General features: G+C 47.7%; 4 protein-coding genes across 9 annotated transcripts in view; 3 read left to right on the forward strand and 1 right to left on the reverse strand.

Annotated features, from left to right (window-relative positions):
• Window positions 1–9,965, forward strand: part of PGD (phosphogluconate dehydrogenase) — a 21,495-nt gene extending 11,530 nt beyond the window's left edge. Inside the window, exons 7-13 of the mRNA XM_032758882.2 lie at window positions 942–1,076; window positions 2,577–2,766; window positions 6,820–6,950; window positions 7,209–7,342; window positions 8,658–8,757; window positions 9,234–9,356; window positions 9,447–9,965. Of these exons, the coding sequence (XP_032614773.1) occupies window positions 942–1,076; window positions 2,577–2,766; window positions 6,820–6,950; window positions 7,209–7,342; window positions 8,658–8,757; window positions 9,234–9,356; window positions 9,447–9,566 (933 nt within the window). The 3' untranslated portion in view covers window positions 9,567–9,965. The remainder of the gene's footprint in view (window positions 1–941; window positions 1,077–2,576; window positions 2,767–6,819; window positions 6,951–7,208; window positions 7,343–8,657; window positions 8,758–9,233; window positions 9,357–9,446) is intronic.
• Window positions 9,966–18,785: 8,820 nt separating this feature from the next.
• CENPS (centromere protein S) lies at window positions 18,786–31,209 on the forward strand. Of its 5 annotated transcripts, none has more exons than XM_032758884.2 (5): window positions 18,786–18,998; window positions 22,288–22,411; window positions 23,101–23,134; window positions 29,091–29,157; window positions 30,671–31,209. In XM_032758884.2, the coding sequence occupies exons 1-5, from the start codon at window positions 18,948–18,950 to the stop codon at window positions 30,809–30,811; spliced, it is 417 nt and encodes a 138-aa protein (XP_032614775.1). In that variant the 5' UTR covers window positions 18,786–18,947; the 3' UTR covers window positions 30,812–31,209. The 5 variants fall into 5 exon arrangements, with proteins under 5 accessions (XP_032614775.1, XP_058299742.1, XP_058299741.1 ...); XM_058443759.1 differs by lacking the exon at window positions 18,786–18,998 and adding an exon at window positions 19,182–19,835; XM_058443758.1 differs by lacking the exon at window positions 18,786–18,998 and adding an exon at window positions 19,187–19,865.
• Window position 31,210: 1 nt separating this feature from the next.
• DFFA (DNA fragmentation factor subunit alpha) lies at window positions 31,211–59,446 on the reverse strand. 2 transcript variants are annotated; one of them, XM_058443750.1, is made up of 6 exons: window positions 59,213–59,446; window positions 55,761–55,922; window positions 53,776–53,918; window positions 50,029–50,218; window positions 49,665–49,807; window positions 31,211–32,035 (listed from the first exon to the last, which is right to left on the reverse strand). In XM_058443750.1, the coding sequence occupies exons 1-6, from the start codon at window positions 59,346–59,348 to the stop codon at window positions 32,015–32,017; spliced, it is 795 nt and encodes a 264-aa protein (XP_058299733.1). In that variant the 5' UTR covers window positions 59,349–59,446; the 3' UTR covers window positions 31,211–32,014. The 2 variants fall into 2 exon arrangements, with proteins under 2 accessions (XP_058299733.1, XP_032614780.1); XM_032758889.2 differs by lacking the exon at window positions 31,211–32,035 and adding an exon at window positions 46,011–48,315 and having other exon boundaries at window positions 59,213–59,443.
• CORT (cortistatin) lies at window positions 37,073–39,304 on the forward strand. The gene is given in 3 exon segments (XM_032758886.2): window positions 37,073–37,084; window positions 37,086–37,322; window positions 38,396–39,304. Coding segments are annotated over 3 exon segments (468 nt in total). The 3' UTR covers window positions 38,615–39,304.
• Window positions 59,447–69,536: the final 10,090 nt, after the last annotated feature.

Genomic DNA, 69,536 nt, shown 5'->3' on the forward strand with positions numbered 1-69,536 from the left:
ACGGACAATGGAGTCCTGATGTAAGCGTCAGTCATATCGGTCCAGGTGGTGACAGCCAGGAGAGAGACTGCCCAGGTCATCCAAACACCTGGCCTCCTGGGCAGGTGCGTCCCTGTCATGGAGCTGGGTGTAGATGACTGAGAGCCTGATGCCATGAACTGTTTGGCTCTCGTCACTTCCTTTGTTCCAGTTCTTGACAACTAAATAATTTTCGGATAATCTGGCTTCCCAGTTGCTTGTCTATAGGGCCAGAATGTGTTGACCAGACTAACATTTGTAACCACGAAGATCCACAGTTAAGGTTTTCATCCTGCATTCATAAACTGGTATTCTGATTTTGTACATCTTGCCAGAGTATAAATAAAGATCTGGTCTTTATTTATAAATATAAATGTAATGATGGGGCCTTGGAGGGACTCCTTTCTGGGCTTACAAGCTTGAGGCCTTGGATCTAGGGTCATTTTACTTTTCAGTAGCCATTAGGAACAACTACAATACATTTATATTTTGAAAAAAAAACAAGTGATTTAATTAGCCAATATATTTTAACCTCTAGTTGCTAGAAAAGTGGTAACTTTGGGAAAAAGAGGACTTTTTTTCTTGTGGTGGGGGCTGGGGAGGCGGGGAGTTGCTTTGAATGATGAGAAAGAGTAGAAAATACAGGCTAGAGAGCCATAGGTATTGAAAGTGAATTCAGAGACTTTGAGAAACCTTGAGAAGAATGAGTCTAGAATTAGTGTTAAATAATGTTGTACTGGACTGAAGCTTGCTTTGAATTGCTATAAGTTTCTTGTATCAAAAATGCTATATTCATTTTATACTTGTTATTTTTTGTGTGGAGAGGTAGCCTGTCCAGGGACATTGGCATCAAAGCTGATGTGGACTTCTCTGGTGTGTCGCCTGTCTCTCTGAAGGCCTCTTGGTGCTTGTTGTCCTGACAGGTGGGAGATGAGGGAGCAGGCCACTTCGTGAAGATGGTACACAACGGGATAGAGTATGGGGACATGCAGCTGATCTGTGAGGCATACCACCTGATGAAAGACGTGCTGGGCATGGCACAGGACGAGATGGCCCAGGTGAGGCCCCGGCACTGCCTCTGTGCGCATTCTGCAGGGAGTGCGCACTTTGCCACGGACACCGAATCTTTTCTTCATTCCTATTCCCTTGGCCATTCGGGTGGCCTGCATGGACTCAGCCTAATTTAAGAGAAACTGTTAGTAATCAGGCTATACACTATGCTAGTTAGTCACTAAGCAGAAAGTCCCCACAGAGCCTGGGTGGTTATCATCGCCACCATTTAGCGTAGCTTACCTGGCGTCAGGCACTGTGTCACTCCACACACTTGTCTCATTTACTCCCACAGTTGTCCCACATGGCAGACGCAGCAGAAGCTTTCTTTCCTGATTAAGTTGGAATTGGCTTTTTGATAGTTAATCCAAAAAGTCAGTCCAAGTAGGGAAGCTGAAGCATTTCCCCCAACATTTTATTATGAAAATATTCAAACATGCAGCACAGAAGTTGAGAGTTTTACAGTGAACACCTGGATACACACCGCCTCCTTTCTCCCGTCCACAAGTTCCTGTACTTGCTTTATCAATATCTGTCCATCCCCCACCAATTTCATCTTATTTTTTGGATACATTCAAAGTAAACTGCAGGTATCCATACTTTTGTTTTCCCTAAATACTTTAGATGAATGTATCTTTATCATGAGGTAAACATAGATTTTAACTGAAAACATAGGAAAGGACCTTCATTCACCTGCCATTTTTTGGAGGGCCAAGGCCTCTCGTTAAGTATGGTTTGCTGATGCGCTTTCTAGTCATATCTTACCATCTAAAATTTCTAGTTTCAGTTATTTCCAATGGGATGTGATTTACAGACACTAGCAAGGCATACAGTATAGAAGCTTTCTAGATTTTTCGTTTTCCTCCTAGTTTTTTATTCCTGTCATCCTCACTATTTTGACTATTGTTTGTTTCACTGGCTTGCTGTTAATTGTTCTTTCTAAAACATTATCTTAGTTTTCTTTCACAGAAACAGTGCTTTTCTTTTTGTGTTCATTTTTAATTGGTATATATAATATTTAATGTGTTCACTCAGCAAACACATGAGTGCTTTACTATATGCCAAGCATGATTCTAAATGCTGGGGATATACTAGTGAAGAAAGCAAAGTGCCTGCCCTCCCGGAGCTGGGAAGACAGACAGAAATAAACAATATCAAACTGGTTAGCGATGACTGTGAGAACGAAGAGTAAACTGGGACAAGATCTGGTGATTGCAGAAGGCTTCTGAGGAGGCGACAGTGCACAGAGACCTAAGTGAAGTGAGGAGCCCTTGGCTCTGAGGAGACAACACTTCTGGTGGCCAGAAATTCAGCATAACCAGGTTCAGAACAAACACAACTGACTGGGTTAGCATAAAACTCAACCAGCAGGAGCAGAAGTCCCCAGGCAGACGCGAGCAGAGCCTGCTGGCAGCCGTGGGCATTGGTCAGCATGGACATTGGACAAGGGGCTGCCGTGCTCAGCCCTCGTTCCTCTAACATGGTTCTCTCCTGTGTTCTGCACGTAGGCCTTTGAGGATTGGAATAAGACAGAGCTAGACTCATTCCTGATTGAAATCACAGCCAATATTCTCAAGTTCCAAGATACTGATGGCAAACACCTGCTGCCAAAGATCAGGGACAGCGCGGGGCAGAAGGGCACAGGGAAGTGGACCGCCATCTCCGCCCTGGAGTACGGCGTACCCGTGACCCTCATTGGTAATGTTATGCTTTTCACTTGGGCCCTTTCGTCCACTATTCTGATCTTGATGTCTGGAGGACTGACACAGACTGGTCTTTAGAGAATCTCTTCAGCCCTCTTCAGCTTTCAGAGGGCCTTTTGCTCTTTCTTGCGCTGAAGAAATTGACAGTGTGAGAGAGGCTGACACTGCTTTTGATTCTCTTCTTTGTAGTTTGTATCTCATTCATACAAACTGTGAGGTAAATTTAGAAGTGACTGTCCTTCCTATCCAGTTTTATCTTTGGAATATTTTAGCATTGGTGATGTAATTGTAGTCAGTGATCTAAGATCTTATTTATGAGGCAGGTAACTTGAGTGAAATTTTTCATAGAAAAGTTCATGAATAACAGGGCCAGGCACAGTGGTTCACGCCTGTAATCCCAGCACTTTGGGAGGCCGAGGCGGGTGGATCACGAGGTCAGGAGATCGAGACCATCCTGGCTAACATGATGAAACCCCGTCTCTACTAAAAATACAAAAAATTAGCCAGGTGTGGTGGCACGCGCCTGTAGTCCCAGCCACTCGGGAGGCTGAGGCAGGAGAATTGCTTGAACCCGGGAGGCAGAGTTTGCAGTGAGCTGAGATGGCGTAACTGCACTCCAGCCTGGGCAACAGAGCGAGACTTCGTCTCAAAAAAAGAAAAATTAGCTGGGCGTGGCGGCTCACCCATGTAATCCCATCACTTTGGGAGGCCGAGGCAGGTGGATCACAAGGTCAGGAGATCGAGACCATCCTGGCTAACATGGTGAAACCCCGTCTCTACTAAAAATTCAAAAAAATTAGCTGGGTGTGGTAGCGGGCGTCTGTAGTCCCAGCTACTCAGGAGGGTGAGGCAGGAGAATGGTGTGAACCCAGGAGGCGGAGCTTGCAGTGACCCGAGATGGCGCAACTGCACTCCAGCCTGGGCGACAAAGCGAGACGAGACTCTGTCTCAAAAAAAAAAAAAAAAAAAGAAAAAAATTAGCTGGGCGTGGTGGCAGGTGCCTATAATCCCAGCTACTCAGGAGGTTGAGCCATGAGAATTGCTTGAACCCGGGAGGCAGAGGTTGCAGTGAGCCGAGATCATGCCAGTGCATTCCAGCCTGGGCAACAGAATGAGACTCCATCCCCTCCAAAAAAAGTTCACGAATAACATATGCTTGCATACTCATAAATTATTAAAAATTTCCTTTTTCCCCCCAGATATTAAAAAAATAAAAATTACCTATCCGTTTGAGTCCTTGTTGTTTTGCTAAGTTCCTTCTCCTTCCTCATTTAGAAGAAAGCCACTATCCTGAAGTTGGTGTGTATCCTGCCCACTTGTTTTTTATCTTACATTAGTGAGCTAAGCATCAAACTCAGAAAGAAAAGGAAATAAGTAAAATGAGAGGGGATTAACAATATCAAAATCTTGACCAGCGGGGGTGGGGGGGTTTGGTTTTTTTGTGTGTGTGTGTTTGTTTTTTTGAGACGGAGTCTTGCTCTGTCGCCAAGGCTGGAGTTCAGCGGCATGATCTCGGCTCACTGCAACCTCCACCTCCCGGGTTTGAGTGATTCTCCTGCCTCAGCCTCCCAAGGAGCTGGAATTACAGGCATGCGCTACCATGCCTGGCTAATTTTTGCGTGTTATTAGTGGAGACGGGGTTTCACCTTATTGGTCAGTTTGGTCTCGAACTCCTAACCTCAGGGGATCCACCCGCCTCAGCTTCCCAAAGTGCTGGGATGGCAGGTGTGAGCCACCGTGCCCAGCAAAGGTGGCTCTAAGAGTAAAATACACAGACTTCTGGCAGGAATGAAAAAGAACGAAAGATGCCTCTCGTGGTTAATGAAAGGCTGATCTTTGCTTCTGGCAGAATGTTCTCACTATATTAAAACAGAATTGGGCCAGGCGTGGTGGCTCACGCCTGTCATCCCAGCACTTTGGGAGGCTGAGGTGGGTGGATCACGAGGTCAGGAGTTTGAGACCAACCTGACCAACATGGTGAAACCCCATCTCTACTAAAAATATGAAAGTTAGCCGGGCATGGAGGCGTGCGCCTGTAATCCCAGCTACTCAGGAGGCTGAGGCAGGAGAATCACTTGAACACGGGAGGCGGAATTTGCAGTGAGCCGAGATCGCACCACTGCACTCCAGCCTGGGTGACAGAGCAAGACTGCCAAAAAAAAAAAAGCATCTCAAAATAATAAAACAGAATTTTTCCTGTTTGCTCCTCTGGATACAGGTTGCCTTTCTCTCCCTTGACTGTTCTCACCTTTTGACCTCCCTGTTTATTGTGCCTCGCCCTGTTGATGAACTGTGGTGTAAGGCAGAGTAAGGAGGGAAGTTGGTGGTTTCTACAGTTCCGTACCGTATAGAAGGAAGTTGGCTGCTTTTAGCAGATCTGAGCCATAACATAGGTGAGGAGGGAGGGGCCAACAGCTAGGAGCAGTTTATTCATCACGAACTCAAGTATATGTGTAAGTATTATGATCTCACAATCCTACTCTCCTCCTGTGGATCCATATACCTCTCCCCCAGGGTGGCTGGGCCTACCCCCTGGCTGGGAGCCATCATTATTTGTGAACTAACAGGGAAGTCTTCCAGCTGCCCTCTCCCCCTCTAACAGGAAGGGTTTGCCTCATAGCCTGTTGCACCAGTCATCTTACAAAGCTTCCTTCTAGAAATGCTAAGTCATCCTGTGTGTGCATTTGGGCCAGGAGAGAGGTAGCTGCTTTCGTGTGTTTTGAGTAGTGTTAGCAATCTCAAGCCATAGCTGCTCCTCTTTCCTCAGAAATAAAGTCCTCTGTTAGTTCCCCGAGATTTAACTTCATTTTGTCTGTGGGGAAAAAAAGTGGTTAAAGAGTCATTTATTCTAACTATAAATTGTCAGTTGAGCAAGTAGTCTTTTATAGGGGATACTTTCTGAAAATACTAAATGTCTTAATATTAAAATACTACATTTACTTTTTAATTCAAATGAAGTAAAGTGGTTAAACTTTAATGATTACGGCTATACTGAAAACTGTAAAACATAAAAACCTAACATTTTTTTGAGAGGTGAATCCATAAATGTGACTTATCAATGTAAAATCTTCAAAAAAAAAATTTAAAGTCCTCTAAATTGAATTTGAAATTTTACTCATGGACCAACACTGAGTATTCTACATAACAGTGGTTTTTATTTTATTTTACTGGTTTTAGAGACAGGGTCTCACTGTGTTGCCCAGGCTGGAGAGCAGTGGTGTGATCATGGCTCACTGTAACCTTGAACTCCTGGGCTCAAGTTTCCTCCTACCTCAGCCTCCCAAAATGCTGGGATTACAGGTGTTAGCCACCTTGCCCAGCCATAACAGTGGTTTTTATCCTTCATTTTCCCTCAAAACTCCGTTTTGAATTTCATGTTAATCTTTGTGATTGAATACTCATATTTATATTGGAAGATTGTCTTAGAGTTTTAGTTATCAAATTAACTGTTTAGAGCTTCTTATAAAAGTTCCTTCTGAGCCATGTCAACTTTTGTGGGCTAAGGTTGAAACTTTCAGCTCTTTGTATAAACAGACTTTCCTGCTCCATCTTTCTTCTGGTTGCTGGGTGAACTTTGGTAATTTTCACGCGCATCCGTATGAAAAGACCACCAAGCAGGCTTTGTGTGAGCAAGAAAGCTTTTTAATCACCTGGGTGCAGGCAGGCTGAGTCCGAAAAAAGAATCATCAAAGGGAGATAGGGGTGGGGCCGTTTTATAGGATTTGGGTAGGTAGTGGAAAATTAGTCAAAAGGGGTTTTTCTCTTAGGGGCAGGGCCGAGGGGTCACAAGGTGCTCAGTGGGGGAGCTTCTGAGCCAGGAGAAGGAATGTCACAAGGTTAATCGCTCAGTTAAGGTGGGGCAGGAACAAATCAATGGTGGAACGTCATCAGTTAAGGCAGGAACCGGCCATTTTCACTTCTTTTGTGATTCTTCACTTGCTTCAAGCCATCTGGATGTATACATGCAGGTCACAGGGGATATGATAGTTTAGCTTGGGCTCAGAGGCCTGACAGTAATCTGTTTCCTCTTCCCGATCCCCCCATGTAGGAGAAGCTGTCTTTGCTCGGTGCTTATCATCTCTGAAGGATGAGAGAATTCAAGCTAGCAAAAAGCTGAAGGGTCCCCAAAAGTTCCAGTTTGATGGTGATAAGAAATCATTCCTGGAGGACATTCGGAAGGTGGGACACAGTCCCTGGCAGTGGTCTTTGTTGTTCCTGTGGAAGGCAGTGGGGGTGGGGGTTGTTGTGGGAGAACACTCGAGGCCACGGGATGGAAGGTGGAATGAAGTTCAACCTTCACTTGGATCTTGACTTACAGCGTTTTCCTAGAATCTTGGCCCTTCTGGGATCTCCACTGCTGATGAGAATAAGACTGGTAGACCTAAGGCGGTCAGTCTCCTAATAGCAATCCTAGTAGGTCTCTGTGTCACTCTTTAGGCACTCTACGCTTCCAAGATCATCTCTTATGCTCAAGGCTTTATGCTGCTAAGGCAGGCAGCCACCGAGTTTGGCTGGACCCTCAATTATGGTGGCATCGCCCTGATGTGGAGAGGGGGCTGCATCATCAGAAGGTAAGTGAGAGGCAGCCCAGGGTCCGATGGGAAGGACTCACACGGCTGTGCAGAAGTGCGATCTTAGGACACTTAGCTTGAGCAGTTTCAGGGATGGGCACTTAGCCCCATCACTGGACACTGGCAGCAAGATAGGCTTAGATTATCTGGCACCCTTCTTCACTATACCTCAGTTGCTGTAACTAGATTGTCCGCAGTACACCTTTTTTTTTTCCTTTGGAGACTGAGTTTTGCTCTTATTGCCCAAGCTAGAGTGCCATGGCGCGATCTCGACTCACTGCAACCTCCGCTTCCCGGGTTCAAGTGATTCTCCTGCCTCAGCCTCCTAAGTAACTGGGATTACAAGGGCACACCACCACGCCCAGCTAATTTTTTTGTATTTGTAGTAGAAACGAGGTTTCACCATGTTAGCCAGGCTGGTCTCGAACTCCTTGCCTCGGGTGATCCGCCCGCCTCGGCCTCCCAAAGTGCTGAGATTACAGGCATGAGCCACTGCGCCCGGCTGTGCACTACACCTACTACACCTTTTAAAGTAGTTCTGTGAACTATCGTGCCCTCTGGCCTTGCTTCTTGGGACTTTTGCTCTGTATTTTCATTGAAAATGTCAAATCATAGAAAACGTAGCGTTCCTACACATGATGTTACATCGTTCTCATGTTGGCTGAAGATTCATTTGATGAATCTGATTTTTCTGAAGTAGATGATTCTGGTGATTCAGATGATTCTAGTATTAGTTCTCTTTAGACATAACTCCAAAAATAGTTTTTATATTTTATTTTCACATTGAAAATCAGTCAGATTTGCTTCAGCCTCAAAAAGCATGCTTATGTAAAATTAAATGAGCGCTGGCAGCGAGCTGCACTTTTTTTCTAAACAGGAAAAGGGTTAACAGCCTGAAGAGATGAGAAATGTAACTTTGTACTTCACTAGGGTATACATCGGCTTCCAACTTACTTCCCTGTTAGAGTTAAGATTCATTGCATTTGGCCGGGCGCGCAGGCTCACGCCTGTAATCCCAACATTTTGGGAGGCCGAGGCAGGCGGATCACGAGGTCAGGAGATCCAGACCATCGTGGCTAACATGGTGAAACCCCGGCTCTACTAAAAATACAAAAATTAGCCAGTTGTAGTGGTGCGTGCCTGTAATCCTAGCTACTCGCGAGGCTGAGGCAGGAGAATCGCTTGAACCTGGGAGGTGGAGGTTGCTGTGAGCTGAGATCATGCCACTGCACTGCAGCCTGGTGACAGAGTGGGACTCCGTCTCAAAAAAAAAAAAAAAGATTCATTGCTTTTTTCCCCCCCTCGATTATTTCAGTGTATTCCTAGGAAAGATAAAGGATGCATTTGATCGAAACCCGGCACTTCAGAACCTCCTACTGGACGACTTCTTTAAGTCAGCTGTTGAAAACTGTCAGGTACGTAGCCTAGGGCTGCCGCCATGGTTACTCTACCTCCCTGGGGCCATCAGTTGTGATTTTTGTTTTGTTTTGTTTTGTTTTTTTCAGATGGAGTCTCGCTCTGTCGCCCAGGCTGGAGTGCAGTGGCATGATCTCGGCTCACTGCAACCTCCGCCTCCTGGGTTCAAGCGATTCTCCTGCCCCAGCCTCCTAAGTAGCTGAGACTACAGGTGTGCCAACATACCCGGCTAATTTTTTGTGTGTGTGTGTGTTTTCAGTAGAGATGGGGTTTCACCATGTTGGCTAGACTGGTCTTGAACTCCTGACCTCGTGATCCGCCCACCTCGGCCTCCCAAAGTGCTGGGATGACAGGTGTGAGCCACCGCGCCTGGCCTAACCATCAGTTTTTCATTTATCCACATTGATATGAATGAAAATCTATCAGCGTCGCCAGGGGCAGATCACTAATCTCTGGCCGTGCGTTTTGTGCTCAGGACTCCTGGCGGCGGGCAGTCAGCACTGGGGTCCAGGCTGGCATTCCCATGCCCTGTTTTACCACTGCCCTCTCCTTCTATGACGGGTACAGACACGAGATGCTTCCAGCCAACCTCATCCAGGTAAGCCTGTGGAGCAGGGGTTAACCTGACTGGCCCCTGGGGGGCGTGGGCCACGGACTGTCTTGACCAACCTACTCTCTCGTTTCCTAGGCTCAGCGGGATTACTTCGGGGCTCACACCTATGAACTCTTGGCCAAACCAGGGCAGTTTATCCACACCAACTGGACAGGCCATGGTGGCGCTGTGTCATCCACGTCATACAATGCCTGATCATGCTGCTCCTGTCACCCTCCATGATTCCACAGACCAGGACATTCCATGTGCCTCATGGCACTGTCACCTGGCCCTTTGCCCTATTTTCTGTTCAGATCTTTTTTAAAAGTGTTGTAAGAGACTCCTGAGGAAGACACACAGTTTATTTGTAAAGTAGCTCTGTGAGAGCCACCGTGCCCTCTGCCCTTGCCTCTTGGGACTGACCAGGAGCTGCTCATGTGCGTTGAGAGTGGGAACCATCTCCTTGCAGCAGTGGCTTCTGCGTTCCCCGTGTGCTGGCGCAGTTCCCATCACGCAGACGGGAAGGGTGTTTGTGCACTCTGATAAACTGGAACCTCTGTATCATGCGGCTGAATTCCCTTTTTCCTTTACTCAATAAAAGCTACATCAGACTGATGCTCTTTCTCCAGATTCTTAGTCTCACCTCGGCCACATGGAGCCATTATCCCCATTGGCAGAAAGATTTTTCTTTAAAAAAAGACTAGAATAACACAAGAAACACCACATTTAGGATCATGCTTCACTCAGAGGAGGCAGGCAGGGAGGGCGCACCAGGGGCTTTAATACACTGGGCATGTTTTCTTTCTCCAGTTGGGCAATGGGTACGTGGACGTTCACTATAACGTGCTTTTTCTTTCGTCCTTTTTTTTTGCTCCTGGCAAGCTGTGCGTGACATTCTTTATGGCTTTTTGTATGTCAGATACTTCATAATAAACTTTCTAGAGAATTACACTTTAATGATGGTCAGCTTGGTCTGATTTATTTCCTTTCCCACACCTGTCTCTACTTGCTCTAAGCCAGGCCCAGGGATTCAATGTGGGATTTTGAACAAGCTAAGCCCGCTCCTTAAACTAGGCTTTTCTCTTTATTTTATTTACTCAGAGAAAATAAAACCTGCCAGCATACTGATATGGTTGTGTGGCCTGGGGCCAATGTAACTGTTTCCCTGCAATGGTTTGACTTCATGATGATTTCCCTGGAGTGTTAAGAAAGTCCTAAGAGTTGCCCAAGAGGAGCGAACAGCACCTGTGCCTCGACAGCTGGTGTCTACAGTGTGACCTCTGAGGGCTTATGTGAAGGAGACAATTTTCATTAAATCACCAACTTTTTATTTTAAATTTTTTTTTCTTTTTTTTTTTGAGACGGGAGTCTCGCTCTGTCCCCCAGGCTGTAGTGCAGTGGCACTATCTCGGCTCACTGCAAGCTCCACCTCCTGGGTTCACGCCATTCTCCCGCCTCAGCCTCCTGAGTAGCTAGGACTACAGGCACCTGCCACCACGCCTGGCTAATTTTTTTGTATTTTTAGTAAAGACGGGGTTTCACCATGTTAGCCAGGATGGTCTCGATCTCCTGACCTTGTGATCCGCCCACCTCAGCCTCCTGAAGTGCTGGGATTACAGGCGTGAGCCACTGTATTTTAAAATTTTGTTTAGAGATGTGGTCTCACTACGATGCCCAGGCTGATGTCAGACACCTGGGCTCAAGCAATCCTCCTGCCTCGGCCTCCCAAGGTGCTGGGATTATAGGCAGGAGCCACCGTGCCCTGCTACCAACATTTTAAACTCAGCCTAGATGTACGTACTTCGCTAGATCAGCCCCCACGCACTCCCCCTGCCCTCCCTGTACATTTAAGAGAAGCCCGAGTAGCTGCATGTGACAGGATTTTTCTTTAAGGCTTGTGAAAGGCACTGCTCAAGGGGGATCTTTTCACCTGGCTCTGAGGCTGAGGGATGGACACTGCTGGAATAAAGAGAGAACAGCAAGAGGTCAGACGCCAAGTGTCAAAGGGCCTACGATGTTTCAAACAGTAATGATCAGAAGGGAATCCACTGAGCCCCTTTCTGCTTACCTTCCAAAAAGCTGTGAGTGGTGGAGTTTGGTTTCAAATCCAGCCCTCTTTGCTTACTAGCTATTAGACTTTGGGGAAATTATTTACTGTGTTCTCAGTTTTCTCATTTGTAAAATGGGAAATAATAGCACCTGTGTCCTTGAGGCTATTTTGGGGATTCAGCAAGGGAAGACAGAACAGTGCCTGGCACATAGTAAATACCTACACAAGTGGCAGCAAGGCTGGGTGCAGTGGCTCACACCTGTAAGCCCAGCACTTTGGAAGGCCGAGGTGGGAGGACTGCTCAAGCCCAGGAGTTTGAGACCAACCTGGGCAACATAGTGAGACCCCCATCTCTACAAAAAATAAAAATTAGCTGGGCGCAGTGGTGCACACTATGATCCCAGCTAGGTGGCAGGCTGAGGTGGGAGGATCGCTTAAGCCCAGGAGATGGAGGTTGCAGTGACCCATGATCACACCACTGTACTCCAGCCTAGGTGATAAAGCAAAACCCTGTCTCAAAAAAAAAAAAAAAAAAATAGTGGCAACAATTACTACCATTGAGTGTGCCAGACCCCTGGACCCCTGGACGCCTGGAGCAGTGGTGTTTTTTGTTTTTTTTTTAGACTGGGTCTTGCTTTTGCCCAGGCTGGAGTGCAGTGATTCAATCACTGCTCACTGCAACTTTGAACTCCCCGAATTCAGGTGGTCCTCCTGTCTCAGCCTCCCGAGTAGCTGGGTCTACAGGCATGTGCCACCACGCCCCACTAATTTTTTGTATTTTTTGTAGAGACAAGGTCTTGCCATGTTGTCTAGGCTGGCCTCAAACTCCTGGGCTCAAGTGATGCTGCTCCCACCTCAGCTTCCCAAAGTGCTGGGATTACAGGCAGGAGCCACTGCACCCGGCCAGCAGTGCTGTTTCTACTGAGAGAAACCAGATGTTACCTCTCAGCACCAGTGGTGAATTTGCTTTGCACCCCAGTCTTCAAAAGGTTTCTGGTGGGGGTGCCTCTGTGTGCTGCGCAGCAGCTGTAGAGGTTAAGAAAGGTCAGAGCTTTTCAAACTAACCTGTTAACAACTCCCCCACTCCCACCACCACCCCCCTGAGATTTTGAAAAAATGTAGATTCTGATTCGGTAGAATCCTGAAAATGGCTCTTCGTGGGGTGGAGCCCCATGTTCTGCATTTCTATCTTTTTTTTGAGACAAGGTCTCATTCTGTGGCCCAGGCTGGAGTGCAGTGTGGCACTATCATGGCTCACCACAGCCTCAACCTCCTGGGCTCAGGTGATCCTCCCAACTCAGCCTCCTGGCTAGCTGGGACTCCAGGTGCACACCGCCATGCCTGGCTAATTTCTAAACTTTGTAGAGATGGGCTCTCCCTATGTTGCCCAGGCTGATCAACTCCTGGGCTCAAGCGATCCTCCGGCCTCAGCCGCCCAAGTGCTGAGACCACAGGGATGAGCCATCACGCCTGGCCCTGGGCTCCAATCTTGGCTCCGCCACAAATTCAGCCTTACTTCAGAAGTTAGTTAACCTCTATATGTGTATTTTCTCATCTACATAAAAGGGATGATAATAACACCTACCTCACAGAGCCGTCTTCCCGATTAAACACAAGGCACTTGCACCAGAGCTGGCCACACAGTGAGCACTATGTAAGGTTTACTGTTTATTACCTGCCTCCTAAAGAGAGGTTGCCAAACAATTCCGAGTGTGGAAGGAGGTGGAAAGAAGGGTTTTGCCCTTAGCCAAGTCAGTCCTGTTCAGTCTAACCACTGAAGGGACAGATCTGGTGGCTTCTTTGAGGTAGAAATTATAGGCCCCTAATGACGTCAGCCACAACTCTGCTTTACTGGGGACACAAAGGGGTGTTATACAGACAAGGGTCAGACAAGGAAACAGGAGTTTGGTTTTCGTTTTTGAGACAGTCTCACTCTGTTTCCCAGCTGGAGTGCAGCGGCACGATCTTGGCTCACTGCGACCTCCACCTCCCCGGTTCATGCGATTCTCCTGCCTCAGCCTCCTGAATAGCTGGGATTACAGATGTCCACCACTACACCCGGCTAATTTTTGTATTTTAGTAGAGACAGGGTTTCCCCATGTTGGCCAGGCTGGTCTTGAACTGCTGACCTCAAATGATCCACCCACCTCAGCCTCTCAAAGTGCTGGGATTACAGGCATGAGCCACCATGCCGGGCCAAGCAGAAGGATTGCTAAGCAAAGAGACTTTAGGGAAGGATTTGCAGGGGTTACACGTTCTTTGAGGCAGATGTGGAGCCCATCATTCTGGAAGGGGTGGGAGCCTTCAGCACTCTGTTCAGCATGCAGGTGAATGCATCTGTTCACTCTGTTCATCTTGTATGCTGTCACAGTTGCTACGGACTGGTGTGTAACAAACCACCCCAAAGTCAGTGGTGTAAAATAACCACCATTTAAATTTTCTCCTAATTCTGTGGGTCAGGAATCTGGAAAGAGCACAGTGGGGGGATGGGGGAGGCAGAGGCAGCTTGTCTGCTCCACACATCTAGGGCCTCAGCTAGGAGGACTTGAGAGCAGGCATGGCACCATGGCTCAGGGGTGTGGAGGGTCCTCTCTCATTCATCTTGCGGTGGATGCTGGCTGTTGGCTGGGACCTCAGCTAGGGCTACGAGCTGGAAAAAGTTCATGTGGCCTCATCACATGGCCTCAGGCCAGGGAAACAGCTTGTTTGTTGGCCCAGGGCTCCAAAGGTAAGTCTTCCCACTAAGGAGGCAGAAGCACACACGTGGCTTTTAAAAACCCAGCTGTGAATATTACATGGCAGGATTATAGCCATCCAAAATCGGTTCCAAGCAAGTCACAAGCTCCCCAGACTCAAGGGGCGGAGGATTAGACTCTACCTCTTGATGGGGGAGTACGAGGTTCTAGAAAAGCACATGGATCAGGAGACATTGTTCTTGCCATCTTCGTAAATTACAGTCTGCCACATATGCTGCCCCTGAAAAGGAACATCTGTTACGTAGCAGAGTTGGGAACCAGCACTATTTGGGGCTTTTCCTGAGGGTCTCATATAGTATGTATACTACTAGCTAACATTGAGAGTGTGTGCCGGGCTCTGTAACTCACTGAATGCTCGCAGCACCCTCTGAAGTAAGCACTATTACTATCCCTAATTTAGAGATGAAGCACACTGATACTACGTAATTCGTCCAAGGTCAGAGCTACTGAAGAACTGGAATTGAATCCCACAGATCTGGTGCCAGAGTCCATGCACTTAATCATGAGACTGTCTGACCTGTCGGCGTGCACAGTTCATCGCCTCATTCAGTCATTTGGCATGTTTATGATACACCTACCATGTGCCAAGCATTGTGCTAGGTACCCTATGTCAGGGGTGAGAGAAGTCCAAAGTCCTGACCTCATGTGCTTACAGAATATGTATAATATTTACCAGAAAATTATTATTATTATTATTATTATTTTCCATTCCACAATCACATCCTTTATTTCTATTCTTATTTTCAAGGTAGTATTAAGTGTCCATATTTCTCAAGCCACATTCAAGGAAATCATGTCTTAACTATTTTGGATGTTGCCTCTCCTTCATCTTGTACATGAAACTCCAGCAGATTTAATATTGGCATCCATCATCTAGTCAAACCTCTCACATGTTCTTCAAATCAAATTTGGGATTCTCAACATTTTCTGTGTCAATAAAAGGTGTGGAATTAGTAGATTCGATGAAGACCTGTTTTTCCTTGCCACGTTGGACTTCCAGACGCCATTTGGATTGGGTTTAGAAGATGGGGAAGTTTAGAAGATGTTTCTTGGCCTGAGTCTCTTAACAGTAGAGATGTAGAAGAGAGAGTGAGACCACGAAGAGACTAGCTGTTGACTGCAGGGCACCACCAGCCGCCTTGGTGGTGGCATTAGTTGGATTTGGGGCAATCCCAAAGTTGGAAGTATTCTGGGAGGGGTTACTTGAAGTTGTTCCAGTAGTTGTTTCATTGGAATAAATCTACGTGGGTAGGAGCAGTACCAGCAGCAGCAGCCCCAGCCCGAGCCTAGCCACCATTGCTCTACCCACATCCCCTCCGTCGGTGCGCGGCGCGTCTCGCAGGATGCTGGGTGCTTGGAGAACCGCTGGCTCTAGGCGGGCGCAGGCAAGGTCAGAAAATTATTTTTTAATTTTTACCTTCTCTTGAATAAACCTATGAAATGGAGATTGATTTTTTTTTTTGTTTTGAGACATAGTCTCACTGTTACCCAGGCTGGAGTGCAATGGCGCGATCTTGGCTCACTACAACCTCTGCCTCCCGGGCAAGCGATTCTCCTGCCTCAGCCTCCTGAGTAGCTGAGATTACAGGTGCGCGCCACCATGCCTGGCTAATTTTTGTATTTTTAGTAGAGATGGGGTTTCACCATGTTGGCCAGGCTGGTCTCGAACTCCTGATCTCAGGTGATCCACCTGCCTCGGCCTCCCAAAGTGCTGGGATTACAGGTGTGAGCCACCACGCCCGGCCAAGATTGATTTTTGTATTGACATTTTACAGTGCAGTTTTTTTTGTTTTTTTTTTTTTTTGAGACGGAGTTTCACTCTTGTTGCCCAGGCTGGAGTACAATGCACGATCTCAGCTCACCGCAAAACCTCCGCCTCCCAGGTTCAAGCAATTCTTATGCCTCAGCTCCCCCAGTAGCTGGGACTACAGACATGCGCCACCACGCCTGGCTAATTGTTTTTTTTTGCATTTTTAGTAGAGACGGGGTTTCTCCATTTTAGTCAGGCTGGTCTCGAACTCCTGGCTTCAGGTGATCTGCCCACCTCGGCCTCCCAAAGTGCTGGGATTAACAGGCTTGAGTGAGCCACCACGCCCGGCCAATTACAGTGCAGTTTTTACGAAAAATAAGTATTGCTATTGAACTAAATATTATGGAACCCTCCTTAATGCAGATGAAAAGGATTAAAGAAACCCACAAAGGTCTTTGTCTTATTTATGGTGAGGGCAGTGGATAAACCGGAAACTCAGAAACCAGCCTGCTCATAATCAAATCTGGGCTCTACCACTTCCCAGTAGTTTAGCCTCGGGCAGAGTTCTTTCACCTGTTTCCTCATGTAAAATGGGGCTAACAGCACCTTCTTTTGAGGGCAGATGAGATATTAATGAGATATTAAATGAGCGCCTAGAGTGAGGACAGGTGCAAAGTGCTCGGTGTCACGGCAACATTGCCAGCGGGCCTCCCTGGCCTTGCTTCATGCTGTAGTGCAACACTGACATCTAGTGGCCAGATTATAGGGCTACTTCTTCATCAAGTAAGTTTCAACCAAATATTAATATATCCTTTCTTCATTCTTTATTTTTTTTAGAGACAGTGTCTCCGTCTGTCACCCTGGCTGGACAGCAGTGGTGCAATCATGGATCACTGTATAGCCTTGAACTGGACTCAAGTGATCCTCTTGCCTTGGTCTCCCTACGTGTTGGGATTACAGGCTTGAACCATCACACCCAGCTCCACTTTCTGTAACGAATACCTCAGCCCTCGACCTATTTCTCAGACCTTTTTTTTTGAGACAGAGTCTCGCTCTGTCGCCCAGGCTGGAGTGCAATGGTGCGATCTCAGCTCACTGCAACCTTTACCTCCCGGGTTCAAGCAATCCTCCTGCCTCAGCCTCCCAAGTGCTGGGATTACAAGCATGTGCCACCATGCCTGGCTAATTTTTGTATTTTTTGGTAGAGACGGGGTTTCATCATGTTGGTCAGGTTGGTCTCAAACTCCTCACCTCAAGTGATTTACCCACCTCGGCCTCCCAAAGTGCAGGAATTACAGGTATGAGCCACCGCTCCTGGCCTCTGAGACTCTTAAGTGCCTCTGTATTGCACACATGTCACTGGAATAATGTTCTTTAATCCTGGGAAGCAATTGCTTTAAAATGAGGGAACACACAGGTACAAAGCACAGGAAATTCCTGGGACGAATTGTTACTATTTCTTTAGCTCTTATGTGAGGCAATTGTTTAAAACCTCACACCTGCCCTGTGAAGTTGGAACTACTGTCCCCAATTGATAAATGAAGGACATGAAGCTTGGCCAGGTCCTGTGACTTGCTTGGGGTTATCAGGCTGGAGGGAGGGAGCTGGGCTCTGCAGCCACGGTGTGCCCTAGAGTGGGGCTGCTCACCAACCAGCGCCCAGCCTTCTCTCCTGCTGCAGGCTTGGGCTCACCCTGGATGGCCTGCCCTGCCCAGCCCCATGCTGCCCATTAGGGGAATCCGTCAGAGGCCTGCCCTGCTTGGGCTGGAGGACTGTCCAGGTTGACTGGGATGCCCACAGGGAGCAGTGGACAGAGGCAAGAAGTGCCTGTCATTTCCAGATGCCACCCACCGAGCAGATGCAGAGGAAAGTCCTCAGAAGGCTGATTCCTCCAAAAAGCTTTGATCTGGGTTTTGGCCCTTGGCAAGCTTAGGGAACTTGAGGGACGTCCCTGGGAAGGGAAGAGAAGGAGTGGTTTTATGTGCTTTCCTTCCGTTCTGAAAGTAGCACCTGCTTGTGACAAATGCAGAATACAGAAATATAGGCAATAAAAAATAATGAAACAAAACAAAAACCTAGAAATACAGGCAGGGCATGGTGGCTCACACCTGTAATTTCAGCACTTTGAGAGGCTGAGGTGGGATGATTGTTTGAAGCCAGGAGTTTGATACCAGCCTGGGCAACATAGTGAGACCTGGTCTCTACAAAAAATAAAAATTAGCCAGGTGCGCTGATGCAGGCTTGTGGTCCCAGCTACTTGGGAGGCTGAAGTGGGAGGATCACCTGAGCCCAGGAGGTGGAGGTTACAGTGAGCCTTGGTCGTGCCACTGCACTCCAGCCTGGGTGGCAGAGCGAGACCCTGCCTCTCAAAAAACTACAATAAAAACAAACAAACCAAAATTGGGTTTGATGGTTTCACTTCATTGTTAACACAAAGGAAAAACAGTAACACTTGTGTCAGAACTATGCTCCCGTCAATGGCAACAAGGCAGTTCCTGTTCCACTCGCTGAATGAGGTCACGGGGCATTCACTCACTGTAGTCTGACTTTGTGACGCTATTGTTGGTGATAGAATGATAAAGTCGATGGTGGATTTTGCAAGATACTCCTGAGGTACAGGTGCATGGAGCTCCTGATAATGTGTACTGCCTTACATGATCTGTAAATCGTGGGCTATGCATCCTCTACACCCGACTGGAACACGCTTTGCACCTATGCGCACATGTGTTTCGCGGAGAGTGGTGCTCAGCGCTGTGCCAGGCGCTGAATCAAGCTCTGGGGTGCAGCAGTGACCTCGGTGGTCATGCCCCCGCCTCGCCCGGCCACCTCCGCAGGGCAAGCTGAGCAGGGGGCTGGCTGGAGGCCGACGGCGGAGGCCCCTCAACGGAGCGCCACCAGGGGGCGCGCGAGGCAGGGCGGAGCTGTGTACTTTGTCCGCCCGCGCGGCCCGTCGCCCGCGCCGCGGCGGGAAAATCCGACCTGGCCGCGCACCACCGCCCTTTCTCGGCCCTCCTGCGTTTGCCCAGGGTTTGCCCGCAGTGATGGAGGAGGAGGCGGAGACCGAGGAGCAGCAGCGATTCTCTTACCAACAGGTACAGGAAAACGGGGGTCGGGCTCGGCTGGGGCAGGACGGCGTCGAGTTTCCGGACAGAAAAGTATCCCAAAGCCCCCGGCGGCTTCTCATGGGCGCCCCCCGCCCCCGGGCGCCCCCCGCAGCTGCGCACGCGTTGGCTCAACTGCCGCGGGTGGTGCTGGGAGGCGGTTTCCGCGGCAAAGCGGCTGGACCCTGGCCTACGCCGGCTGGGGAGGAAGCGGTTCCAGGGGAGCTGGCGGGCGCCGGGGTCCGTCGGCGAGAGGCCACCTTCTGGCTTTGCGATGAATCCTCGGTTTCCCCTTCTCAGATGGGGTTTTCTTGAGGGTAGAACGTCGGCATTAGAGACACTCCAGGTGACACCCGTAGCGCGGTGGGCGGTTCGGGCCGGAGCTCTGGAACGCTGGCCCTGGAGGCGTCGACCCCTCGTTACTGATGCAGGGACGCGGTGCGGACCAGTCAGGCCCAGAGCTCGTCCTTAGATGTGGGTTCGAATCTCCGCCCCGCCAACTCGTGATCGTACCGACTCGGCCCAAACGCAATTTTCTTCTCTGCAAAATCGTCATAAGAATAACCACCTGTCAGGGTAGCTGCGGGCATCCCATTCGTTCCTTTCATCAGCGCCGGGCATATGGGGCGGCAGAGGCTGAGAACGTTTCCGTAAAGAGGCGAAAAGCAAGACCCGGAGTGGCGACCTTAAAGAGGACGGACTGAAGAAACGCAGGAATGAGCTCCAGACGCGGGAGTTTCCTCTCTATAAAGTTACACTGCAGCAGCTGTCTACCCTGCCCCTTGTATTTTGAGAAGTTCAAACCTTCAGAAAAGTTGCAAGAACATGGTACAGAATGCCCAGATGCGCGTCACCTTGGTTAGCATTTTGCTCTGTTTGCTCCCATGCTTCCCCGCCCTCCCCGCGATTGGAGAATTAATTGCAGATATTTTGGCACTTCGCTTTTACATTTTAATTCTTTAGTACACATCTCCCAAAAACAAGGCATTGGCTGGGCGCGGTGGCTCACGCCTGTAATTCCAGCACTTTGGGAGGCCGAGGTGAGCAGATCACTTGAGGTCAGGAATTCGAGACCAGACTGGCCAACATGGAAACCCCCTCTCAACTAAAAGTACAAAAATTAGCCGAGTGTGGTGGCGGGCCCCTGTAATCCCAGCTACTCGGGACGTTGAGGCAGGGGAATTGCTTGAACCCGGGAGGCGGAGGTTGCGGTGAGCCGAGATCGCACCATTGCACTCCAGCCTGGGCAACAGAGCGAGACTCCGCGAGACTCTATCTCAAAAAAAAAAAAAAAAAAGCCATTCTCCTACTACATCATTTCAATAAATTGTCCCACCCAGGAAGGGAGACAATTCATTTTGATAAAACTGCATTCAATGTGCATCGTCAAGTGCCCCCACTTGTCCTAAAGATGTTTATTTTAACTGTCTTTTTTCCTTCATCCAGGATTCAGTTAAGGATGGTGCATTGCATTTAGTCATCTTTGGTGCTGTCTACCCTGTTTTGGTTTTTTTTTTTTTTTTGAAACCGAGTTTCACTCTTGTGAAACTCCAGGCTGGAGTGCAGTGGCACCATCTGGGCTCACTGCAACCTCCGCCTCCCAGGTTGAGATTCTCCTGGTTCAGCCTCCTGAGCAGCTGGGATTACAGGCACCTGCCACCACGCCCAGCTAATTTTGTATGTTTAGTAGAGACGGAGTTTCACCACGTTGACCAGGCTGGTTTTGAACTCCTGACCTCAAGTGATCTGCCCGCCTTGGCCTCCCAAAGTGCTGGGATTACAGGTGTGAACCACTGTGCCCGGCCTGTTCTTAGTCCCTGGAACAGAGCCTGGCTCTCAATAGACGAACAAATGCTTACTGATGAAATGAAGCTGCAAAGATGGGCTGAGAAATTTGCTCCTCAGCTGTGATTAGCTTGTAGAAGATTTCCCCCCATTCGTGTAACCAACTGTTCTTGGCACTTGGTAGGCAGCAGTGAACAAAATTGACAGGGTCCTGCCCTTGAGTTTAGTGATTTAGCCTCTAAGTGCAGTAATACCCTCAGCCCACCCAGGGGGAGGGGAGGAGGAGGAGGGGGAGGAGGAGGAGGAGGAAGGTCAGAAAAATTCCTGGAGCCAAGAGCATTCAGAAGAATTAATGTCTTGTACCCTGACCCCCACCCATACCTAAAGAAGATGACCTTGAGCCGGGCGGGGTGATGTGGGCCTGTAGTCCCAGCTACTCAGGAGGCTGAGGCAGGAGGTTCACTTGAGCCCAGGAGTTCGAGGCTGTAGTGTGCAGTGATCACACCTGTGATCTTCGTGCCTCCCAGGTTGATGGCTCTTTGGCTTCTACCAGAGGCCTCAGCTTACCTAGTCTTGTGAGGTCTGAAATTCAGGAAGGTAGATTCCTTCATCTGTCTAGCCTCTATCCTGAGGTCCTGGACTTGTGTTTTTGGCAGTTCCTCCTCTTCTTGCCTATGCGTTGAACACTTGCTGGTAGATTTTATACCCTTGTGGGTTCATTTGTCATCATGTGCAGCTCAGCTGTGTCTTCAGCCCCGAGGCAGAGTACCCACAGGTGGGCTCAACAGAACTCTGTCGACACGTGGCCAAGCCGGGACCATTGCTTAGCTTGTCTTGCAATTGAGGCTCATCCTACCCTCTCGGTAATTTTCTGCAAGGGGCAGAGAGATCTTTTTCAGTACTGAAAAGGGTTGCCAAGGAGCAGTGAGGGCCCCGTGGAGGTGGCCTCCCAACCCTCCAAATCGAGAGGGGTGGGTGTGCCCTCTTCAGCCTTTCCCATGTTGTACTTTTGTCCTCTGTGACATGCAGGCCTGGGGCTGCCAGGGGCTTGCAGCAGAGGGATGGGATCCTTCATGTATTTAGTTGATTAACTGCCTTAAGGGCAAAGTTCCCTGCCTGGTTTTTCATTGTTTCCCAAACACCTAGCATATGCCTTTACTCAGTCGGAGCTCTGCAGATAGTTTGGAATAAGTGAGTGAAACCACTCAGGGCCTTGGCTGGCACCAGTCTGACCTGTCTCCCCACTGACTTGCCATCTGATTTCTTATCTTTACCTGACATAAATCATAACCATTAACAAGGAAGTAATGTTTCTACAAGTCACACTCCAGTGGGTCTCATTAACTTATTGTACACTTGAAAAGCCACTCAGCCATTATGGAAAGCACCAAAGGGATTGGGCTGAGCAGACCCTCTCCTTGGCCTTAACTTTTTAAGGCGTGAAAAGCTCTTATTTGCAGCCTTACCCATGAAATATTTCAATTTTTTTCCCCAGAGGCTAAAGGCAGCAGTTCACTATACTGTGGGTTGTCTTTGCGAGGAAGTTGCATTGGACAAAGAGATGCAGTTCAGCAAACAGACCATTGCGGCCATTTCGGAGTTGACTTTCCGACAGTGCGGTATGAAGCTTCGGCCTCCCCAGCCATGTCTGTAAACCCCAAAGGTTGATTTCACCTGGGAGCAGTGCGTGGGTGGGTGGGAGCTGTGGGGAGTCTGACCAGCAGACCAAGAACATTATCATCGTCATGCGTTCTTCATGAAACACTTCTCTTGGCTGCGAGATGTGGATATTTTATGGGAAGAACTATTTTTTTCCTATTACAGTAACACTGGGGCATTAATGCCTTTATTTTATTGTTTTAAACTGCCCTGATGGCTGGAACATTAGACATTAAATTCTTTATTTCAGTGCTTTATAACATTTTTATATCACCCATAGTTTCTTTGACAGCTGAGCTTGTAGCATTGGTATTTGCTTGACTTCAGAGGGGAAATGAAAGGCCTCACAAGCCTTAACTGTAGCAGAAGTTAAAGGATAGTTTCTAGAAACCAGAGGCGTAGTCACAATTAATGGAAGACTTGCCATGAAGGGTGAAGGGCTCTGGGAAGGACAAGGAGATCGTCATGAATAAAAAGCTAAAGGCTCTTACGGAATGGCGGGGCTGCTGGAAATGCCTCCTTTCACCTTTAAGAGGGTTTGTCGTATTAGGTCACTGTACTGGCTATAGAAATCAAGGCTTCACTTTTTCTGCTTCTGAAATTAGATGGGAGGGTGCCTAAAGTGTGTATCTTTTTCCTTCTCTTTCAGAAAATTTTGCCAAAGACCTTGAAATGTTTGCAAGGTGGGTAGAGAACTTGATTATCCGACACTGCGTCTGTGTAGCTCTTTGGGGCCTCTCCATCTGGTGGGTTATTTCAGGAGAGCTTTAGCTATTCAGTTTTCCGTGTGTTTTGTGGAGGCTTGTCTCTAATCATGGTTCTGCAAGAACATGACGCCTGCTTCAATCATGGTGATTCAGACTTACTTGAACATTTTTTGAAGTTTTCCAAGTATTTTTTGTTAAAAGAACCCAAGTTATTCAGTTCCAAGTTAAAAAGGTGTGAATACCATCTCCAGGACCCTGAATGGTGGTGCCTGTGTTAAAAACCATGTCTTCGGGTGGTTTGATTGCTCAGGGTTTGAGAACATGGTGCCTGGGGGTGGCCGCCCCTCTGCGGAGGGAGCTGCAGCGTGTCCGCGGTGGTAATTGCTTGCAGGTGTACACAGAATGGCAGGCAGGGGTTTTCATTTGCCTCATTTGTTCCGAGTAAGACGCACTCCTTGGAAAGTGGGTGACTTGCTTTCAGCTGCTAAAGCCTCAGCTTTTACAGGTGATTTATGCTCAGCTCTTCAATTAGTGCCGCAGGTAATTGAAAACAATTGCACCAAATTGCTTTTATGAAGCAATTTGAATGATGAAGGCCTGAAAGGGCGAAAGCGTTCTAATTTGCTGCCACTTGGATTTGGTGCCAGCCTCTCCCACACCCCTTACTTTTCACCTCGTTCCCGTTAGCTCTTTGTTTTTCGGGTGTGTGTTTTGAATGAATTAAAGCAGTGAGTTCTCGGAGGGCAAGCTCTCAATCTGTCCTATTCCTGTGGATATTCGTCCCTGAAAACCGCTTAGCATCTTCAGCTTGGCTAAAAGGGATAAGATAGTATGAAGGGATACTGATAGTTCATGTGGCTTAGTTCATGTGGCTTAGTCATTGCTGATTCAGGCAGTTGCCCCTTATGTGTGGCCCTCCTCTCCAGTGAAAGATATTAATCACCTTTACTTGTTATTTCTTTGTTAGCTGTGGGAAAAAAAAATGAAAAATTTAAATACTTAAAAATAATAAATATATATATACATATATATTTATATTAGAGACACAGCATCTTTTTTTTTTTTTTTTTTTTTTTGAGACTGAGTCTCGCTGTCTCCCAGGCTGGAGTGCAGTGGCGCTATCTCAGCTCACTGCAGGCTCCGCCCCCAGGGTTCACGCCATTCTCCTGCCTCAGCCTCCTGAGTAGCTGGGACTACAGGTGCCCACCACCATGCCCGGCTAATTTTTTGTACTTTTAGTAGAGATGGGGTTTCACTGTGTTAGCCAGGATGGTCTCGATCTCCTGACCTCGTGATCCGCCCTCCTTGGCCTCCCAAAGTGCTGGGAGTGGCGTGAGCCACCACGCCTGGCCCGACACAGCGTCTTGGTATGTTGCCCAGGCTGGTCTTGAACTCCTGGTCTCAAGCAGTCCTGCCTTGGGCTCCCACAGTGCTGGGATTACAGGTGTGAGCCACCATGCCCAGCCTGAAAATACTTCTGTAAAAATTCTATTAAGAAAATGAAATTAGATCATGGTAACATATTAGGCTTTCAGATATTCTGTGTTTTTAAAAGTACATAAAAGGTTGTTTTTTTTTTTTTTTTTTTTTTTTTTTTTGGAGACAGAGTCTCACTCTGTTGCCCAGGCTGGAGTGCAGTGGTGCAATCTTGGCTCACTGCAATCTCTGCCTCCTGGGTTCAAGTGATTCTCCTGCCTCAGCCTCCCGAGTAGCTGGGATTACAGGCATGCACCACCACACCTGGCTAATTTTTGTATTTTTAGTAGAGATAGGGTTTCACCATGTTGGCCAGGCCGGTCTTGAACTCCTGACCTCAAGTTATCTGCCCGCCTCAGTCTCCCAAAGTGCTAGGATTACAGGTGTGAGCCACCGCACCCACCAAACAGTTGATTTTCTTTTGCTGGGTACTGGCGGGGAAAGGGGTGTGTGCGTGCATGTGTGTGTATATGTGTGTGTGACTTAGACCATAAGCTCCACAAGGAAGGGCGACATCTTTTATGTAAAAGTGTTTGTGGAGGCTGGGCGTGGTGGCTCACACCTGTAATCCTAGCACTTTGGGAGGCCGAGGCGGGTGGATCACCTGAGCTCAGGAGTTCGAGACCAGCCTGGGCAACCCCATCTCCTAAAATACAAAAAAAAAAATTAGTTGGGCGTGGCAGCATGCGCCTGTAATCTCAGCTACTCAAGAGGTTGAGTCAGGAGAATTGTTTGAACCAGGGAGGTGGAGGTTGCAGTGAGCCGAGATCGTGCCCCTGCACTCCAGCCTGGGTGACAGAGTGAGACTCTGTCTCTTAAAAAAAGAAAAAAAACAAACAACAAAAAAGTTTGTGGAAAGGCTGTCTCTGAGAACTGAGTGAGTCCAGAGTCCAGTGATGAGGCTCCAGGAGTCTGGGGTGCAGCCAGAGGCAGGGAAGCACCCCCTTTTCTTAGCACAACCCACAAGTACAGGTTTCATTTGAAGACTCATCTTGTGTGTGAATTCCAGTTTGCTTTCATACAAAAAAGCATTGTTTTATCCCTGAATAAAATTGATATTCCTGGAAGGTCAGCTTTGGTTATCTTGTGGATTCGAGTTGTCCCTGTCACACTTTCTCTACTCCCAAGACTATCATTACCCCAGTTTGAGAAAGATGGACTGTTTCAAGTCAACTATATGTTACATAGTCTCTGTAGGCTGGCCTGGGAACCTAGTGAGTATTTGTAACATTGTTTCATTAGGACAAATTTGTTTTCTTTTTTCTTGTTTCTTTTCTTTCTTTTTTTTTTTTTCTTGAGACAAGATCTCTCTGTTACCCAGGCTGGAGTGCAGTGGCAGGATCATAGCTCACTGCAACCTAGAGCTCCTGGGCTCAAGTGATCCTCCCACCTTGGCCTCCCAGAGTGTTGGTATTACAGGCATGAGCTGAGCCACTGTACCTGGCATCTTTTTTCTTTTTGGTGAGCTTGTTATGAGAAGCTTCTATAAGAATACACATTTAAATTCTTATTTCTTTTTTTTTTTTTTTTTTTTGGAGCAAGAGGGAAACTTGAGAGCAGGGGCTTTTTTTTGTGTTTTGTTCGTTTTGTTTTTTTTTTTGAGATGGAGTCTCGCTCTGTCGCCCAGGCTGGATTGCCATGGCTCGATCTCAGCTCACCGCAACCTCCACCTCCTGGGTTCAAATGATTCTCCTGCCTCAGCCTCCCAAGTAGCTGAGATTACAGGCACCTGCCACTACACCCGGCTAATTTTTGTGTTTTTAGTAAAGACGGGGTTTCACCATGTTGGCCAGGTTGGTCTCAAACTCATGACCTCAGGTGATCCACCCGCCTCGGCCAGCCAAAGTGCTAGGATTACTGTCATGAGCCACTGTGCCTGGCCAGTTTTTTTCTTTTTTTTTTTTGAGACAGAGTCTCTCTCTGTCGCCCAGGCTGGAGAGCAGCCGCTCAATCTCGGCTCACTGCAGCTTCTGCCTTGCGGGTTCAAGCGATTCTCCTGCCTCAGCCTCCCGAGTAGCTGGGACTACAGGCAAATGCCACCACGCCCGCTAATTTTTGTGTTTTTAATAGAGATGGGGTTTCACCATGTTGGCCAGGCTGGTCTCGAGCTCCTGACCTCAGGTGATCCGCCTGCCTCGGCCTCCCAAAGTGCTGGGGTTACAGGTGTGATCCACCATGCCTGGCCAGAGAATACACAATTAAATTCTAAAAATTCACTAGCAGACTTTGGAAAGCAACTGCCAATCTGAATTTTTTTTTTTTTTTTTTTTTTGAGACGGAGTCTCACTCTGTCACCCAGGCTGGAGTACAGTGGTGTGATCTCGGCTCACTGCAGCCTCCGTCTCCTGGGTTCAAGCGATTCTCCTGCCTCAGCCTCCCAAATAGCTGGGATTACAGGTGCCCACCACCATACCCGGCTAATTTTTGTCTTTGTAGTAGAGACAGGGTTTCACTGTGTCGGCCAGTCTGGCCTCGAACTCCTGACCTCAAATGATCCACCCACCTCGGCCTCCCAAAGTCCTGGGATTACAGACATGAGCCGCCACACCTGGCCTGAGTTGTGAATTTCTTTATATAGCTTTGAAATCTCTAGTCTCCTGGTATTGTTAACAATCAAACATTTTGAAGAAGGTAGATATTCTATAGGAAATACATTCTGGAAACTTTTGGGAATCGTCTTTAAAGCCCATGTTACGAAGCGTGTTATACGAAAAATTGCTTTTGATTTTCCCTAGCTAGAGTAATTTTCTGGATTTGGAGGTTTGACTTAGGAGAGTCTGTGATATGCAGTGGCTGGCAGAGGATGCCTTGCCCCTCCATTGAGGGCGTTGGTGCAGAGATAGCAGAGGCCAAGCTGAAGTGGTGGAGAGGACTGAGATCGTTGTTTCCTAAACGCTTTCTTGTAAACAGATAAGTTCACTCTGTAAACAGTTCATTGTGGTTATTCCTTTTACTGTACTTTAAGAAGAATGTAAATACAGACAGCAGCCTGGTTGTGAGGTTGAGACTGGGCCACCTTGTCCATGCACACTTAAAATTCTCCACCGAGAACATCTGTGGTCTGGCCTCATTCTTTGTGGCTGCTCTTATGTCACCTCCGTCTTTTGTCTCCCCTGTTTCCTGGTCCTTGCAGGTTGCTAATTAGAAAATTATCTCTTGAAGTGGGTATTAATCTCATGACAAGCAGATATTGTCAATCATGATGAGATGACACGTGATATTTGTCTATTTAGCAGAATGTGAAGGATTAATTTGGCCAAATTATGGAGAATAATTTCTGTGTTGAATTTATCTTTTAACTCAGCAGTTGTTCAGTGAGGACTCACCATGTGTGCTGGCCAGTTTGCTAGTTATTAAGGATGCAAAGATTCCTATTTATTCCTGCTTACAAAGTACCTGTGTATTTTGTGGGGAAGTTAGAAATGGAAGAAGGGTGTAATCAGAGTAATATATTATTGAATAGAGCTTATTATCTCAAATTACCTTTCCTAGCAAAGATAAAAGGACTAGAATGAGAATTTGAGTCCAACTTGTGAGCAAGAAGCAGACTCCAGTTTAAAGAGTGTTCTTTGTGGCCGGGCACGGTGGCTCACGCCTGTAATCCTAGCACTTTGGGAGGCCAAGACAGCTGGATCCATGAGGTCAGGAGTTCAAGACCAGCCTGGCCAAGATGGTGAAATCCTGTCTCTACTAAAGATACAAAAAAATTAGCGGGGCATGGTGGCGGGCGCCTGTAATCCCAGCTACACAGAAGGCTGAGGCAGAGAATTGCTTGAACCCGGGAGGCGGAGGTTGCAGCGAGCCAAGACCGTGCCACTGCACTCCAGTCTGGGCAACAGAACGAGACTCTGTCTCAAAAAAAAAAAGAAAAGGATGTTCTTGGTTCCACCTGGGTTATTGCGGAGGGAATGCATTAACTACTTGTTAAGGAATGGGGCCTTAGGAGGCGTCTACATATGCTTTTTCCTGTAAGTTAGCCCTTGGAGAACATCAGGATCTTGACCTAAGTAAAGCCATCCTTTGTGGAGGTTCTCTTTGTTCTTCTATTTAATGTCTATTTAAGTGGGTGCACCCTGTATCGTGAGGACCGTTTTCTCTGCACTAGAGTTGTACACTGACCTTCTTGATTTTTCTGTGGCCTTAGCTGTGACCAAGCAAGCCAGGTTTGGAAGGGCTCTAAGCCCCCAGCCTCCTGTCTGTGCTCTTATGCTTCAGGTACCCTTGGCCCTAAGCGGAGGTGGAGAGATGGGCCTCCGCATTCTCCATCTCTTTACTTAATTGGGGTCTTAGGAACTTCACTAATTTTTGTGTCACTTTTGCTTAATGCCCTTTATCTAAAAGGATGGGCTACTTAGAGATCCCTGCTAGTTTGAAGTCTGACCATGAACTTCTGTGTTTCATCAAAATTTTAAATAATACCAAACATTTTGGTGACTTGCTTCTGCCCTTTCTGCAGACATGCGAAAAGAACCACAATTAACACTGAAGATGTGAAGCTCTTAGCCAGGAGGAGTAATTCACTGGTGAGAGATGAATTTCTTTCCTCACTCCCCTTTCCCATTGGAATGCATTATTCCCAATCAATCACTTGAAGCCATGAAGTTATTCCCCAGGGCACCTTGCATTAGAAGCTAGAGGTGGCTGAACCATTCAGACCTGCCTGTAATTTACAGTCTTGCTTTCATTATGATGGATCTTCCTAAGCCAATTTGAAATTTTCTAATCAGCACTCTCTGGATTTTATAATTTGCCTTTTTTTGTAATACCTCAAAACTTTGGTCCCATGTTTCATTTGCAACATGATGTCAGAGACTGGTCACAGGCTAATCTGTAGGGATGGTTTTGTTATTGTGTTCACAATTCTCCGAATGGGCCAGGTATGGAAGGAGTTTCTGTATGGCTGGATATGCAGGAAAACACGTTTTCCATATTTTCAAGTCTAGAAATCATTTTGACCAAGCCTCCGTTGTTCAGGTGAAGACCCAGAGATACTCTGGTCATCCCAGGCTAGTGGCTTTGGCCAGTGGCAGAGCCAGGACACCGGGGAGATTTCCTGACTGAGTGTAATGCTAGACATTAAAGCACTTGATGGCTCTGGTAGAATGTGGGCCCCACAAGAGCAGGGGCTTTTGTCTCTCTGTTCTCTCTCCATCTGTGTTGCCTAGAACACACCTGTGTGCCTGGCACACAGGAGGGGCTCAATAAATAGTTGTTGAGTGAATGAATTTGTATAGCAGTTTACAGGGGCTTTTCCAGATACTATTTTACATGTATTATTTAATGCTCACAACTTTTTTTTTCTTTTTTCAAATTTTGGACATGCAGTCTCTCTATGTTGCCCAGGCTGGTCTTGAACTCCTAGACTCAAGCAGGCCTCCCACCTTGGTTTCCCGATATGCCAGGATTACAGGCATGTGCCACAATTTTTTTTTTTTTTTTTTTTTGACGGGGCTGAGTGCAGTGGCGCAATCATTGCTCACTGCAGTCCCCATCTCCTGGGCTCCAGTGATACTTTCACCTTAGCCTCTCAAGTAGCTGGGACTACAGGTGCATGCCACCACACCCGGCTAATTTTTGTATGTTTTGTAGAGACGAGGTTTCACCATATTGCCTGGGCTTGTCTCAAACTCCTGGGCTCAAACGATCTGCCTGCCCTGGCCTCCCAAAGTGCTGGAATTCCAGGCATGAGCCACTGCACCTGGTCACAACTCTTAATAACACAACTTATTGGCTAGGTGTAGTGGCTCATGCCAATAATCCCAGAACTTTGGGAGGCCAAGGCAGGAGGATTGCTTGAGCCCAGGAGTTTGAGCCCAGCCTGGCCACATAGTGAGACTCTCATATCTACAAAAAATTTTTAAAAAAAGAAAAAAAAAAGTTGAAGCTGCGTTTAATTCTAAGAAATGTAACCCAGGCTTTGGCTTTTCTACCCAAATTATTTGAGTCAGAGGTGGTTGTGGAGGGTTTAGTTTTGTTTGTTTATTTAGGTTTATAAAATGGTTACAGCCAGATATAAATACAGATTTTTTTTTATAGCTAAAATACATCACAGATAAAAGTGAAGAGATTGCTCAGATTAACCTAGAACGAAAAGCACAGAAGAAAAAGAAGTCAGAGGATGGAAGCAAAAATTCAAGGCAGCCAGCAGAGGCTGGAGTGGTGGAAAGTGAGAATTAAAGTCCCTCGCCGCTTGGAGAATGCAGCCTTCTACAGGTAGAGCCACCTAGAAATGCATATGGCTGCAAAGGAAACTCTGAAGGGTTAAATAGAGATTTAAAAAAATAAAAAGGCTGGGCTAGGGGGCTTTTCGTGCTGAATTCTCCACATTGTTAACTGCAAAAGCTAGGTTTAGAGAATGGGAAAGTCTTAAGCAAAATACTCCCAGGTCTCACTCCAGAACATAAAAATGGTGTGTGATTGAATGGTATAGATTAGAAATTACATCTATTGTAATTAAAATTGTGTGAGCAATTAAACATGGTTGACTTTTTCAAGCAAAAATCAGTTCATCTTTTGATGTAATTTTCTAGGCTAAATGAGAATCTCTGAAAGATGAATAAAGCTATATTTATTTAGCTTTTCTGGTTACTAATGTTGTTTTTAAACACATGCTGCCTTTGATCACCAGATAAAAGGGCATATGTTTGGGAATGGCCCTTTTTAATTTTTTTTTTTTTTTTGAGATGGAGTCTTGCTCTGTCACCCAGGCTGGAGTGCAGTGGCACGATCTCAGCTCACTGCAACGTCTGCCTCCTGGGTTCAAGCAATTCTCTGCCTCAGTGTCCCGAGTAGCTGGAATTACTGGCACCTGCCACCATGACTGGCTAATTTTTGTAGTTTTAGTAGAGACAGGGTTTCACCATTTGCCCAGGCTGGTCTTGAACTCCTGACCTCAGGCAATCCTCCTGCCTCGGCCTCCCAAAGTGTTGGGATTACAGGCGTGAGCCACTGCACCTGGCTGTCTGTGACTTTTCTCCATTTTGTAACGAAGCTGTGGTTCTGCTCATGGTAGTTTTCCCTGAGGGGAAATCTGGGGCTGCTAGATCAGAACACTTCGGCGCGTCATCCTGTTTTAGTCTGTGAGAGAAAACGCTCCCAAGGGTGCCAGTCCTACTATCTTCTCATGCCTTTGGATTTCTTAGAGGTCCAGGCATGCCTTTCCCTTTACCCTTCGGCAATATGGTGAAGAGAAGGGGCAAGGGTTTGTGGAGCCCTTTCTGTGTGCCAGGCACCCACTGGGTACGCCATGTATTACCTCACTGATCTCCACAGCTTGATCGGTGTGGATCTGATTCTCCACCTTCTCCCGATGAGCAAATGGAAATTTGATGAGGTTCACCAGCTGCTCAGGGTCACCCAGCCATAGTCAGGAGACAGTGTTCACATTTGGGGCCGCTCACTCTAGAATGGGTGAGAGAAAACGGCATTTGTTTGGAGTAGAATTTATACCATCTGTGCTCAAATATGATCAGCAAAAGACACCCCAAAGCCTGACTCTCAAAGGGAGGCGCTAAGCTATGGCCGTAGCAGGGCACCGAGTTCACACTTCATGGTTTCGGGTCTGCAAATGGCTCAGCACTTGTTCTTATGTTAATTACAATGTCTGTGTGTCATATCAGTGAATGAAAAGTGAATCATAAAACCTTCCATCCTAGTAGGTTCAGCCAAAGGCCCATATGTTAGCAGTTTCATTTTTGGATAAGCACTCTTTGAACTCCTTATTGGCCAGGTGCAGTGGCTTGTGTCTGTAGTCCCAGCAACTTGGAAGGCTGAGGCAAGAGATTCACTTGAGTCTAGGAGTTTGAGACCGGCCTGGGCAGCACAGTGAGACCCCATGTCTAAAAAAAATAAAAACGAAGTTAGGCATGGTGATGCGTGCCTGTAGACCCAATTAGCTACTCAGCAGGCTGAGGCAGACGGTTGCTTGATCCCAGGACTTCAAGGCTTTAGTGAGGTGATTGTGCTACTGCACTGCAGCCTGGGTGACAGAACAAGACCCCAACTCTAAAAATAAAATAAATTCGGGTGGCTGAGGCAGGAGAATCTCTTGAACCCAGGAGGCAGAGGCTGCAGTGAGCCGAGATTGTGCCACTGCACTCCAGCCTGGGTGACAGAGTGAGACTCAGTAGGGCAGGGCAGGGCAGGGCATCAAATCAAGAAGAGTTTAGGGAATAGATACTACAGGCATGCACTACCATGCGCAGCTAATTTTTTAGTTTTTTTGTAGAGATAGGGTCCAGAATGTTGCCCAGGCTGGTCTCAAACTCCTGGGCTGGACTCAAGTGATCCTGCTGCCTCAACCTCCCAAAGTGCTGAGATTATTGGCATGAGTCACTGCACCTGGCCTTTTCTTTTTTCTTTTCTTTTTTGAGATGGGCTCTTGCTCTGTACAGTGGCATGATCACAGCTCACTGCAGCCATGAATTCCTGGGCTCAAGCAATCCTCCTGACAGAGCCTCCCAAGTACCCAAGACTGCAGGTGTGTGTTACCACACCTGGCTGAGTTTTCTTTTCTTTTTGAGACAAGGTCTCACTCTGTCGCCCATGCTGGAGTACAGGGGCTTAATCTTGACTCACTGCAGCCTCTACCTCCCATGCTTAAGTGATCCTCCTACCTCAGCCCCCCAAGTAGCTGGGGCCACAGGTGTGTGCCACCACGTCCAGCTAGTTTTTGTATTTTTTTTTTTTTTTTTTTTTGTAGAAGTGGGGTTTTGTATGTTGCCCAAGCTAGTCTTGAACTCCTGGGCTCAAGTGATCCTCCTGCCTCAGCCTCCCAAAGTGCTGGGATTATAGGCATGAATCACTGCACCCGGCCTTTTTTTTTTCAGATGGGCTCTTGCTATGTCACCCAGGCTGCAGTACAGTGGCATGATCACAGCTCACTGCAGCCATTAATTCCTGGGTTCAAGCAATCCTCCTGCCTCAGCCTCCCAAGTGCTCAAGACTGTAGGTGTGTGTTGCCACACCTGGCTAAATTTTTTCTTTTTTTTTTTTTTGTCATAAAGTGTCACTGTGTCACCCATGCTGTAGTGCAGTGGCACAATCTTGGCTCACTGCAGCCTTGACCTCCCATGCTCAGGTGATCCTCCTACCTCAGCCCCCTAAGTAGCTGGGACCACAGGTATGTGCCTCCACATCCAGCTAATTTCTGTAGAGATGGAGTCTTGCCATGTTGCCCAGGCTGGTCTCGAACTCCTGGGCTCAAGTGAATCTCTCGCCTCAGCCTCCCAAGTAGTCAGGACTACAGGTGTGCATTGCCATGCCTGGCTAAATTTTCTTTTTTTTTTTTTTGGTAGAGATGGGGTCTTGCTATGTTGCCCAGTCTGGTCTTGAACTCCTGGGCTTAAGTGATCCTCTTGTCTCCACCTCCTAAAGTTTGTCACCTTCTTGAAACAGTCATTATCAGTTCTCATGAATCCTTCCCCAATTTGCAGCACATTCCCCTTTGCACACTTCTTATCGCACTGAAAAATGTCCTTGTCTTTCATTTGTGTCTGTGTATCCTATTTCTTTTAGGCTGCGACACCTCTGTCAGGGTGTGGGTGGCGTGGGTCCCTTGTGGTATTGGAAGTTCCATACTGGAATGTTTAATGAGCTCATCGAATAAAATTGGCACACTAGACTAATGATATAGGAAGCTGGTGAGGCCGGGTGTGGTGGTCTCACGCCTGTAATCCCAGCACTTTGGGAGGCTGAGATGGGTTGGATCACTTGAGTTCAGAAGTTTGAGACCAGCCTGGCCAACATGGTGAAATCTCTACTAAAAATACAAAAATTAGCTGGGCGTGGTGGCTCGTACCTGTAATCCCAGCTACTCGGGAGGCTGAGACAGGAGAATCCCTTGAACCTGGGAGGCAGAGATTGCAGTGAGCCGAAGTTGTGCCACTGCACTCCAGCCTGGGTGACAGAGCAAGACTCCGTCTCAAAAACAAAAAGAAGATGGCTGAACTGCTGTGAATGTCTCGTCTGCAAATATAACTCAAAATTTTTAGTGTCATTTGTGGGAATTATTTTGGTACAGAAATAAAAGATGGGCCAGGCGCGGTGGCTCACGCCTGTAATCCCAGCACTTTGGGAGGCCGAGGCGGGCAGATCACGAGGTCAGGAGATCGAGACCATCCTGGCTAACACAGTGAAAAATACTAAAAATACAAAAAAATACAAAATACTAAAAATACAAAAATACTAAAAATACAAAAAAATCAGCTGGGCGTGGTGGCGGGCGCCTGTAGTCCCAGCTACTCAGGAGGCTGAGGCAGGAGAATGGCATGAACCCAGGAGGCGGAGGTTGCAGTGAGCTGAGATCGAGCCACTGCACTCCAGCCTGGGTGACAGAGCGAGACTCCATCTCAAACAAAACAAAAAAACAAAACAAAAGAAATAAAAGATGAAGCAACATACGATGTATAAGCCTCTGGCCAGCAGGCCATGCTGATCTTACCTAGGATTTTAACATACGCAAAAAGACTGTGACAAATTCAAGATTGAGATTTCCCTGCTGAAGGTGTAAACCAGGACTTTGGAAAACTGAAAACAAATATGTTCACTTCTAGAAAGTGCCGTCAGTTTTGGGTTGCGTTACTTCAATTTATAGCCTTGCCTTGGATGCTGGTCGTCTATAGCAGGTTTGGGTGGATGTTTCAGATTCTACTCAGTGTCCAGTTGGGCAAAGGGGTCTGTGCATTTGTCTGTGTGATTCAGCAATGAGGGCCTGTGAGGAAGAACCAGCAGGTGGCACAGAGAGGGACTCCATGGTCTGCACTCTTCAGCAGTGGTGCCAGCCTCAGGAGGAGAGAGAGCCCTGGGAGCTGGCCAAGGGCAGGGCCGGGCACTGCTTCCCAAACTGACTGCCCTGCAGTAACAGCACGTCTCACACCCGACACAATGCGAATCATTATTTATCCTTACTACGGGTGATGCACACTAATTTTAATTTCATTCGAAAGGAAAGTACTGGCCTATGACCCACAAGTGGGTGGTCAGGAGCAGTTTAGAAAACATTGGACCAGGCCGGGCGCGGTGGCTCACGCTTGTAATCCCAGCACTTTGGGAGGCCAAGGCGGGCAGATCACGAGGTCAGGAGATCGAGACCAGCCTGGCTAACATGGTGAAACTCTGTCTCTACTAAAAATACAAAAAATTAGCTGGGCATGGTGGCCAGCGCCTGTAGTCCCAGGTACTCGGGAGGCTGAGGCAGGAGAATCGCTTGAACCCGGGAGGCAGAGATTGCCGTGAGCCAAGATCACGCCACTGTACTCCAGCGTGGGTGACAGAGCGAGACTCCATCCAAAAACAAAAAGAAAACACTGGTCCAGGCTGGGGGCGGTGGCTGACACCTGTAATCCCAGCACTTTGGGAGGCCGAGGCGGGTGGATCACCTGAGGTTGGGAGTTCGAGACCAGCATGACCAACATGGAGAAACTCCATCTCTACTAAAAATACAAAATTAGCCAGGCATGGTGGCACATGCCTGTACTCCCAGCTACTTGGGAGGCTAAGGCAGGAGAATCACTTGAACCCGGGAGGCAGAGGTTGCGGTGAGCCGAGATCACACCATTGCACTCCAGCCTGGGCAACAAAAGCGATACTCCATCTCAAAAAAAAGAAAACACTGGACCATCAAGAGTTCGAGACCAGCCTGGCCAACATGGTGAAACCCCATCCCTACTAAAAATACAAAAATTAGCCAGGCATGGTGGCGGGTGCCTGTAATCCCAGCTACTCGGGAGGCTGAGGCAGGAGAATCACTTGAACACAGGAGGCGGAGGTTGCAGTGAGTTGAGCGCGCCATTGCACCCCAGCCTGGGTGGGCCAGAGCCCGGCTGCCCCGGGGCCAGCAGTGCCTGGGTGCTTGTTGGAAATGCAGCTCTCAACTCCTCCCTGCCCCAGTGCATCAGGACCTGCCTACAAAGCGATCCGTCTGCACTTCAGTTTGAGAAGGCCTGGCCTAGAGGACGGTGGGTCTGGCTTGCTGGGCTGAGAGGCAGTACTGGGAACGATTCTTGGGGCCTCCTTGCCGACAATTGGGTGAAACCAGCAGATACGATTGTAGCATCTCTGAGCCCCCATTGCCTCCTTGTTTCTCTGCCCGTAGTAGAAGAATGTCTCTGAAATTACTGGATGAGTTTCAATCATACTTTCACATGGGCACAATTTCACATTCAAGCTCCTTATCCTAGGCTAATTTTATATTATGTTAAATCACTTGTTTTTGTTCTCACGGCTTCCTGCCTGCTATAGGCATAATTACGAGGAAGCAGAACTTCTCCAGAAGCAAGCGCACATGCGTTCCAAAATAAGAGCAAATTCGCTCTAAACACAGGAAAAGACCTGAAGCTTTAATTAAGGAGTTAGATCCAACCCCAAAGCGCTTTTGTGGGCACTGATTGCTCCAGCTTCTGCGTCACTGTGTGAGGGAAGAGGATCCAGGCGTTAGACATGTATAGACACAAAAAACAGCTGGAGATTGGGCTTAAAATACCCACCAAGCTCCAGAGAAGAGACCCAAGTCCCCAAAACATTGATTTCAGGGCTGCCAGGAAGGAAGAGCAGCAGCAGGGTGGGAGAGAAGTTCCAGTCAGCCCACAAGATGCCATTGCCCCCCGGCCTCCTGCTGCTGCTGCTCTCCGGGGTCACGGCCACCGCTGCCCTGTCCCTGGAGGGCGGCCCCACCGGCCCAGACAGCGAGGTGAGTACAGCCCCGACGTGGCCACATGCTAGCCTACTCTCTGTCTTTTGTTGGCTTTTTGGCCTGCATGGTGAGTGTGTGTGTGTGCACGTGTGTTGCAGTTCACAGCTTGGACAGGACACAGGGCTGAACTTTGTAGTGTTCTTGGCTGGCCCGAGGTACTGGGATGCCGTATTCAGACCACTGATCCTCAGTTACACATCCCAACACATGAAGCCTGCAGGAAACCTGTGCAGCTCAAGCAGGGCCCTCCGTCGGGTGTCTGGAAAGGGGAAGCGAGTGTAGCTGTCCACTGCAGGGCAGGCGTGGAGCTGTGACAGCCTTTCCAGAGCCTTCAGTTATACATAGCACAGGCTCCCACTGGCTCAGAGTAATTGGCATCATTACATTTTCCGTTGTGAGAATTTGTAACTTCGTGAGGTGATTGTTCTTTTTTCCATTTTGAGAAAGTTCCAAGAAAGAGTATATAAAGTTGAGCATTAAAAATGGATTTTTCTCTAAAATTATCAGATGTTTCAGGCAGGCCATTTATCAGCAGATTACTCCCAGAAGCTTTCTAAGGAATTTGAAAAACCAGAATGTAACGTTTCAGTCCCATCGTCTCAGAAAGCAACTTGTGAACATCCAGGAATGTGGCCAAAGGTGGGAGAATGAGTAAATTAGCCTGATACAACTCGGGACTTCTCAGCTGCCAGTCACTGGGGGGGAAATGGCAGATTTCCTGACCTCTCCTAATTAAGGACCTTAGCAAAGAGTATGGAGCAAAACCACCAGGTTTTTTCCCTTGACTTAAAATGACCAACTTTTCCTTTTCTCTAATTAGAGCAATTTCTTTAAGGTATTCTCTTCACTTTCTCATCCTCGTCCTTTAAATGGAAGTGAGGCTTATTGCTATGGAGCATCTTTTCATTTTAATATTTTCTTTCTCTCTTCTCCAGGGTAGTCTTTTAGATCATCTTTTTTTTTTTTTTTTTTTTTTTTAAGTAAGGAGGAGATTGCATATCTTTGAATGCTTGCTGCCTGAGCCAGATTGCTGAGTTTTCTTTCCTTTGCCATCTGCTTCTCTTTAAAAGCATATGCAGGAAGCGGCAGGAATAAGGAAAAGCAGCCTCCTGACTTTCCTCGCTTGGTGGTTTGAGTGGACCTCCCAGGCCAGTGCCGGGCCCCTCATAGGAGAGGAAGCCCGGGAGGTGGCCAGGCGACAGGAAGGCACAGCCCCCCAGCAATCCGCGCGCCGGGACAGAACGCCCTGCAGGAACTTCTTCTGGAAGACCTTCTCCTCCTGCAAATAAAACCTCACCCATGATTACTCACGCAAGTGTAATGACAGACCTGAATAAAATGTATTAAGCAGCAGTGATCTTTCCTCTCCTCCTTCCCAAGTCATTTGAAAAGTGTTTGTTATTTAAATTCCAATAATGCCCAATACTGACGTGTCTCGAGTAATTTGGAACCCAAAGTGAACATCTTTGACAAAGATTTTTTTGTGGTTTGACTGGACTGTGCTGAGTGCGGGCACTGGGCTTTCCTTCTGACGTTCATTATGGTGCTGGGAAGCTCTGTCTTTGATTTAAAATAAAATAGCTAAAGGCTACATAATTAAGAATTCAGAATAACATCTTATTTCAGCTTATGAATTGATATGAATTGTCTAATTTAAAAAATATTTCCCTCACATTAAAAGCAAATTTTTAACATCAGGCTCGAAGAGCAAAATGATTATTCCTCATGTTTTAGCTGAAATTAATTTTAAAACTTATTAAACAGAAAACATGCTGACATGCCTATGAAACTTAACTCAAACTTGCTGTTACGTACCAGTTTTAATTAGTAGCTTAATGGGTTGCAATCTTTTCATGGATTATAGCTTCAGATTTGCTTTGGGAGGAATGAAGTCTACCCACAGAATTTTTTTTTTTGAGACAGAGTCTAGCCGTCACCCAGGCTGGAGTGCTATGGTGCAGTCTCAGCTCACTGCAACTTCCGCCTCCCAGGTTCATGTGATTCTCCTGCCTCAGCCTCCTGAGTAGCTGGGACTACAGCATGTGCCTCCATGCCTGGCTAAATTTTTTTTTTTTTTTGAGATGGTGTTTCGCTTTTGTCGCCCAGGCTGGAGTGCTATGGCACGGTCTCAGCTCACTGCAACTTCCACCTCCGAGGTTCAAGTGACTCTCCTGCCTCAGCCTCCCAAGTAGCTGGGACTACAGGCACACACCACTACACCTGGCTAATTTTTGTATTTTTAGTAGAGACGGGTTTTCTCCATGTTGGTCAGGCTGGTCTCGAACTCCTGACTTCAGGTGATCCACCTGCCTTGACCTCAGAAAGTGCTGGGATTACCAGCGTGAGCCACTGCGCCCGGCCATGAAGGTTTTTAGATGCTAAACTTTATTGGGAAAACCAGCAAAGGCTGGCTGGAGGACACGAGAATATTCTCTTCTCTGGACACCAGGGGAGCGGACCCCCTGAGGATGGCTGCTGACCATTCCATTGTTTTCTGCCGAGCTGAGCTCATATTCATAATTACTAGCTGAATAAAGTATAATGTGATGGAAGAGACAATAGTATCCACGTTTCCAAACACAGCAGCTTTGGGAGACCAGGAATTGGGTCAGTGCACTGGTGGAAGATGCCTGCCTGAAAGGCCAGCTAACCTTCCAGAACTTTGTTGTTTTTTTTTTTAAGATTTTTCTAGAAAGAAGCCATGCTTATTGTTTTTCAGTTTTTAAATTGGGGTCAGCAGGGCGCGGTGGCTCATGCCTGTAATCCCAGCACTGTGGGAGGTCGAGGCAGGCAGATCGCTTGAGGCCAGGAGTTCGAGACCAGCCTGGCCAACATAATGAAACCCCGTCTTGACTAAAAATACAAAAATTACCCCGGTGTGATGGTGCACGCCTGTAATCCCAGCTACTTGGGAGGCTGAGGCACGAGAATCACTTGAGCCTGGGAGGCGGAGGTTGTAGTGAGCTGAGGTCATGCCACTGTACTCCAGCCTGGGTGACAGAACGAGACTCTGTCTCAAAAATAATAGTAAAATAAGATAAAATAGGGGCTGGGCATGGTGGCTCACACCTGTAATCCCAGCACCTTGGGAGGCCGAGGTGGGTGGATCACCTGAGGTCAGGTGTTCAAGACCAGCCTGATCAATGTGGTGAAACTCTGTCTCTACTAAAAACACAAAAAATTAGCCAGGCGTGGTGGCACATACCTGTAATCCCAGCTACTTGGGAGGCTGAGGCAGGAGAATCGCCTTAACCCGGGAGGCAGAGGTTGCAGTGAGCCAAGATGTGCCACTGCACTCCAGCCTGGGTGACAGAGTGAGACTCTGTCTCAAAAAATAAAATAAATTGGGGTCATCCATACAGACTTTAGGGATTTTACCTTTTAACTAAGTAGTTATCTGTAGGATAATGAGGCTCTACTAGTGCTACTGCCAGGAAATTCAAGTCTAAGCCTACCTTAGTTCAGGGGACTTAATACAACATTAACTGGCGTCAACTGCATGTTAGACCAGATGAATATGCTTGTGATTAATAAATCAGGGTAAAATGGTAATTTCCCACCACCTGGTTTTTGGTGGACTTTTCTGTAGTTCAGTAGAGTCAGGTGTGTAGATGTGGGTAATCAGGCCCTGGGCAACTTCAAGTTCATTCTCTTGTTATTTTGTCCAGGATTCGGCACCAGAACAGCTCCTTAACTGCTGAGGAGGAATGAAGGATGACAGGCACTCAGTTTTCCTATTTCAGGGCTGACAGCAAAGGATTCCCGGCTTTAGGAAACTCACACTGGGAAGCTCAGGGGAGATAGCTTGATTTAAGCAGCACCTGTTGAAGGCGCAGCCCATCTTTTTTTTTTTTTTTTTTGAGACAGAGTCTCCCTCTGTCGCCCAGGCTGGAGTGCAGTGGAGTGATCTCGGCTCACTGTAAGCTCCACCTCCCGGGCTCACGTCATTCTTCTGTCTCAGCATCCCGAGTAGCTGGGACTACAGGCGCCCGCCACCATGCCCAGCTAATTTTTTCTATTTTTTTGTAGAGACGGGGTTTCACCGTGTTAGCCAGGATGGTCTCGATCTCCTGAGCTTGTGATCCACCCACCTCAGCCTCCCAAAGTGCTGGGATTACAGGTATGAGCCACCGCGCCTGGCCAGGGGCAGCCCATCTTAAAAACGGTAGCGTCTTCCGTAGAGAGATAGGTTTCATTTGGAATGTATTAGGCCGTTCTTGTGCTGCTATACATACCTGGCCAGGCGCGGTGGCTCACGCGTGTAAACCCAGCGCTTTGGGAGGCCGAAGCAGGCGGATCACAAGGTCGGGATTTCCAGACCAGCCTGACCAAAATGGTGAAACCCCGTCTCTACTTAAAAAAAAAAAAAAAAAAAGCATGGCACCAGGCATCGGCTCAGTTTCTGGTGAGGCCTCAGGAAGCTGCCAATCATTACAAAAAGCCAAGTAGGACCCAGCGTATCACACAGTGAGAGCAACAGGGAGACTTGGGCTGAGTAAGGGGATGCCACACACATTTTTTTTTTTTTTTTTTTTAGTGGGAGTTTTGCTGTTGTTGCCCAGGCTGGAGTGCAATGGCGATCTCGGCTCACTGCAACCTCCACCTCCTGGGTTCAAGCAATTCTCCTGCCTCAGCCTCTTGAGTAGCTGGGATTACAGCTACAGGCATGAGCCACCGTGGTACCTACCACCCCTGGGCTATTTGTAACTTCTTATAATGCTAGTAAAAATAGTAATTTCTCTTTCCCATTTTGCATTTGTAATTAAAAAAACGTATTTGTCTTATTAAAATAGTCTGGAGGAAAAGCTACAATTTTGGGGGTGATCTTTTTTTTTGAGACTGAGTCTCGCTTGTCGCCCAGGCTGGAGTGCAGTGGTGTAATCTCGGCTCACTGCAAGCTCCGCCTCCCGGGTTCACGCCATTCTCCTGCCTCAGCCTCCCGAGTAGCTGGGACTACAGGCGCCCGCCACCAAGCCCGGCTAAGTAAGTTTTTTGTATTTTTAGTAGAGACGGGGTTTCACCATTTTATCTCGGATGGTCTCGATCTCCTGACCCCGTGATCCACCCGTCTCAGCCTCCCAAAGTGCTGGGATTACAGGCATGAGCCACTGTGCCCAGCCTGGGGGTGACAATTCTTATAACATGACACTGAAAAATACAGCCGGGTGCGGTGGCTCATGCCTGTAATGCCAGGACTTTGGGAGGCCGAGGACGGTGGATCACGTGAGGTCAGAAGTTTGAGACCAGCCAGGCCAACATGGAGAAACCCCATCCCTACTAAAAATACAAAAATTAGCTGGGGGTGGTGGCACACCCCCGTAATCCCAGCTATTTGGGAGGTTGAGGCAGGAGAATCCCTTGAACCTGGGAGGTGGAGGTTGCAGTGAGCTGAGATAGAGCCACTGAACTCCAGCCTGGGTGACAGAGCAAGATTGTCCCCCCCAAAAAAAAAAAAAAAGAGCGAAGAAAATCCACTATCTATGCATTAACCTGTTCATTTCCTTGTAACCTTGTAATTGCACGAGTGTTGTCTGATATCATTTGAGCAAGTTGCCAACTCTAAGGTTCTGCAACCTGAAAATGCAGTGCAGCTCCTGGGGAGGGCGTCTGTCCCTCTGGCTGGAGGCTCTCACACAGAATGGAGGCCCTCACTGTCAGAGCTATTGGGAGGACTCAGGCAGTGGATGGGGGTTCAGACTAGATCATGTCCAAGGTCCTTAAAAACCACAAGGTGTATAAGATGCAGCCAAAATGATTTAAGGCAAAACTCCACAAACAAAATGGACAAAAACCCTCAAGGTGAAAAAGAAAAAAAAAAAAGCTTGAACAGGTAATTAGGAAATTAAACCACTAAATAATCTGGTTATTAAAGATACATTAATAATTCTTGTAATTGATGCAGGTTTTCTTTTTTCTACAGACTACTATTATTTTATTCTTGTCTCTCTGGAAAATGAAAAATCCATTAGTTTTTCTCTTTTGCTTTTACCCAGAAATTAAAGGTTGGTAAGTGGTAATTAGCATAGCTCCTGTCAAAGCCAATTGCCTCATGAGGACCGACATTTGACTTAAGTTGAAAGAATGGAATATGGCTAATGTAAAGTTCATTAGTTCCCGCTGCTTTCTTTGACATTCTTTTCTCCTACCACGAGAACAGGCATGCCCTGCTCTCTCTTGCTCCTATTTTTAGATGTGTTGCTGTGCTCCTATGTGTCTATTCTACAAGGCTGGTGGCACAGTGGTTATAGGGAAGGCAAATGGTAATGGGACAATGTTTGTGACCACATTCATTACACATCTGGGATAGAGTTCGCAGATTAAGGTCTTTGCCCTACTCACTCTTTGATAGAGGACTCCAGCACCCCATCTGTTTGCCCCTGAGAAACGAAAGAGAACCAATCTCCACTGTCTACTATATGTTAGGTACTAGGATTTTTCTCATGATAGCACTTCATTCCTTTCTTGGGGGGGATTGGATTATTTATTTTGAGACATGGCCTCACTCTGCCACCCAGGGTGGAGTGCAGTGGCATGATCACAGCTCACTGCAGCCTCGAATTCCTGGGCTCAAGTGATCCTTCTGCCTTAGCCTCCTGAGTATCTAGGATTACAGGCATGTGCCACTACACCTGGCTAATTTTTATGTTTTAAATTTTTGTAGACGTGGGGTCTTGCTATGTTCCCCAGGTCGGTCAGTCATGTGGTACTTCATTTAGGCCAGGCGTGGTGGCTCACCACCTATAATCCCAGCACTTGGGAGGCCAAGGCAGGTGGATCACTTGAGGTCAGGAGTTTGAGACCAGCCTAGCCAACGTGGTGAAACCCTGTGTCTACTAAAAATACAAAAAAAACTTAGCTGGGTGTGGTGTCAGGCATCTGTAATCCCAGCTACTCTGGAGGCTGAGGCAAGAGAATCGCTTGAACCTGGGAGATAGAGGTTGCAGTAAGCAGAGATTGGGCCACTACACTCCAGCCTGGGTAACACAGCGAGGCCTCAAACAAAACAAAACAAAGCAAAACAAATATAGTACTTCATTTAACCCTTTCAAGCTTGGAGCCTTAGACTACCTGACAGGTTAGACTCAAGCCGGTTTGTCTCACTCCCACATCCACAGGACATTTTCCATTATCCACCCAGTTCAGCCGCTGGGTGGGCTTGCTTCAAGTACAGAATACCAACGCCAGCGCCCAGACGAGTCAACGAATGCTCTGTGTGTTTGGCAGAAATATTCTGGCTGGGTGTGGTGGCTCATGCCTGTAATCTCACCTCTGGGAAGCTGATGTGGGAGGACTGCTTGAGGCCTGGAGTTTGAGACCAGCCTGGGAACATGGTGAGTTTTAACATACCCTGGATTTCCTGGGAATGTAGCTACTTTGTAAATCAAGGACAGACACATTTACTGTTCCGGCAAATCCCATTCCCAAGGGCAACGCTGCTGATGGTGTTTGAGCTGACAACCCCCGTGCCCCATGTGCCAGTCAGCCTCTGTCGGATGCACAGCGATTCCGTGCTTAAGTGCAAGCATCTGACAGTGAAACACATGCCACTTTATTGGAAATTATTTTCCTTTTTGCCCTGAAATAGTACATTTGGGGCATTATATTGATGCTTCTGTAAGTATGAGTGTAGGTAGCTTATCAGCAGTGGCTTCTATTAAAGGATAATTAAGGACACATTACAAAATAATCTATAAAAAAGGAAATATTGGGGCAAGAGCCAATGCAGGGCATTAGGAAAAGGATGCTGAGTAGAAGATCTAAGCCCTCCTTGAATCACAGGAAAAGGAAACAGTTGTTTTTGTTCTATTTAATTGTTTTCTGTATCCCCATCTTTACCCTAGGACTTACTATGATAATTTTTTTTTTTTTTTTTTAAGACAGAGTCTCGTTCTGTCACCCAGGCTGGAGCCCAGTGGCAGGATCTCAGCTCAGTGCAATCTCCACCTCCTGGGTTCAAGTGATTCTCATGTCTCAGCCTCCCGAGTAGCTGGGATTACAGGTGCCCACCATCACGGCCAGCTAATTTTTGTATTTTTAGTAGACAGGGTTTTGTCACGTTGGCCAGGCTGGTCTCAAACTCCTGACCTCAGGTGATCCGTCTGCCTTGGCCTACCAAAGTGCTGGGATTACAGGTGTGAGCCACTGCGCCTGGCCTATTGTGACATATTGTGATACTTCTTTTATTTTTTTTTGTGACAGTCTCAATCTGTTGCAGGCTGGAGTACAGTGGCACAATTTTGGCTCACCTCCACCTCCACTCCCTTGGTTCAAGCAATTCTCGTGCCTCAGCCTCCCAAGTAACTGGGACTACAGGTGTGTACCACTACACCCGGCTAATTTTTTATAATTTTAGTAGAGACGGGGTTTCACCATGTTGGCTAGGCTGGTCTCGAACTCCTGACCTCAGGTGATCTGCCCACCTCGGCCTCCCAAAATGCTGGGATTACAGGTGTGAGCCACTGCGCCCGGCCTATTGTGATATTTCTTTACTTAATAACTAGCCAATGAATCCCTTAATAGTATTGTTTTCCTCTAAGCATGCATAAAAAATGGTCAAGTCCATGATAACTCATCACCTTTTCCCTGCAAGGAGTGTACTGTAGATTACCAAACCTGCAGAAGCCGTCTGTATGGAGACAGGAGGACAAACCAGGCTTGCTCTGCTTCACACGCAGAGACTTGGAGTCACAGCACGTGGAAATTGCTTTAATGACCTTTTATATCCCCTGCTGATAAAGCAATTAGAAAACTGAAGAGTTTCACAGTGGTGAGATATAATTTCGCAATACTGAATTAGATATTAGAAATGGACTCTCCGTATGTCCCTATGGTCTACAAGCTTAGTATGTATCTTTAAACAAACAAATAAAAAAATTCATTAACTGGAGAAACAAGTTTGTGGCCATAATTAACACTCTATAATGTCACCGTCTTCATCACTATCTCTGCTTAAAATTCTGCAGTACTATCTTCAGAATAAGAATAATGAGTTGGAAATATGACCATTTCTTTTCATTGTCCTTGACAATTACCTTAAAAAAAAAAAAAAAAAAAAAAGAAAAGTAGGGTCTTACTCTATCATCCAGGCTGGAGTAAGGTGGCGTGATCAGCCTTGAGCTCCTGGGCTCAAGCGATCCTCTCACCTTAGCCTCCAGAGTAGCTAGGATTATAGGTCAGTGCCACCATGCCTGGCTAACTTAAAATTTTTTTTTGTAGAGACAGGGTCTTGCTATGTTGCCTAAGCTGACAATTACTTTATTTAAAAACTTTTTTTTCTGGCCAGGGGTGGTGGCTCACACCTGTAATCCCAGCACTTTGGGAGGCTGAGGCGGGTGGATCACCTGAGGTCAGGAGTTTGATTGAGACCAGCCTGGCCAATGTGACAAAACCCTGTTTCTACTAAAAATACAAAAATTAGCCGGGCACGGTGGCACGCACCTGTAATCCCAGCTGTTTGGGAGGCTGAAACAGGAGAATTGCTTGAACCTGGGAGGTGGAGGTTGCAGTGAGCCGAGAGTGTGCCACTGCACTCCAGACTAGGTGACAAAGTGAGACTCCGTCCCAAAAAAACAAAACAAACAAAACTTTTTTTTTGAGATACGGGGTCTCACTCTGTCGCCCAGGCTGGAGTGCAGTGGTGTGCTCTCAGCTCACTGTAATCTCTGCCTACCGAGTAGCTGGGATTACAGGTACCCACCATCACGCCCGGCTAATTTTTGTATTTTTAGTAGAGACGGGGTTTCACCATATTGGCCAGGTTGGTCTTGAACTCCTGACCTCAGGTGATCCGCCTGCATCAGCCTCCAAAGTGCTGGGATCAAAGGTGCGAGCCACTGTGGTGCCTGCCCTTTTTTTTTTTTTTTTTTTTTTTGAGACAGAGTATCACTCTGTCGCCCAGGCTGGAGTGCAGTGGTGTAATCTCGGCTCACTGCAACTTCTGCCTCCCCGGTTCAAGCAATTCTCCTGCCACCATGCCCAGCTAATTTTTTGTACTTTTAGTAGAGACGGGTTTCACTGTGTTAGCCAGGATGGTCTCGATCTCCTGATCTTGTGATCCACCCACCTCGGCCTCCTAAAGTGCTGGGCTTACAAGTGTGAGCCACCGTGCCGGGCCCGGCTTTTTTTTTTTTTTTTTTTTTTTAACTTGTTCCATATGGGGCAGGGCTAAATGTTAGGCAGTGCACCCATAGTCACTGCCAAGTACTTTTTTTTTTGAGACGGAGTCTCACTCTGTCACCCAGGCTGGAGTGCAGTGGCGCAATCTCAGCTCACTGCAAGCTCCGCCTCCTGGGTTCATGCCATTCTCTTGCCTCAGCCTCCTGAGTAGCTGGGACCACAGGCGCCCGCCACCATGGCTGGCTAATTTTTTTGTATTTTTAGTAGAGACGGGGTTTCACCGTGTTAGCCAGGATGGTCTTGATCTCCTGACGTCGTGATCCGCCCCCCTTGGCCTCCCAGTGCTGGGATTACAGGCGTGAGCCACCGCGCCCGGCCAATCACTGCCAATTACTTTTGAACAGAGAACGTAATATGTAATCAGAGGAGGTGGGATATTGTTGGTGCAGCTGTATCATTCAAAATTGGCAGAAGTCCTGAAGCTGGTGGGGCTAAAAAAAAAAATTGGTGGAAGGGCATATGTTGAGAACTGGAATAGCTTCTCTGGAAGGTGCTCTAAGGCAGGGGGTAGAGTAGCACATAGGTAGTCAAATGATGAGGCTGAGGGTGTCTACCAATAACACAACGCCACAGAGCTTCCTTGGCACACTTCCCGCTGCTGCTATGTGGGATCCTGTCTGGCTCGCTTAGGGTTCTGCAGGTCTCCAGGTAGTGAGGCCTTGCCTGCCGAGATGCTCCGGAGAGAATGCAAGCTCTGCATCTGCTGTAGGCGCAGGGCGAGCTCCCGCTCACAGGCCTCTCGAACAGTCTCCGTCTTCTTTATGTCCCAGTTCAAGGCAACAGCCAGTGCTTTGGGGTCTTCCTTGGTAACCAACTGCAGCAAGAATAAGAACCCCTGAGAACTGGGCCTTCTGTGCGCCTCTCCTGCTGCTCTCCTGACTCTCTTTTGGGGAGTGCGATGAGGCAGTATCTGTTTATGTTACCTCTTTACACTGAAATGCTGGGTTTCCTTTACCATCAATTGCTACGGGCTTTTTGTTTTTTGAGACGGAGTCTCGCTCTGTGCGCCCAGGCTGTAGTGCAGTGGCACTATCTCGGCTCACTGCAAGCTCTGCCTCCCGAGTTCACGCCATTCTCCTGCCTCAGCCTCCCAAGTAGCTGGGACTACAGGCACCCACCACCACGACCGGCTAATCTTTTTGTATTTTTTTTTAGTAGAGACGGGGTTTCACCATGTTCGCCAGGATGGTCTCAATCTCCTGACCTCGTGATCCACCTGCCTCGGCCTCCCAAAGTGCTGGGATTATAGGCGTGAGCCACCGCACCCAGCCTGCCATGGGCTTTAAGATGGAGTTTCACTCTTGTTGCCCAGGCTGGGGTGCAGTGGTGCGATCTTGGCTCACAGCAACCTCCACCTCCTGGGTTCAAGTGATTCTCTTGCCTCAGCCTCCTACCACCACGCCAGGCTAATTTTTGTATTTTTAGTAGAGACGGCGTTTCACCATGTTGGTCAGGCTGGTCTCAAACTCCTGACCTCAGGTGGTCCACCTGCCTCGGCCTCCCAAAGTGCTGGGATTAACAGGCGTGGGCCACTGTGCCCGGCCAAGCGTGGGCTTTTCTTACAACATCAACAGGAAGAAGTCCTTGGAAAGTTTACTTGGAGCAACTCTAAGGTCCTCCACCTTCAGGAAATTTAGCCAAGCTCAAGTCAACAGTTTCCTTCCCTTCTATCTACAATAGGGAGGTACTTGTGACAGGGACAAGGACAATGAATCAGAAGTAGCACCCACCCTGGCGGGTTCCCTTCCTCAAGCTTTTGGTTCCCTGGTCTTAGCCAGCAGGCGATAATCCCCTCAAGTTTGCCTTTTCCTGTGACATTGAGAGACCTCAGGACGGACTATAGATCTTCTCTGACCACGGAAAGACCCAGAAGCCATCTCAGAAGATTGGGCCTCGCTATTCCTCCCTGTCAGGAACAGTCATTTCATTACCAACCTTGGACCAGAGTCTGTTTGATGATCTGAGGAAGTGTATGCTTTTCTCTTTAAAGCTATTTCGATTTAGATTAATAAGATTTTTGCAAATGCTTTGGCATATAATAGGCAAATTGGCAGCTAGGATTCACAGTCTGCAGAGGTGAACAAAAGGGCCCACACGCCTCTGCACTACTACATCCCAGGGCCTGTCCTCCTCTGTAGCTCAGTGACCCTGGTTTCCGCCCACCTCCAAATCCTGACTAGATAAGCTCAGCTCTGGAGCAGGCTTCTCCCTCAGTGCAGTAAGGATGTGGCTCGCCAGCGCAACGTCCGAGGAGGTCTCTCTGCTGATACCCGTGTCTACCGCATCCACTTCCTCACCAAAGGACTCTGCAAAGGAGATACGAGACAGAGATCAGACGTGGTGTGACCACACAGCCACATGACCAACTAGCCAGAATAACTGGCTGGGCAAGAGAGAAACGTGCCCTTCCCGCATCCCAGCAGCCGTGGCTTCAATGGCTCTGGCTGCATCACAAATAGTGTCCTCCCGAGGGACGCCTCCATCAGCCCTGAATTCTCAGAGTAACTCTGCCTGCAGAGAGTCCTACCTTCCTGCTTTGTCAAGAGGCTGCCGTCTTTCTCCAAAGCCCGGAGGTACAGCTGCAGGAGCTGCTTGGACTGACGCACTTCCTCTCTTTGGTCAAGCACCTGTTGGAGTGTGTGCTGCAGCTGCTGGACGGTGGCACAACTCTGACGTAGCTCCTGAGCCAGGTCAGAGCAGGGAGCGTCAACAAGCATCTAACAAACAAACACAGACGCTTAGAAATCTACAAGGACTTTCTGATTTACTTTTTTTTTTTTTTTTTTGAGACGGAGTCTGCTCTGTTGCCCAGGCTGGAGTGCGATGGTGTGATCTCGGCTTACTGCAACCTCTGCCTCCTGGTTTCAAGCAATTTTCCTGCCTCAGCCTCCCGAGTAGCTGGGATTACAGGCGTGTGCCACCAAGCCCAGCTAATTTTTGTATTTTTAGTAGGGACAGGGTTTTGTCATGTTGGCCAGGCTGGTCTCGAACTCCTGACCTCAGGTGATCCACCTACATTGGCCTCCTACAAGTGCTAGGATTACAGGTGTGAGCCACCACGCCCGGCCTACAAGGACTTTCTAAACACAGTGTTCTACCTCTCAAATACATCCATTTCAGAACTCATTGCATCCATTTCCCAAAGTTACCTACTATGATAGCTGGCAGACAGTCAAGAGAAAAGCATGTAATTTTTCTAATTTTTTTTTTTTGAGACGGAGTCTCACTCTGTCGCCCAGGCTGGAGTGCAGTGGCATGATCTTGGCTCACTGCAAGCTCCGCCTCCCAGGTTCACACCATTCTCCTGCCTCAGCCTCCCGAGCAGCTGGTACTACAGGCGCCCGCCACCACACCTGGCTAATTTTTTGTATTTTTAGTAGAGATGGGGTTTCACTGTGTTAGCCAGGATGGTCTCGATCTCCTGACCTGGTGATCCACCTGCCTCGGCCTCCCAAAGTGCTGGGATTACAGGTGTGAGCCACTGCGCCCGGCCAATTTTCTAATTTTCTTCTAGTGTTAAAATTGGGAAGAAGGGTCGGGTGTAGTGGCTTACACCTATAATCCCAGCACTCTGGGAGGCCGAAGCAGGAGGACTGCTTGAGCTTAGGAGTTTAAGACCAGCCTGGGCAACATGTGAAACCCTGTCTTTACCAAAAATATAAAAATTCACCAGGCATGGTGGAGTACGCCTGTGGTCCCAGCTACTTGGGAGGCTGAGGTGGGAGGATCGCTTGAGCCCAGCAGGCAGACGTTGCAGTGAGCTGAGATTGCACTACTGCACTCCAGCCTAGGTGACAGAGCTAGACTCTGTCTCAAAACAAACCAAAACAAAAAACACCAAGAAATCATTTCCTCAAAGAGGCCTTCCTCCATGTTCCAATCTAGAGTAGCCTCCATTACTCTCTGCATACCACCGTCTGATACGCTTTCCTGTTGTTTTCTGCCTCCCTTCATCAGAATACAAGTACCGTTAGAGCAGAGACTGTGTCTGGCTTGTTCACCACTGCACGCCCAGTGCATAGAACCACGACAGGCACAGGATGGGGCTCGATAAATATTTTTTGGGTCAAGCACAGAGGCTCATATCAATAATCCCAGCACTTTGGGAGGCCAGGGTGGGAGGACTGCCTGAGTCCAGGAGTTCAAGACCAGCCTAGGCAACATGTGAAGACCTCCTCTCTATAAAACATTAATTAATTAATTTTTTTTGAGACGAGTCTTGCTCTGTCGCCAGGCTGGAGTGCAATGACGTGATCTTGGCTCACTGCAACCTCCACCTCCCGGGTTCAAGCTATTCTCCTGCCTCAGCCACCTGAGTATCTGGGACTACAGGCACACGCCATCATGCCCAGCTAATTTTTGTATTTTTTTGTTTTTTGAGGCACAGTCTTGCTCTGTCTCCCAGGCTAAAATGCAGTGGCGTGATCTCTGCTCACTGCTACCTCCATCTCCCGGGTCGAGTGATTCTCCTGCCTCAGCCTCCTGAGTAGCTGGGATTACAGGTGCTTGCCACCACGCCTGGCTAATTTTTATATTTTTAGTAGAGACGGAGTTTCACCATCTTGGCCAAGCTGATCTTGAACTCCTGACCTTGTGATCCACCCTCCTCAGCCTCCCAAAGTGCTGGGATTACAGGCGTAAGCCACCGTCCCCGGCTGTATTTTTAGTAAAGACGGGGTTTCACCATGTTTGCCAGGATGGTCTTGATCTCTTGACATCGTGATCTGCCCGCCCCGGCCTCCCAAAGTTCTAGGATTATAGGTGTGAGCCACCGCGCCTGGCTTTATTTATTTATTTATTTTTGAGATAAATAAATAAATAACCTGTTGCCCAGGTTGGTGTGGTATAGTCATGGCTCACTGAAGCCTTGACCACCTGGGCTCAAGTGATCCTTCTGCCTCAGTTTCCTGAGTAGCTGGAACTACAGGCATGTGCCACCACACCTAGCTAATTTTTGTAGAGATAGGGTTTTACCACATCAAGCTCCTGAACTCAGGCAATCTGCTCATCTTGGCCTCCCAAAGTGCTAGGATTACAGGTATGAGCCACTGCACCTGGCCTACAGAAATTTAAAAAAAAAAAAGAAAAAAGAAAAAATAGCGCAGTGTGGTGGTGCAAGCCTACAGTCTCAGCTACCTGAGAAGTTGAGGTGGGAGGATGGCTTGAGCCCAGGAGGTCGAAGATGCAGTGAGCTATGATCATGCCACTGCACTGGGTGACAAAGCAAGACCCTGTCTCAAAGAGACATTTTTTTTGAATGAAAACATACTGTTTTTATCCCAATCTTTTTTTTTTTGAGACGGAGTCTCACTCTGTCACCCAGGCTGGAGTGCAGTGGTGCAATCTCGGCTCACTACAAGCTTCACCTCCTGGGTTCAAGCAATTTTTCTGCCTCAGCCTCCCGGGTAGCTGGGACTACAGGTGCCCACCACCACGCCCGGCTAATTTTTTGTACTTTTAGTGGAGATGGGGTTTTACCATGTTAGCCAGGATGATCTCAATCTCCTGACCTTGTGATCTGCCCGCCTCGGCCTCCCAAAGTGCTGAGATTACAGGCGTGAGCCACTGCACCTGGCCTATCCCAATCTTACTAGAGAGAAAACACAAGGAGAGAAGCTAGGCTACTGGCTCAAAGTTGTGGTGATGGTGCTGGGATGTGAAGCCAGCTACTCCAACGCTACATTCTCTAGCAGGGCATCCCTGACCCCAGCGTCCACCTAACTAGGCTGAGGGTGGATCCCAGGTATTTGTATTAAAAAAAAAATCTGGCCGGGTGCAGTGGCTCACGCCTATAATCTCAGCACTTTGGGAGGCCAAGGCGGGTGGATCACTTGAGGTCAGGAGTTCAAGACCAGCGTGGCCAACATGATGAAACGCTGTCTCTACTAAAAATACCAAAATTAGCTGGGCATGTTGGTGTGCACCTGTAATTCCAGCTACCCGGGACGCTAAGGCAGGAGAATTGCTTGAACCCAGGAGGTGGAGGCTGCAGTGAGCTGAGATTGCACCACTGCACTCCAGCCTGGGTGACAGAGTAAGACTGTGTCTCAAAAAAAAAAAAAAAATCCACAGTTAATTCTGCTTCGTGACGAGGGTTCAAAAATTACTCTAGGTAAGAATGAGAAGATGAAAAATCTTAGTTGTAATTTAAGAATTATTTAAAAATTAAGATTAAAACAAAGAAATTGCTATGGCAAGTATGGAAGCTAAGAAGGTGCTGGGGCGGGGGGCAGAGGCCGGATGAACATTGCTGCAGGTTGTGGAGGAGGCTTACCTGGAGGTCCTCCTCTGATAGGAGGATGATGCTGGAGAGATCTTCTTTCAGCTGCCTGGCCACGTTCTTCCACTTCAACCCTGCCCCGCTGTCTGTTTCATCTACATCAAAGGACTCTTGGGAAATCCAAGCTGTACCTCCATCTGACACATGGGAGAAAATGTCAGTCACAGAACAACCTGAAGTGCTGTTTTCACCTCCTCCCCCAGCACACACAGACCTCTTGAGGATCTAGATTAATTTCAATGGGAAAGAAGCATCTTATCTCAAGGATTCACAGGAGGGCCAATATCCATCTAGGACCTTGATTTTCCCTCTTCTTTCATCTTTTTTTTTCTGAGACAGAGTCTCACTCTGTTGCCCAGGCTGGAGTGCAGTGGCACGATCTTGGCTCACTGCAACCTCCACTGCCCGAGTTCAAGCGATTCTCCTGCCTCAGCCTTGCAAGTAGCTGGAATTACAGGTGCCCACCACCATGACCAGCTAATTTTGGTATTTTTAGTAGAGACAGGGTTTCACCATGTTGGCCAGGCTGGTCTCAAACTCCTGACTTCAAGTGATCCACCCACCTCAGTCTCCCAAAGGGCTGGGATTACAAGCATGAGCCACCGCGCCTGACCCTCTTTCATCTTTATTTCTGTGTGCAATGGCTCTGTATTCTTCCATAGAAGCCATTTAAACCCAATGTGTGGTCACACCTACACGGAATCCAATCACACTTCCCTTTTTGGTTTCTGTGTGTCCAGGTGTGTCCTGTTTTTTATATGAAAATAGTCATTTATGCCAGCATTTCTCTGGTGCTTGGGGATTGGTCCCTTCTTTAACTGGGGGAGCTGTAGCCATTGATTGCTGTCCCTTAGGCCTGAGTACAAAGGTGGCTGGTAGGGTCACTGCTGTAGGATGACTTCCTCAATTCTGTGGCACACTTCAGGACGCTTTTTTTTAAGACCCTCCCTAAAACTAATCCCCCTCTCAAGACACTTCTTGATCCTTGGTCACTAATGTTAGTCCCCTTTATATCTGCTGTGACGATGATGATGGCAGGGACAGGTCACATTTATTGAGTCCTTAACTATGTGCCAGGTAAGATCTAAATGCTTCGTACCAGTGGTTCTCAAGTGGAAGCAATTTTGCCCCCCAGGAGACATCTGACAATATCTGGAGTCATTTATTCTTGGTTATCACAGTTGTGGCGGGAGGTTCGTAACATCTAGGATGCTACTAAACACCCTATCATACACAAAGCATCCTCTCCACAACTCCAGCCCCAAATGTTAACAGTATCATTGAGAAACCCTGGTTTGATATGTACTATATTATCTTTACAACAATCTTAGGGGACAGGTTCTATAATTATTATGTCAACAAGGCACTGAGAGGTTATGTAATTTGCACAAGGTCACCTGGCTAGTAAATGGTAGAGCCGGGATCCAGACCTAAATAGCCGGACTGCAGCCTGCAGCACTGAGCTCCCTGCCAGGCTGCATTTTAGTTGCTGTCTGTCCATAAGTTAGTTGAGAACTGGGCCCATGTCTCATTCATCTATTTTTTTTTTTTTTTTTTTTGAGACAGAGTCTCGCTCTATCACCCAGGCTGGAGTGTAGTGGCACAATCTCAGCTCACTGCAACCTCCACCTCCCAGGTTCAAGCAATTCTCCCACCTCGGCCTCCCAAGTAGCTGGGATTACAGGTGCCTGCCACCATGCGCAGCTAGTTTTTGTATTTTCAGTAGAGATGGGCTTTTGCCATGTTGGCCAGGCTGGTCTCAAACTCCTGACCTCAGGTGATCTGCCCACCGTGCCTGGCCTCATTCATCTTTATCCCCAGGACTCAGCACCATGTCTGGCACATAGAAAGTGCTCAGTAAATATTTACTGAACAAATGCTTAAAAAGCCAGACAAATGGCAATTGTCTGTGCAGTGAAAGTAATCATGACGGATGCTGTACTGCATAGGCCGTTTTATATATGGCTAGAGTTTCTTACCTGAATTGTTGTATGCCCATTTCTCATTATTGGCCAACGCCACAAACTTAGTATTGGAAGGTAGACACAGAAAGTAATCGTCATCATCCACTATGGTGCCATCCTCTGCCAGGACCAAGGTGACTGGTGTCAGGGACTTATCAATGGCCAGAATGTCACAAGCTGAAAAGAATAAAATATTTGGCAAATGACAAATAACTATAAGGAAATTACATCTGTCCCTGCATCTCAAGTATGTATGGCTCCAGAGCTGAGCAGAACTCCTGGTAGGTAATAACTAGAATAACAATCATCACTTCTAGCACTAATAGAACACTCATCACGTGCCTGATTCTGTTCTAAGTGTTCTTTTGTTTTTTTTTTGTAGCAGGGTCTCACTCTGTTACCCAGGCTGCAGTGCAGTGGTGCGATCTCAGCTCACTGAAACCTCTGTCTCCCAGGTTCAAGTGATTCTCCTGCCTCAGCCTCCCGAGTAGTTGGGATCATAGGTGTGCACCACCATGTCCGGCTAATTTTTGTATTTTTAGTACAGATGTGGTTTCACCATGTTGACCAGGCTGGTCTCGAACTTCTGACCTCATGATCCACTCGCCTTGGCCTCCCAAAGTGCTGGGATTAGAGGCGTGAGCCACTGTGCCCAGCCCTAAGTGCTTTTCTTTCTTTCTTTCTTTTTTTTTTTTTTTGAGACGTAGTCTCACTCTGTTGCCCAGGCTGGAGTGCAGTAGTACGATTTTGACTCACTACAACCTCTGCCTCCCGGGTTCAAGCAATTCTCTGCCTTAGTCTCCCAAGTAGCTGGGATTACAGGCACTGGCCACCGTGCCTGGCTAATTTTTGTATTTTTAGTAGAGACGGGGTTTCACCATCTTGGCCAGGCTGGTCTGGAACTCCTGACCTAATGATCTACCTGCCTCAGCCTCCCAAAGTGCTGGGATTACAGGCATGAGCCACCGCGCCTGGCCTAAGTGCTTTTCATATACAGTATTTAATCTCATAATAGTCCTGTAAAGTAGGCACTTTTATTAGTTCTGTTTTTTTTGTTGTTGTTGTTTGAGACGGAGTCTCGCTCTGTCACCCAGGCTGGAGTGCAGTGGCGCAATCTCGGCTCATTGCAAGCTCTGCCTCCCGGGTTCACGCCATTCTCCTGCCTCAGCCTCTCTGAGTAGCTGGGACTACAGGCGCCCGCCACCACGCCCGGCTAATTTTTTGTATTTTTAGTAGAGACGGGGTTTCACCGTGGTCTCGATCTCCTGACCTCGTGATCCGCCCGCCTCGGCCTCCCAAAGTGCTGGGATTACAAGCGTGAGTCACCGCGCCCGGCCCAGTTCTGTTTTATAGATGATGAACCCAAGGCTCAGAGAGGTTAAGTAACTTGTCCAAGATCACACAGTAAGTGGCAAAGCTGGGATTTAAACCCACAAAGTTTGGCTCCTGAAAGTATGTTTACTCCAGCTACTCTAAACTCATGTACAGTTGGCATTTGAGTTTTTACTGGAATGAACAACCAATCAAAGTCTGGTTTGATTCCTTGCAAACAAGCAGTCTCTCATTCATTTATTCAGTTGTCCTCTTTTTCTTTTTTTTGAGACGGAGTCTCCCTCTGTCGCCCAGGCTGGAGTGCAGTGGCGCTATCTTGGCTCACTGCAAGCTCTGCCTCCCAGGTTCACGCCTTTCTCCTGCCTCAGCCTCCCCAGTAGCTGGGACTACAGGCGTGCACCACCACGCCCGGCTAATTTTTTGTATTTTTAGTAGAGACGGGGTTTCACTGTGTTAGCCAGGATGGTCTCGATCTCCTGACCTCGTGATCCGCCCACCTCGGCCTCCCAAAGTGCTGGGATTACAGGTGTGAGCCACTGCACCCAGCCCTCAGTTGTCCTCTTAAATTCTCCTACGTGTAACAAAAAATACACCAAAAAGGCCAGGCGCGGTGGCTCACGTCTGTAATCCCAGTACTTTGGGAGGCCAAGGCGGGCGGATCACGAGGTTAGGCGATCGAGACCATCCTGGCTAACATGGTGAAACCCTGTCTCTGCTAAAAAATACAAAAAATTAGCCAGGCCTGGTGGCGGGCGCCTGTAGTCCCAGCTACTCGGGGGGCTGAGGCATCTCGAGAATGGAGTGAACCCGGTAGGCGGAGCTTGCAGTGAGCCGAGATAGCGCCACTGCATTCCAGCCTGGGCGACAGAGTAAGACTCCGTCTCAAAAAAAAAAAAAGAAAGAAAATGCTTTTTGTTCTTTACAGTATCTTCCTTAGCAGCTTCTTTTCTAACCTATGGGAAAGTATAAAAGAAGTGGAAGCTTCTATCAGCAGCTTTTCATATCATTATCATTGGCGGAGAGGCTTTCTCCAGGACAGGTCTGTACTATCCCATTTAGCGACAGCAATGCTTCAAATACTAATGGGACTGGAGTGATCAGAAATAGCCAAGAGACTACAAATATCCTTCAGCGGTGCTGTCTACCACCCAATAGAACAGCAAGGCACGTATGGGCTGGACTGCAGAGAACACCAGCCTCTGTGCCACGCATATCCAGCCAAGGCACTGAAGGGGAATTAGAAGTAATCTAATGTCAGGAAAAAAATACATAAATGCTTATATGCAAAATCCATGCCACCAAAGCATTTATAATGCTTCGGCTGTTCGTGGGTCTCTGAAAAATTTCCATATGATTTCTGTTGGTGATTGAGAGGAAGCAACTGTGCCCTCTGACACACACTGTGACTACATGCCTGGGGCCGGCTCACACATTTAACCTGTAAAACTTCTTTGGGCAAGCAATTTGTTGCTACCGGCTAATAAGACTTGCAAGTCACTTAAATATATCATCTTATTTGAGAGACCCAACAATCCTTTGAAGCAGGGCTATAAGTATTATACCCAATTTGCTGATGAGAAAACAGGGTTGAGAGATGGTTAAGTGCAAGGCCAAGCAGCTGGTAAAGGTATGGGGCCGGGCTCGGAACTTCCGTCGGCTCCGTCACTTACAACTCACATTCCTTGTCTGGACCTCCAGAAATGGTCAGTAGCAGCTCCCTCTTTCCCGCATAGGTTCCTGCCACAGCGGACGGTGGAAACCCCTCCCCACCCCGCCGTGGGCTCAGCTGGGGGTTCTGGTACCACCTGAGTGTGCCGGAGTGGGAGGAACCCAATGGGGTCCGTTTGGTCCAACATCGGAGTGATTTCAGGCAAGAGACCTAAGCCGAGTCTGGCTTAATTTGCACATTGCTTCCTGGCTCTCTTCCCACCACCGAGGAGTCTCACACGAGATTAATTACGCCCAAGCGCCTTAAATCTGTAAATCGCTATGCCCACTCGGACCATTTCTGTCCCAAGGCTCCACCTGAGATACAAGAATCCCCAAGTCGCCTCTCCTGACCCCGCCTCGCCCCCGCCAGACGTCCTCACCCGGCCCTGGCTCCCCCACACCCTCGCCCGGGGTCCCGAGCCAACCCTTGCTCCTCAGGTCTTCGAGGCAGGAGGCGGCCACGCCGTGCTGTTCGCGGCTGTAGTTGCGGCGCAGCAGACACGGCTTTAGAGTCCGGATCTCGCCAGATTCTGGTATCCCGGCGTCCCCGGTCACCTCCATCCTCTACAAGGTGGGACCTGCCCGGCTTCGAGAAGTCGCGGGAGGCCGGAGCGGCGGTCCTTCTACTCGACCCCCTTCCGCAGCCTGCCGGGAGATGTAGTTCGCTCCACAGCAAATCACACGTGAGACCAGGGCACGCCGGGAGATGTAGTTCTAGTTGCCGCTAATCACGTGTGGCGTCGAGGCATGCCGGAAACTGTAGTCTCTGGGTGTAAAGCCGCTTTCGTTCCATCGCGCGATTCAGCCTAGGAGTTGTTTTTACCTTTTAGGAGCTGCATTCGCGCGTTCAAAAATAAGGCCAATAGAGACTTATTTTGCATGACGATGCACACGCATGTATACTGTATTGAATTTTTAGAGCATTCCTATTCGCATATGAGATGCATAATGCTAATTCAGACACCCGCATGTTTCCACCCATTCTATTTCCTGCTTCAACTGTGCAAATTAGTTTGGGGTCTCAGAACAAAACGCTTAAATAAATATAGTAAGCATTAAAGTCTCAAATGTATCGGAGAGGAAAGGGGAAACGCGAACCTCGGCACTGTTGGAGATTGTTCAGATGCCTCTTGACAACATATTCATCTTTGTTTTAATACTGCTACTATGGAAAAGTTTGTTTTTTCCTCCTGAAAAATAAACATCTAAGATTAAAAGAATAGTAATAAAAATGATTAAAAAGTTCCTCTCTTAAAAGAGGGCATTTTATGTAAACTAGAAGTAATTATCTGCTCATATTTATTCATTCGGGGGACACTTTCCTTCCTTGTTTGTTTTTTCTTTTTTTGAGACAGCCTTTCGCTCTGTCTCCCAGGCTGGAGTGCAGTGGCGCGATGATGACTCACTGCAGTTTTGATCTCCTGGGCTCAAGCAATCCTCCCACCTCATATTTTGTTTATAAAAACGTGGGCAAGGGCCCCGGGGGCGCTGGCTCACCCCTGTAATCTCAGCACTTTAGGAGGCCGAGGCTGACGGATGGTCTGAGGTCAGTAGTTTGAGACTAGCCTGGCCAACATGGTGAAACCCCGTCTCTACTAAAAATACAAAAATTAGCCGGGCGTGATGGCGCACGCCTGTAGTCCCAGTTACTTGGGAGGCTGAGGCAGGTGAATCGCTTGAACCCGGGAGGCGGAGGTTGCAGTCGGCCGAGATCGCACCATTGCACTCCAGCCTCGGCGTCAGGAGCAAGACTTCGTCTCAAGCAAAAACAAAAACAAAAGCAAAAGCAAACAAAAAAACGTGGGAGAGGAAATTAGATATTATCTCAAGAAAAGTTTAGGCATTTAAAACAGCGTTCAGTAGGAGGAATTATTAATTAAGTCATCCCTTTTAAGCAGTCTATATTGATCAAAACACAACTATTAATAGGAGCAGGCGGTTAACTCTAATGTATGTATCCTTTTTCATATAATTTCATTTTTTATTTTCTTATCTTATTTTTAGACAAGGTCTCGCTCTGTCGCCCAGGCTGGAGTGCAGTGGCATAATCATAGTTCACTGCAGCCTCAACCTCCTGGGCTCAAGGGATCCTCCTGCCTTGGCCTCCTAAAGTGTTGGGATTACAGGTGTGAGCCATTGCTCCCGTCCAATATTTAATTTAAAATCTAACAATTAAAAAAAATCTAACAATTCAACCAGTGTAAAATAATGACGTTTTATAGACGCCTCTTCTCTTCAAAAATGCCCCCTTTTATGTTCTCCCAATAGACCTGCACACTTATCCGAGTCCTATCCCCACAATACTGTAATTGTATGTGTGTTTGGCCTGGGCGTGGGAGTAGAGATTGAGTCTTGAATGTTTTTATTTCAAGGCCTACCAAAGTCCCTAGCATATAGTAGGCACTCAATGAATGGAACTGAACTGATGTCTAAAAATTAATTTCCAAGTTTCTTCGCATTCATCCATTGGCAAGTCCCTAAATGTGCCCATGGCACTGTGGGGATGGGCAGATTTAACTCAATAAGAATAATATGGGCCGGGAGCGGTGGCTCACTTCTGTAATCCCAACACTTCGGGAGGCCGAGGCGGGCGGATCACCTGAGGTCGGGAGTTCGAGAGCAGTCTGACCAACATGGAGAAACTCCATCTCTACTAAAAATACAAAGTTAGCCGGGCATGGTGGCGCATGCCTGCAATCCCAGCTACTCGGGAGGCTGAGGCAGGAGAATCGCTTGAAACCGGGAGGCGGAGGTTGCGGTGAGCCGATATCGCGCCATTGCACTCCAGCCTAGGCAACAAGAGCGAAACTCCATTTCAAAAAAAACACAAAAACCAGAATATTACACATATAACAACGCAAAGAAGATATAGACTTGGGATCTTCCTGGAAAGCAGAGACTTAACGGAAACTATGCAAGGTGACCCGGACACCGGGGCTCCACCCTCTGCCCCAGTCCCCCACATCGACAGGCTCTGTTCCGGCTACCTTAGTCTGGGCGGGAGGGCGAGAGCGAGGGCGCCTGGGAGAAACCTCGCCCAGCGGCGGTTGATTAGTCAGGCCTCAGAAAGATGGCGTCCTCGGAGCAGGCAGAGCAGCCGAGCCAGGTAAGGGGAGTGGGACTGCCCCGCTGTGCGGCGGAGACCCCGGCTGGAGGGGGCGCTCAGCATACGGCTGGGAGCCGGGTAGGGACCCCGAGTCTCCGAAGCTGGGGACCCCGACCTCTTGCCCCCTCCTGAACCCCGCCCCTCCCCAGGTCCTCCCCACCCGGCCCCTCCCCCGGTGACCCCTCTTTGACCACATTCCGGAGCCCGGGCTCTGGTATTTGGCTGTGCCCCCGGGTCCCCACTTCCCGCCTGCCAGCACCTGTGGTCCCACTTGAGCTTGGCGGGGAGGCTGGCGGGACCCTTGGGAAGTCCCCAGCCTTGAGATGCGAGGGCTTGAGAAGGAGAGGATAGATCGTTCCCGGCTGTCCCCTCCAGGGAGGGGCCTGATTCCATTAGGGTTCCCACTCCCTCACGGCCTCAGCCTCCTGGAGCGGCTGCCAGCCTCTTCATCTGTAGTCACCTTTGCGCTTCTCTCGTCAAGTTGGATAGTCAGAAATAATCTAGTCGAACCCTCTCAGTGCGTTGATAGGAAGGGGACGCACTGTGAATAACAGACGCCACCAAGCTTTTGGCAGAGGACCCATCCTCGCTTCCCTGGGTTTGGTTTTGTTGGCGAAGGGCTCCGCTCTAGCTTTTCACCTGCAGATTCAGACAAATCCCACTCCAATAAGGGGACCATAAGGACCAGTGTTGACGCCTGTGCCTCTGCGGTCGGGAGGCAGTGGATGATAAGGCCTCCGAAGGGGTTTATAGTCCAAAGGTGGGGTGGGGTGGGGTGAGGAGAAAAGGGCTAAGAGACATCTTACATTTAACTGCGTATGTGCTGTCATGTTGAGGACAAATTACATCTATTATCTCGTTTAGTGTTTACTACAACCTTTATGAAGTGTAGGCTACTAACCTCCATTTCACAGAAATGAATACCAAGGGTTTGTGACATGCCCCAAATCGTGTGCCCTGTTGAGCCTGTATTGAACCTGTGTGACTCCACTAGTCATCCATACATTTTTGAGTTTAGTTAGGATTAGAATGAGGAAGAAGAAAATAGTTTCAAACTTGGGGCCTCATTTCTCCTCTCCCATCTCCTTGAAGCACCTCTAAGAGTTTTCAGCAACTTACTAGTATTTCACTTCCTTTAGAGGCAGAAGACCACCGCTTAGTGTTTCTTACTGTCTTATTCTGCGTGTCTGTTACAGGAATTGCACTTAAAGGAGTTGGTGTGTTCCCCCATACCAGTTTCTATTAGCAGTGTGAATGATTCAGGAAGAAGATGTCTTGATTGTAAAACATGGGAGATAAGAAGGACTGATTCTGGTCTTCTCACTGTCAGGTGTTCTGGAGTTTGGCAAGTGTCTTGAGAGGAGGGCCTCTCCTTTCTTGCCTTACCACATTTAGTTTGCTGAAATACTGAGGCATCTCGGGGTCTGGGTTTCTCTGAATTGTTTTGTGTTAGGAATGCCCACAGGCTGGGATTGAAGGGTGTCCTCAGTTCCTGATTCTTTTTTCTTTTTTAAGACGAAGTCTCGCTCTATCGCCCATGCTGGAGTGCATTGGCGCAATCTCGGCTCACTGCAACCTCTGCCTCGTGGGTTCGAGCGATTCTCCTGCCTCAGCCTCCCAAGTAGCTGGGACTACGGGTGCCTGCCACCACACCTGACTAATTTTTGTAATTTTAGTAGAGACAGGTTTCACCATGTTGGCCAGGCTGGTCTTGAACTCCTGACTTCAAGTGATCCACCCGCCTCAGCCTCCCAAAATGCTGAGATTATATGCGTGAGCCACTGTGCCGGGCTCTGTTCCTAATTCTTATAGGACATTTAATTTGCCAGTGCTGTAAACAGTACTAAAAATCTTGCCACTTGGAGCCATTGTCATGCCCAAGGATTCTTTTGGTTTTGAAAGTTTGCCCTGTCTGTATATGTATTTAATAGAAAAGGATCTAAGGTCCTTTAAGGGGGCATGGCCATCACTTGTTTGATTTTCAGCTCTGCTTCTCCTTTGCCCTCCTTTCCAAAGCTGGTAGAGGTAGGATTGCAACAGAACATGCTGGCAGCCTGGGGGAAAAACTTGAACTTTTCTTTTTTTTTTTTTTGAGACAGAGTCTCGCTGTGTCGCCCAGGCTGGAGTGCGGTGGCACGATCTCTGCTCACTGCAACCTCCGCCTCCCTGGTTCACGCCATTCTCCTGCCTCAGCCTCCAGAGTAGCTGGGACTACAGGCACCCGCCACCACGCCCAGCTAACTTCTTGTGTTTTTAGTAGAGACGGGGGTTCACCATGTTAGCCAGGATGGTCTCGATCTCCTGACCCCATGATCCGCCCACCTCGGCCTCCCAAAGTGCTGGGATTACAGGCATCAGCCACAGCGCCTGGCCAAAACTTGAACTTTTCATACCAGATTCTATTGCTATCTAACAAGTAGCAAATGCACACTTTTTGAATGAACCAACGCTCTTCAGCAATTGTTTCATTTTCAAGTCTTGATCAATCCAGTTTCCCATGTCTCCGATTAAAGCAGAGTAGGATTGAAAGGATTGTTTAGCTAATTCCCCCATACCTTGTTGTGTAGGGTTAGAACTGTGGGGCTGAGCCAGTATTCTGTCTCTCACAGAAAGTTTGTTAGTTAGCCTTGTCATATCAATCGCTGGTTTCCAGCTATTAAAGGTGAATAACCTTCTCTTCCCTTGAGAGGCAGTGTAGAATTGTGGTTCCAAGTACAGGCTCTAAAGCCAGACCACTGGCTTGGAATCCTAACTCTACTAACTTACCAGCAATGTCATCTTGGACAGATCTGCTTAATTTTTCTGGACTTAATTTCTCCATGTGTAAAACAGGGAAAATGCTAAGACCTATCTCATAGAGTTGCTCTGAGGACTAAATGAGTTATTTATTTATTTATTTATTTATTTTTGAGACTGATTCTCTGTTGACCAGGCTGGAGTGCAGTGGCACGATCTCGGCTCACTGCAACCTCTGCCTCCCAGGTTCAAGTGATTCTCCTGCCTCAGCCTCCCGAGTAGCTGGGACTACAGGTATGCACCACCATGCCTGGCTAATTTTTTTTTTTTTTTTTTAAGTAGAAATGGGGTTTCACCATATTGGACAGGCTGGTCTCAAACTCCTGACCTCAGGTAATCCGCCCACCTCAGCCTCCCAAAGAGCTTGGGATTACAGGTGTGAGCCCCGCGCCTGGCTCTAAATGAGTTATTTATGTAAAAGTGCCAGAACAGTGCCTGAAACAATCTGTTGTCTATTATTATTATTATTCAATTTAATAAGCTCTGAATTTTCACTCACAAATGGATCTAAAACTTTCCTCAAGTTCTATTACAACATCTTTTGGGGTATGATTTTTCTTTCTTTTTTTTTTTTTTTTTCTGAGATGGAGTCTCGCTCTGTTGCCCAGGCTGGAGTGCGGTGGTGCGATCTCAACTCACTGCAAGCTCTGCCTCCCGGGTTCACGCCATTCTCCTGCCTCAGCCTCCGGAGTAGCTGGGACTACAGGTGCCCACCACCACGCCTGGCTATTTTTTTTTAATTTTATTTTTAGTAGAGACGGTGTTTCACCGTGTTAGCCAGGGTGGTCTCAATCTCCTGACCTCGTGATCCGCCCACCTCGGCCTCCCAAAGTGCTGGGATTACAGGTGTGAGCCACCGCGTCTGGCCTGGCTGATCTATTTTTAAAACAATTTTTGTAGTGGTGAGTTCCTGGCTGGGCGAGGTGGCTCATACCTGTAATCTTAGCACTTTGGGAGGCTGAGGCAGGAGGATCGCTTGAGGCCAGGAGTTTGAGACCAGCCTTTGCAATATAGGGAGACCTCGTTCTTACTGAAAATTAAAAAATTAGCAAGGCATAGTAGCACTTGCCAGTGGTCCCAGCTACTTAGGAGGCTGAGGCAAGAGCATCACTTGGGCCTGGGAGGTTGAGGCCACAGTGAGTGATGATTGTGCCATTGCCTTCCAGCCTGGGTGAGAGAGCAAGACCCTGTTTGTGGGGGGGAGGGGGAGAGAGAGAGAGAGAAAGCGCTGAGATTATAAGCATGAGCCACCACGCCCAGCCAGCGTGGCTGATCTCTCATCGAAGTCCTTTCTAGTGTGTACATGTTGGAGCCCATAGGAATGAGAAACGTTATCTCTATTTCCCAACTTTCCTACTACCTTTTCTTCCTTCGCTGAACAACAGAGGCATGGTTCAATCTATTACTTCACAGTTACTGAGTATTGAGTATTATTGCGGAAGGTAGATTTCCTATCTGTGGAGGTTCACTGGGTACAGTAAATTTTGCATTGAGAGGCTACAGAAGCAGGCAGGGAGAAGAGCAGAGTGAAAGAGTGGAAGAGCATGGCCTCGCATCCTGGCAGGTTTTGGTGGAACTTCATCACTCACAACTATTGGACTTATCACACCACCTTTCTGAGTATGTTTTCTCCTCTGTAAAACGAAAGCAATAATAGTTACCCTAAAGCTGGGTGTGGTGGTGCATGTCTGTAGTTCCAGCTATTCAGGAGGCTGAGGCTGGAGGATTGCTTGAGCCCAGGAGTTGGAGTCTGTAGTGCCCGATGATCATGTATGTGAATAAACCACTGTACCCCAGCCTGGGCAACAGAGTGCAACCCTATCGCTTAAAAAATAAATAAATAAAATACAAAATAATTACCCATTTAGTGTTGACTGAAATCACAGATGTGAAGAGCACCTGCTGCATAGTAAGTGCTAAGTGCTCAGAGTTAGTTTTCTTCTCCCAGTCTTTACATGTAGTTTTGAGAGTCTGTTGAACTCTTGAATAACAGTAGGTCAGACAAGGTATTTACCCTCTCAACTTTTTTTTTTGTTTTGAGACGGAGTCTCCCTCTGTTGCTCAGGCTGGAGTGCAGTGGCTCAATCTTGGCTCACTGCAACCTCAGCCTCCCAGGTTTAAGCGGTTCTCCTGCCTCAGCCTCCTGTGTAGCTGGGACTACAGGTGAGTGCCACTATGTCTGGCTAACTTTTTTTTTTTTTTTTTTTGAGATGGAGTCCTGCCCTGTCTCCCGATCCGGAGTGCAGTGGCACGATCTCGGCTCACTGCAACCTCTGCCTTCTGGGTTCAAGCGATTCTCCTGTCTCAGCCTCCCGAGTAGCTGGGACTACAGGTGCCCACCACCATACCCAGCTAATTTTTTTTGTATTTTTAGTAGAGACGGGGTTTCGCCATGTTGGCTAGGCTAGTCTTGAACTCTTGACCTCAGGTGATCCACCTGCCTCGGCCTCCCACAGTGTTGGGATTACAGGTGTGAGCCTTGCACCCGGCCTCAACTTTTTATTTTGAAAAATTTCTCACGTATAGAAAAGTTGAAAGGATAATACTGAGAACTTCTGTAAAATTCCCATAAAAACTTCACCAAGATGCACTGTTCACATTTTGCTGAATTTGCTTTATGTCAGTCTCTCTCTCTCTCTCTCTCTATATATATATGTATTTTTTTTTTGGAAGGATTTGTAGTAAGTTACAGACATCAAGGATATTTCATCCTAGAATATTTCGCCTTGTCTCTCATAAGAATAAGGTTATTCCCCTGCATAACCACAATATCATTATCACACAAGAAATTTAAGTGTTGATAAATAGTATTATTTAAAACAGAATCTGCACTCAAATTTTCACACTTAAAAAAATCAGAATCTAGTGAAGACACAGATTGCATTGATTTGTCTCTTTAGTTTCTTTTTTTTCCTTTCTTTCTTTTTTTTTTTTTTTTTGTTTGTTGCCCAGGCTGGAGTGCAGTGGTGCAATCTTGGCTCACTACAACCTCCGCCTCCTGGGTTCAAGCGATTCTCCTGTCTCAGCTTCCCGAGTAGCTGGAATTACAGGTGCCTGCCACCAGGCCTGGCTAATTTTTTTGTATTTTTGGTAGAGACAGGGTTTTGCCATGTTGGCCAGGATGGTCTCGAATCCCTGACCTCAAGTGATCCACCCACCTCGGCCTCCCACAGTGCTGGGAGCCACCGCGCCCAGCCTTAAACTTTATTTTTTTGTTTTTTTTTTTTTGTTTTTTTGAGACAGAGTCTTACTCTGTCACCCAGTCTGGAGTGGAGAGGTGTTATCACAGCTCACTGTAGCCTTGACCTCCTGGGTTCAAGTGATCCTCCAGCCTTAGCCTCCCAAGTAGCTGGGACTATAGTCATGTGCTACGATGCCCAGCTAATTATTTTTTGTGGAGGTCGGGTCTTGCTGTGTCACCCAGGCTGGTCTTGAACTCCTGACCTCGAGTGAGGCTCCCGCCTTAGTCTTCCAGGCTTCTTTTACTTAACGCATATTTTTGAGATTAATTCATGATGAGAACAGCGACAGTTTATTATCACTGCTTTATATGGTTATTGTATGAATGTGTTTGGCCATTTATTATTAACCATTCTACTCTTTTTTTTGAGACAATATCTGGCTCTGTTGACTAGGCTGGAGTGCAGTGGCATGATCTTGGCTCACTGCAACCTCTGCTTCCCGGGTTCAAGTGATTCTTCTGCCTCAGCCTCCCGAGTAGCTGGGATTATAGGCACCTGCCACCATGCCTGGCTAATTTTTGTGTTTTTAGTAGAGATGGGGTTTCACCCCGTTGGCCAGGCTGGTCTTGAACTCCTGACCTCAAGTGATCCGCCCGCCTTGGCCTCCCAAAGTGGTGGAATTATAGGCGTGAGCCACTGTGGGTGGCCCATCTTACTTTTTTTTTTTTTTTTGAGATGGAGTCTTGCTCTGTTGCCAGGGTGGAATGCAGTGGTGGGATCTTGGCTCATTGCACCCTCTGCGTCCCGGGTGCAGGTGATTCTCCTGCCTCAGCCTCCCAAGTAGCTGGGACTACAAGTGCGTGCCACCACACTTACCTAATTTTTGTATTTTTAGTAGAGATGGGGTTTTACCATGTTGGCCAGGATGGTCTCGATCTGTTGACCTCATGATCTGCCTGCCTTGGCCTCCCAAAGTGCTGGGATTACAGGCGTGAGCCATCGTGCCTGGCCTGAGCCATTCTACTTTTAATGGACATTAGATTGTTTCACTTTTGGGGTCATTACAAATAGTACTGCTGTGAAAATACCTGTACGTGTCTTTTTGTGAACATAGTATGTGCATTTCTGGTGAGTTCATCTATGTTTTTTATTTTTTATGGTATTGACATGTTTGGAGAGTCTGGACTACTTGTTTTGTGAAATGTTCTACCATCTGGATTTGTCTCATTTGTTCCCTTACATTTAGATTCAGGTTAAACCTTCTTTTGTGAGAATATTATGTAAGTGACATTGTGTCTGTGTATCATACCTGGAGGAACGTGTCCCATTGTTGAAGATGAAGTTTGATTGCTTGGTTAAGGTGGTGTCTGTCACATTTCTGCATCGTAAAGGTAACTTGCTAAACTAGTTGCTTTCTTTGCAACTTTGCTAGTATTTTTTTTAATTTTTGAGGCAGGGTCTTACTCTGTCACCCTGGCTGGAGTGCAGTGGCATAGTCATGGCTCACTGCAGTCTTGACCTCCTGGGCTCAAGCGATCCTCCTGCCTTGGCCTCCCAAAGTGCTAGGATTACAGGTGTGAACCTGACCAAGTTTTCCCTTTTTTTTTTTTTTTTTTTTTTGAGACGGAGTCTTGCTGTGTCTCCAGGCTGGAGTGCAGTGGTGCG

The sequence above is a fragment of the Hylobates moloch genome, unplaced genomic scaffold (genome assembly GCF_009828535.3).
Source record: "Hylobates moloch isolate HMO894 unplaced genomic scaffold, HMol_V3 SCAFFOLD_9, whole genome shotgun sequence".
NCBI classification, from domain to species: Eukaryota; Metazoa; Chordata; class Mammalia; order Primates; family Hylobatidae; genus Hylobates; species Hylobates moloch.

Bases quoted from the DNA above. Each gene is read 5' to 3' on its own strand.
- DFFA (XM_032758889.2), bottom strand. From the start codon at position 59,348: ATGGAGGTGACCGGGGACGCCGGGATACCAGAATCTGGCGAGATCCGG. The intron at 49,808-50,028 runs GTAGGACTCTCT...TCTCCTTTGCAG, and splicing joins CCTCTTGACAAAGCAGGAAG to AGTCCTTTGGTGAGGAAGTG. The intron at 48,316-49,664 runs GTGGGCGGAAAC...TTCTTGCTGCAG, and splicing joins TATCTAGTCAGGATTTGGAG to TTGGTTACCAAGGAAGACCC.
- CENPS (XM_058443756.1), top strand. From the start codon at position 19,724: ATGAGCTCCAGACGCGGGAGTTTCCTCTCTATAAAGTTACACTGCAGC. The intron at 19,866-22,287 runs GTTAGCATTTTG...TTTTTTCCCCAG, and splicing joins CCCAGATGCGCGTCACCTTG to AGGCTAAAGGCAGCAGTTCA. The intron at 29,158-30,670 runs GTGAGAGATGAA...TTTTTTTTATAG, and splicing joins CCAGGAGGAGTAATTCACTG to CTAAAATACATCACAGATAA.